This window comes from Scardinius erythrophthalmus (assembly GCF_964197995.2).
Source record: "Scardinius erythrophthalmus genome assembly, chromosome: 1".
NCBI classification, from domain to species: domain Eukaryota; kingdom Metazoa; phylum Chordata; class Actinopteri; order Cypriniformes; family Leuciscidae; genus Scardinius; species Scardinius erythrophthalmus.
Genome location: NC_138221.1, coordinates 11,710,792 through 11,780,199, shown reverse-complemented (window position 1 = coordinate 11,780,199; position 69,408 = coordinate 11,710,792). Strand labels below are relative to the sequence as shown.

The 69,408-nt window shown below is 38.7% G+C and overlaps 2 protein-coding genes across 2 annotated transcripts; both read left to right on the top strand.

Moving 5' to 3' along the window:
- The first annotated feature begins 9,870 nt into the window (after positions 1-9,870).
- On the top strand, positions 9,871-45,186 carry LOC308700304 (uncharacterized protein). The gene is made up of 7 exons (XM_081381883.1): positions 9,871-10,066; positions 17,884-18,156; positions 18,244-18,585; positions 20,144-20,230; positions 30,268-30,327; positions 30,416-30,490; positions 44,775-45,186. Exons 1-7 carry the CDS (start codon positions 10,006-10,008, stop codon positions 44,858-44,860), a joined length of 984 nt encoding a protein of 327 aa, XP_081238009.1. The 5' UTR covers positions 9,871-10,005; the 3' UTR covers positions 44,861-45,186.
- A 2,216-nt stretch (positions 45,187-47,402) lies between these two features.
- LOC308698093 (uncharacterized protein) lies at positions 47,403-57,654 on the top strand. The gene is made up of 4 exons (XM_081377943.1): positions 47,403-47,449; positions 50,362-50,631; positions 54,756-56,335; positions 56,757-57,654. Exons 2-4 carry the CDS (start codon positions 50,598-50,600, stop codon positions 56,760-56,762), a joined length of 1,620 nt encoding a protein of 539 aa, XP_081234069.1. The 5' UTR covers positions 47,403-47,449; positions 50,362-50,597; the 3' UTR covers positions 56,763-57,654.
- The last annotated feature ends 11,754 nt before the right edge of the window (positions 57,655-69,408 follow it).

Here is a 69,408-nt window from a genome sequence, read left to right as displayed (position 1 = left end):
CCCCACATCTGACGAAAAACTTTATTGAAGAATTCTCTGAGTTTGTAGGGGATCTAATTTTTGCACATGATCGGATCCTATACTCTTGGGAGATTTTATTGTTCATGTATGCTGTGCTTCGAAACATTTAGCGGCGGAATATAATATTGAATATAATTGACTCTTTTAATCTGATACAATGGGTTAAAAAACCTACACACAATCAAGGCCACACACTGGACTTAATACTATCTTTTGGTCTGTCTATAATTGATACTGAAGTGATTGAATCTCCGATTTCTGATTATTTTCCAATCATGTTTAAAATGTCTCTCCCCGCAACCCCTTGCAGAACTGTCTCTGACATTAAACAGGTCTGTGTGTACTCACCTCGATTCTGCGAGGCTTTTACTGAACGCTACAATGGAAATATTTTATCTTTGTCCCATGAGTTTTTATTATCTGATTTAGATGTTGAGCAGCATCTTAAATCTATAAACACTGTATGGTTGGAAACACTGAACGATGTTGCACCTTATAGGTCTCTAAAGCCGAAGCGTAAATCAGAGCCTTGGATAGATCATGACATTCGCGCCTTGAGACAATCATGTAGGAAAGCAGAAAGGAAATGGAAGAAAGACAAACTGCAAATATCTTTTAATTTACTTAAAAACTGTTTGTTGATATACCAGAACGCTGTTAAGAAAGCCAAGTCTCTCTACTTTTCTAACTTGATTGAAAAACACAATCAAACTCCTAGAGTTCTCTTTTTGGTTATAGATTCAGTACTTAATCCCTCTGTACAGATTTTTAACAATGCGACTAATGCATTATGCGAAGATTTTTTTTATTATTTTGGAACCAAAATTACCAATCTTAGAGCTCAAATACAAGTGACCAAGGGTGAAATGACATTGCTAAAGAGTCCTTCAGCCTCTTGAACTACTTTTAATTCCATCTCCCTGCAATCTCTTAAAGAAGTAATTACAAAGTGAAAAATCTCCCCTAGTCCCCATGACATTATACACCCCCGCTACTTAAAGCAATTAATTGATATTGTAGGACCAGGGCTTATATCTCTACTTAATAACTGTCTGAAAGCAGGGGTTATCCCTGAGAGCTTAAAAATGGCCACAGTCACCCCTGTATTAAAGAAACCTACACTGGATCCTTTTATTTTAGCACATTTTCGGCCTGTTTCTGTTCTACCTTTAATCTCTAAGGTGATGGAAAAAATTGTCTCTCTGCAACTCCAATCGTTTTTTACTAACAATTACATCTATGAGACCTTCCAATCAGGTTTTAAAACAATGCATAGTACGGAAACGGCCTTTGTAAAAGTCCTAAATGACATTTTAATGGCTACGGACTCAGGAGATTCTGTCGTGCTAGACCTGTCTTCAGCCTTTGACACTGTCAATTATGAAATCCTCATCTCTCGCTTGGAGTCCTATGTGGGGCTTGGAGGAACGGTCTTAAATTGGTTCAAATCTTTTTTAACCAATAGAACTTTTTCGGTTAAAATAGGAAATTCTAATTCATCATCACACAAGCTAACCTGTGGTGTACCGCAGGGGTCTGTTCTTGCACCTACTCTCTTCTCTCTCTATCTGCTTCCCTTGGGATCTATCTTTAGGAAACACAACGTTTCTTTCCCCTTCGCGTGCACATGCAAGCGAGTTTAAATGCACTTCCTTTGCCATATATCCATTTATCGATCGATTTTTCACACAGCAAGCACCTAGATTATGCATGGAAGCTTTGTCTACACTTAAATAAATTAACAGAAAGTGAACTAGTGTGGATAAAAGATGCAAAAAAAAACAAAAAAAACATGGCAGATCGATTCAAACTATATAAACTTCGACGAAGGAATAACGCTACCAGCTATCAAAACAAAACACTTCATTTCGCTTAATTTAACCGAACTTATCGTTTGTGTTAAACACGCTGTGGTTCATAGGAAAATATTCTCCCCATTGCACATGAATGTCATTAAAAATAATAATATTTAATCTTTTTTTCCACGAAGATAGGCTTTAAGATAGGCTTATTAGATACATACTGTATATAATATGATCTTTTTTGTTTTGTTTTGTTTTTTGCTTAACTGCGTCTTAAAAATAGAAATAAAACTAATTATTAGTGATAATTGACACTTAAAGCTAAGAATGTAAAAAAAAAAAAAAAAACCTTAGACATTTTTTAAAATAAATTAATAGTTATTTTCCAGCACATTAGGGCCCCAAAAAGCATTACTTATTTATTTCATTCTTTCACTTTTACATCTTATGGATATAGCCTACAATTAAAATAGCTGGAGTAGCACACTACTGCCCCTGTCACATCTTGGTTTAGAGATTGTGTGGTGACAAAAGCATTTGATTGTAACTTCATTAAGATGGGTTTTCCAGGGGGAGTCGGATTTTCACAGCACTAAAATACGGACTGGTGAAATCACACTCCCCTCTCCAGCACAGGTGTATAAGGTCATTTACTCACCACACTACTGCCCCTGTCACATCTTGGTTTAGAGATTGCGTGGTGACAAAGGCATTTGATTGTAACTAAAAATTACTATTGTAAATAAAATTGACAGAATCTGAGAGTTGAGATTCTTTTATATCATAAGTAACCTGCTCTGTCTAGTCTGTCAGGCTCCGTCTCCTCTTTGCTTCGCGATTTTTCTGTGCGTGAGAAAATGGATGTGTGGCGTGAGAGCGTGTGAAAAGTGTCAATTGCGTGTGTCTCACGGTGAATGCGTGAGAGTTGGTAGCTCTGTTACGTCTCTGTGTAGCCTACTTCTGTCCAACTTCCAACTTTTCGGCTATTTTTTGTAGCTGGATATATATAATTTGTTGCGTCTAAATATGAATGAGGATATGGTTATTGATAAATCGAATTGTTATTTTTGTTCTTATTATCATTTAGGGGGGCTTAGGAACACTTCAGCCCCCCTAAAATAGGCCTAACGACGTCCCTGGTAGAAACTCTTCCTGAAGACATTTAATATCTGCTTTATAGACGCTCATGAAGTGTGTGCAAATACTTTGTTTCACCAAACTGGAGCTGACGTTAATCATCTCAAAATACCTTAAAACTGTTTTAGAATTCATTTTCTACAAGTTAGTCATGGATAGTGGAAACCTTTTCAGTAGCAAACTAATTTTATTACTAATAATGCAATTGTTTTATTTCTAGATTTTAACGTCATGTGGGAAACTGCTAAAATAAGTGAAACTAACAGTAATTCTCTTGTGTGCAAAAGTAGCCAATAAACTGTTCAGAGCAGATGTGTGTTGAGACAGTGTGGTTCACAGTATATGCACTTCTCACGTTTCAGCAACACTTCACTGTGGCGTTGTGTCACTATATGATGTTTTTATTAAAGTTCGGGAGGAGCACGTTCACATAATCAACACGAGTGGCGAGCACTCAGCAATCAACGATAAGAGGTGTATATATATATTCTGCAGTCTGACCTCATTTCGTTGTCAGTTTAGCAGAATCCCCCACCACCCCTTCTTCACACTTCTAGCCCTAACCATTTACATATGGAGGGTGTATTCTGGGTTCGGGCCGAACTATGAGCTTGGATCCCTTCCCTCTAAACAGCAACTCTGGCAGGATTTCAACATTCAGTTCAACAGAACAGAGTAAGTTACACAACCAGAGGAGGAGAAAGACTGTCAGGAACAGAAAATGGCTGATAAGTGTGATCTGTGTCTACTGGGACTGATCATTCTCTCTTCACTTCTCACATAGGGACGTTTGAAGGAATTTGGGGTGGAATTTCATGTGTATGATTAACTTGACATCCTCTGGGGGTATCCTCTGCTAAGTTTCGTAGAATTTCATCCCCCCCCCCATGGATGAAATTCTACAAAACTTAGCAGAGGATACCCCCAGAGGATGTCAAGTTAATCATACACATGAAATTAACGGAAGTGGCCCCCGGGGACCAAACGAAATTTTTCCGTAAAAGTCTAGTAGACCAACATACCATAAAAATTTCTTCATCCTCGGTGCCACGGTTCAGGTAGTTATTTAGGAAAAACTGCATTTTTTTGGGTTTGGGGGGGCCCAGCGCGGGGGGGGAGTGGCCCCCGGGGACCAAACGAAATTTTTCCTTAGAAGTCTAGTGGGGCTACATGCCCACCAAATTTCATGTTCCCCGGTGCTTCAGTGTCCCTGGTATCGTTGACGAAAAATTCAGTAAGGTGACGAAAAAAAACAAAAAAAAAACTTTGACAATCCCTATATGACCGCTTTCGCTACCTACGCTAGCGGCGGTCATAATAATATATAAATTCACCAACACAATAATTGAGTCGGAAACAAATACAAATTTAGAGAACCACTCACTCCTTAACATAAATCAAAGTCATAAACAAAAGGAAAACAAAATAAACTCAAAACATACCACGGTTACAAAGTCACCGTCAGTGGAAATAGTTCGCTTGAAACGATGCACTTGATGCGATTCACCGAAACGATTCACTTGATGCGGTTCACCGAAACGGTTCACTTGAGATAGTTCACCTAGAATGGGTTACTTGAAGTAATTCTCAAAAACAGTTCGCTCAGATGATTCGCTGGAAACGATTCACTTGATGCAGTTCACCGAAACGGTTCACTTAGAACCATTCACCTGGCGTGAAACAGAACAAAATAAACAGCACAAAACAGAACAGCAGCTAGTAAGGCACAGCGCAAACAGGCTCCACAATGAAGCACCAAGCAGATAACTCTCGTTCAGAATGGCGATATTGTCCTTATCGCATGCCTAAAAACAAAACAGAGGATGTTACACAGAGTTCTTCCCCCTCGGCTTCATGCTCTAACAGTAACTCTATACTCACAACTGAGCACGCTGTCCCGGGATCAATATGCGATGAATAGGGCCGAATGCCTCCGACAACGCTCACCGGCGCAGACAGAGCTTTCACTACAGTAACAGTGGGCATACGAATTAATCAGACTAATCGCTCAGTCAAACAACTCATAGAAACGTGGTTTACAAAACGCTGTTGCACGCAAATGCTTCTCCTACCTGTCTCAGATGTCCACATTCAACTCTCCCGCCCACAGTGACCAGCAAACAGCGCTGCCAGTGGCTAGCAGCTTCGGCGAAACTTTTACGAGCGGCAACACAGCTGGCCGTGACTCGATCATGAAGCAGCAGGGCACATGGATGACATCACGTCCCTGGACGATGACGCATGCCGAAGAGCAGGTAGGCCGTGCTCTTATTTGCAACGGGCGCTGGGCCATTGGCCACACATTAAACAATTACGAGTGGGAGGGGCGATAGGCCGTCCTGCTACATGTGTATTACTGCGAACGTAGAGTTTTGTTTTGCTCTGCTCTCTGGCTGCGCTGTCACGTTCGTTCAACGTCACGATGCTTCCTACGCTACGTCATACGCCAGCATCCACCTTCGTGAACGCGCGTCGACCGCTACCGGAAGCCAGTTATTTTCATTTATAAAGTTTTAAATATGTATATTTTTACGACAAAACCGCACGGATTACCCTCAGAAGGCCTTCGTTTATCCCCCTGGAGCCGGATGGATTACTTTTGTGAAGGATGCAAGCACATTTTTGGGACTTGAAGGAGTGGACCCCATAACTTCACATTATAACCACTGAAAGATCTAAGACATTTTCTAAAATAACTGAAAATGTGTTCGTCTGAAAAATGATTGACATATGCATCTCGAACGGCTTGAGGGTGAGTAAAATCATGGGTTTAATATAATTTTTGGCCGAACTATCCCTTTAATACCAATATATTCTTTTGTCATCTCTGCTTCCAACATCCTCTGATCTTTATCTTGTCTTGATTCCAATAAGAATAGATCTACATTTTGGTTGAGGTAAAATCCATAATGGTGTTGTTGGTAATATTACTGCTGGAATAACTCTATACTCATTTAATTTCATATCCTGAACTAAATCCTTAATAATCCAACCAAAACTGTTAACTTTCCCTTTCCCATATTCCCAACATGCTTCAAGTATAGCTTTTGTTGGATGACTATCCTTCTGCCCTTTTAGGTTTACCCAGTATGCCAGTATCAATTGCTTCCTTCATAAGTGAATTGGCATCTCCCCCATCTCCACCTGTAAAGCTGAAACAGGAGAGGAAGGATAAGCTCCACAACATATTCTCAAAGTTTGTGATTGAATTCATTCTAATTTTCCTAACTGTGACTTAGCTGCTGTTCCATATGCGATACAACCATAATCTAATACTGCTCTTATCATTGTCGAATAAATTGTTTTTAATTCAACTCTATCAGCTCCCCATTCTCGTCCTGAAATACATCTCATTACATTTAAAATCTTCTTACATTTATCCTCCATCTTATTTATGTGTACATTCCATGTTTGTATCAAACCACATACCTAAAAATCTTATCACTTTAACTTACAACTCTTTGTTGTATAAATTAATCTTTAAATCAATACTTGACCTTTTATTTGTAAAAATATATATATTTGGTTTTCTCCACTGAGAATTTAAAATCCCATTTGTAAGACCATTCCTCAACATTTTTTAAAACTGCTTGCATTTTATTAACAATATATTCTACATTCCTACCACTAAGCCACAGAGCTCCATCATCCGCGAACAATGATTTATTTACATTATCTATTGTTGCAAATACATCATTAATCATAATAATAAACAACAAATGACTTATAACACTACCCTGAGGAGTTTCATTCTCAATTATTCCTTTCCTTGATATACAGTATATTCTCCAATCTGTACTTTAATATTTCTTTCAATTAAAAACTCTTTAATCCAATTATATAATTTTCTTTCTATTCCAATTTGATCTAACTTTATCAACAAACCCTCCTTCCATAACATATCATTAGCTTTATCTACATCAAAGAAAACTGCTATTAGAGTTTCTTTATTTATCAATGCTTTCCTCATATCTGATTCCAATTTAATAGAGTCCATTGTACTCGTTCCATGTCTAAAACCATTTTGATATGGGGAAAAAACATTATTCTTCTCCATATGATACATTAAACGATCTGTAATATTTTTTTTCCATAACTTTACCTAGATGTGATGTTAATGCTATCGGTCTGTAGTTTAAAGGGATACTTGGATCTTTACCTGTTTTTTTAATGGGAATTATTGCTGCTTCTTTCCATCTCTTAGGTAAAATCCCTTCTTCCCATACCCTGTTATAAAACTCTAGAATAATTTTAAGAGATTCATCACTTAACTTTTTTAACATTACTAATTACTAACTAATTCCATCCTGTCCAGGAGTTGAAGCTTTAGTGTTTTTTAATGCCCTCTTTAATTCTGAATATGAAAAAGGCACATCTAGAAAACTATTTGTTACTCTCTTTTTTTCTAAAATAAATGGATGCTCTTTTAACAACTTCTCCCTCATTTCCTTACACTCCTTCATCAAATTATCCGAACTATTTATTTTTGAGAATTCTTTTCTAAACATTTCTGCTTTTTCCTCATCATTTATTGCTATTTCTTCCCCAATACATAACACAGGATACTCATATTCTCTTTGAATGCCATTCATCTTTTTAATCATTCTCCACACTTCCTCAATTGGAGTATTTTTCCCAATTTCTTCACAATATGATCTCCAATACTCTTTCTTCACTTCCCTTATTGTTCTTCTAGTTTCTGCTTGAGCCTTTTTTATATTATCATGTTTTCCCAATTGTGAGTTTTCCTTAGAATTTTAAATGCTTTCCTTTTCCTTTTAACTGCTATTGTCCTCATTCCACCATGGGACTATTTTCCCCACCCTCTTTCCATTGCATTTCGGAATGCATTCTCTAGCAGCATTCTGTATCACTGATATTAATTCTGTATATATTCTTTCAATTATTATTCTTTCAGTCATCTTGATCATTTTCAATCCTTCCTCACATATTCTTTCGAATTTTTCCCAATCTGCTTTCTCATACTTCCACTTTCCTGTATTTCCTTTCTTTATATCTCATATCTCATTATTTACAATTGAACTTAATATTAGGAAATGATCACTACCCGCTGTACAATTTAATACCTCCCAATTTATTATTCCCCCTAATTCATTAGAAACAATTGTTAGATCTATTGCGGATTCCCTCCCTGAATTTACATCCATACGTGTTTTTGTTCCATCATTTATACAAACCAAATTTTCCTTTTCTATCAACTCTTCAATGACCATACAATACATCTGTCGATAAACCTCCCCATAAAGTATTATGGGCATTAAAATCCCCACACCATATTACTCTACTTCCTCTTAATCCTTTTATGGCTTCCATACTTTCTTGTGTTAATCTTTTACACGGATTATAAAAGTTTATTATAACCTAACTTTATTTTCAAACCATATTTCTACAACTATATATTCCATTGTTTCTTCTTTTTCCTAAACTCTATAAGGCATTCCCTCTTTTACAAAATTGACACATCCTCCTCCTTTTCCTTCTTCCCGATCTCTTCTCACACTAATGTATCCTTTTAAAACAAATTCTAGTCTTGGATTCAACCATGATTCTTGAATACATACATCTGGCTTATCTTTCATTTGGTTTATATATCCTTTAAATTCTTGACCATTAGCACAAAGGCTCCTGGCATTCCATTGTAAAATAGTTAAAGGGACACTCCACCCATTTGCATTAAGCTTTGCATTGTTAGAAACCCAGTCATACTATTGAATGGTTGGAGACACGCACTCCAATAGCTGCTTGATTAGCCGCTGCAGCTGCCGCCAGTCAACCATAGACAGTAAAAGAAATGGACACAGCGACCCCATTGGATTCAACGGAGACAAAGTGAAGCCAATTAGAAACTCTTACTTCCTGGGGGTCGAGCGTACTGCGCAGACTCAAACTGAGCTTGACTACGTAGATGTGACGTGAGCAAACCGTCTGTCTTCTAGTAGCTGTGCCAAGTGAAATCTAAATCATTCCCTTCCGAGACTTGCAGAGACGGAGAGTGTGAGTAGGAGCTGTCTATGAGCTAAGAGCAGGAGAAACTTTTAGTAGGTGTTCTGATTAATTACTTTGTCGTTTTGCCTCCACGTCCTCCCGATTGCCCGCGAGCTTCTCCTCCCGTCCATACGGTAATTTCCTACTGTGCGACAGAGAGTCGCGTGGCTATGACGCAATCGTTTGCCTATTTTTACAAAAACTGCTTCTGCGGGGCCATAACGTAAGCTACAAGGTAAAAAAGAGTTTTTACTGTCCTGCAGCTGCTATAGAGGTCTGATTTTTTTAATTCCTTTTTCTGAACACATAATGTATTGACTACTCTCGGGATGGAAGGACCATTTCACCCAGTATAAAAAAAAGTGTTTCTGAACAGGATTACCTACCCTAGCTTTAAGTGAACTTCACTTTAGTGCTGAAAAGACAAACACGCATTATTCCGATAGATAGATAGATAGATAGATAGATAGATAGATAGATAGATAGATAGATAGATAGATAGATAGATAGATAGATATGTATGTGCAAAATACAGTGGGGGATCTGATCTATTTTCTCAGGGCTGGAGAGAGTAAAGCAGAACATTATAATCCATGTGTAGAAACTCTTCCTGAAGACATTTAATATCTGCTTTACAGACGCTCATGAAGTGTGTGCAAATACTTTCTGTTTCACCAAACTGGAGCAGATGTTAAATCATTCCAAAATACCTTATCTACAAGTGAGTCATGGATAATAGAAACCTTTTCAGTAACAAAAGAATTGTTTCACTAATTTGAGACAGTATGATTCACAGTATATGCACTTCTCACGTTTCACACACACACAGAAAGCAACACTTTAGTAGCTCCTCCTTTAAACACTTTAGTGTCACTATAACTACTCTAGCAGGATTTCAACACTCATCCGATCAGATGAGACAAAGTTACCATCCAGAGGAGGAGCTGATAGTGTTTAAAGGAGGAGCTGTAACTATATATAATGAAGAGAAAGAGCTGTAACTATATATAATGAAGAGAAAGACTGACAGAAACACAAAATGTCTGATAAGTGTGATCTGTGTCTGCTGGGACTGATCATTCTCTCTTCACTTCTCACAGGTAAAGAAATCTGTATTTTCTCTAAAGACATTGTAGGATTGAAAGACGTTTGCTTTACTGTTTTCCACCCCCTCTTTCTGCCAAAATGACCATTTGGAGTTCATAGAGGGTCTCTCTCTCTCTCTCTCTCTCTCTCTCTCTCTCTCTCTCTCTCTCTCTCTCTCTCTCTCTCTCTCTCTCTCTCTCTCTCTCTCTCTCTCTCTCTCTCTCTCTCTCTCTCTCTCTCTCTATCTATCTATCTATCTATCTATCTATCTTATCAGGTAGGTTTGGTTTTTTAAGGTTTGGAGTTGTTTTAATGTGAAGTCTGAAAATACAAACTCCTTATTTTGGTTGCTGGAAGAACCCCTGATAAATGGTGCGAGACTGGATGTAATGAGCACAAGCAGCACATTTACTGAACTTTTGATTCAAGCTGAAATCACAACTTTAAAAAAAACTTGTAACTTTGGTGGGGGCTGAACTTGCAAATGCTGAAGAAGTGACTGCTTGTCTGAAGATGAAATCTGTTCGAACAATGACTCAAATATTACAGAGGATGCGATCTGCTCTTATATCAGAGGAATCTAATATGCTCAAAGACTATTGTGAAGGACTTATTTGTCCTAATGATTTGGATCCCTTTCCTAAAATGTTTTTATCTCCCAATTTAAATGATTATTCTGGAATTTTCCTACAACTAAAAAAGTTTGTGTTTAGATTGTAATGATGTTAATGGAAAACGGTATAATGGTATAAGGCATGTGTAAAGTTTTTTAAACAAAAAAGTTTTACATCAAAAAGTCTATACACCTTGGCGTGATGTTTCAAGATTGAATGAAAACGTAAGACCAGAGTGGAGAGCGTTATATAAGCCACCATTAACTAAAAAAAACAGCTGACATTCATTGGAGGGTTTTACATGGAATAATCGCAGTTAATGCTTTCATCTCTATTTTAAATTACGAGCAAAGTCCGAAGTTCTGAAAGAGAGAGTTTTCCATTGTTTTACTTATTGTTTCAGGCTAAAGCCTTTGTTTGAAATGTTAAAAGCAATTTTCAATTGTTTTAATTAAGTATTTTCTGTACAGATTTTAATTTGTGGTTTTAAATATATGAGAAGTATAAGTGGTGAATGTCAGCTGTTGAATTTTGTATTTGTAAAGGTGAAAATGGCTATATACATTAGTAGGAGAAATCATGTAGACCAAAGATAGTGATGTGGTACAGGTGCTTAAAGTAATGGTGAAATCCAGAATTGTTGTTGATTTTCGATTTTATAAAGTAATGAATAACTTAATGAAGTTTGAATCTATATGGTGTTACAGAGAGTCTATCTATCTATCTATGCATAAGTTTAGACACCCATGCTAAAGTTGACTAAAAAGAGGAATAAAAAAATCATCTTTTGGAAATTGAACTTAATGCCTTAATTAAAAAAATTAGGAAAAATCCAACCTTTAAGGACACCAGTTTTCTTTGTGAATGAATAATGTATCGTAAATAAATAAATGTTCTTCCTTAAAATACAGGGTGCATAAGTTTGGACACCCCTATGTTAAATTCCCATAGAGGCAGGCAGATTTTTATTTTTAAGTATTTTTATATATATATATATATATATATATATATTTTTTTTTTTTTTTTTTTTTTTTAGGATACTATGCATCCTGATAAAGTTCCCTTGGCCTTTGGAATCAAAAAAGCCCCACTTCATCACACAGCCTTCACCATACCTAGAGATTGGCATGGTTTTATTTCAGTTAGCCTAATAGCTAGTTTGATTTGCATTGAGAGCAATGCATTTCTTCAAATCATTTCTATCTATCTGTATCTATCAGGTAACATTTATATCTATCTGTATCTATCTATCTGTATCTATCAGGTAACATTTTACATATATGCTGGGTACAATTAATGGTATAAGTTATTATCTCATACATCTATTTTGTAGCTATGTTAAGCATAACTATAACCATGTTGTCAATAAACCCTTTCAATAACAAATAATGTGCTAACTAGTTTTGATTTGGTATTGATTTGCTATATAATATAATAGTGCTATCTATTGCAATACAATATTGTCACTCTCTATAGCAACGCTCTCTCACATATTAATCTATTGTAAATGCGCTTATTTCTGTCGTTGGTATAAGTGGCAGTGGGTGAAATAGACAAGAAATGTCTTGTTGTGTTGTAATCTCAGAGTTGTGATCTCAGAGTTGTGAATTGATACACACAGATCATACTGTATTATTCCTGATACTGGACATAGTGTCACTCAAACATCTGATGATGAAGAATTATCTTCATATTAAGAGTGTGTCAGTGATTTGAACAGCTCTCTGATAAAGACTAATAGTTTATTCTGGAGAGTGTGTTGTTTGCTTTAAGTGAGGGTAATGCTGTTTATGGAGTTGTTTAATCCTCCTCTGCTGAGATCCTCAGAGACTTAATGTCTTTTATCTTCAGTTAATTTAATCTAATGCTGAGTTCACACTGCACGATTTTAGCCCTGATTTTGTTACTGGCAGTTTTTTTACAGCAGTTTTTTTACAGTGTGCACTGTAACAAATGGCCACTGTGAAATAGTTAAATAGGATTGTGTTCTGGGGTGGTTCTAATGTCTCTAGCCTTCCTCTTGGTGTGTCGATCAGAACACAGGAATGGATCAGGACAGTCTGATTCGATCAAAGGGGTTTATTGAACACTGAGGATTCGTTTGTCTGTGTGAGGCATGTATGTGTGGTTCTACAATAAAACATAAAGAAATAATTAGCATAACATGACTTGACTGTTATATCAAAATAAATCACACTATACATCACATTGCATTACACTATACAAGGTATACATAACTCAACTTTGACCGTTGACCAATACAACGCAATTTGCCGCTGTTATTGTTTAAGTAAATATAATCGGCATGTTGAAACCGAAAGTGTACATAAACTGACAATGAATATCACACAGCGCACTATACAGAACTCCCCAAATGAACTAACAAATAATTAAGTATAGTATTATAGTAACATAAATAAACAGGTACGGAACAGGCTGACGATATCCTCAACTGTGATATTATATTGTAAACACAGCTTAGTTCTCACACTGTTCACTCAAACTACCTCCATAACAGCCGACAAATACCAAATTGCCTCGAAATTAAATAATGATTGTCTGCTGATCAAAACGGATACTCACAATCAGTAATAGACGCACACTCTAGCACACAAAATAAGGGTTATTTCTCCCGGTCCCGTGCGAGTCTCTCTCTAGTTTCATTTTACCTCAGGATGATGATTGAGAGGTGCGCTAAGCCCCGTCTTTCCAACAGCCACATTTTGACAGTAACATGCTGTTCCCTTTCGAGAATGGTTCTCTCGTATTGTGTTGCAAACGCTATGGGAAACTCCTTTTCTCGAAAATATTGAAGCCTTTATTTTAAAACGCAGTGCAGCTGCACAGCGAGCACATCATAGCTGACTGAAGCATGCTGATTGGCTGTGCTGTGGCAACTGCACGAACATATGCGATTCAGCAAGGACGCGCGGTCCAATCAGAGCGCTTGCAGCCTTGCTAGCCTTGCTAGCCTTGAGAGCACCAAAATGGGCATGGCTGAAGGGTACAAATTCAGAGAAAAATCGCAAAAGGACAGATTTTACCTCCTTCAGCGAAGAGAACTCACCTCATCTCGTCGCTGACCTTCTCCAGATCAAGAAGCCTCTCGCCGTTGAGCAGCCCTTCAGCGGAACCGCTTCAGCACCTGGCAGATTCCACGCCTTCAGCTGGCAGCCATTTCCCTGTGGCATCCGATGAGAATATCCTTTACATGCTTTCTAAAAGAGCAGAGCGAATTGTTTCAAATGGTGCTCCCCATACGCGAGTCCTGCGGGATTCCCTTGCATGTGTCTGACAGACACACTCGGTGTGCCGTCTGCCTCGGTCCTGAGCACGCCAAGGCAGCGCTCACTAAAGGCGGCTGTCCCTCCTGTGACAGCATGCCCATCTCATAGAGTTTGGTAAAAGCTGTTCATTCATTCACACATAGAAAAGCAATTCATATTTAAACAGTCTTTTTGCCAGCTGTAGCTACATAACAGCGCGCATATGTGCATTCATTCATTCATACATAGAAACGCGATTCATATTTAAACAGTCTTTTTTTTCCAGCTGTAGCTACATAACAGCATGCATCTGTGCGTTCATTCATTCAGCGTGTGCAGACACTTGCGATTATTGATTTGCGATTGGATTGCTGGATCGCCTCACATTTGCATCTGAATAGCGCGCGCTCTCCGTGGGCGGAGTCAAATTAAAACATAATGAGCTGAGATGAGAACGACTGACATCTCTCTAAGTGAACCACAATATGGTTCTAAGATCTTGGAGAAGCCAAGATCTAATATAACATCTTGGAGAAGCTTACAGCTTTGCAAAGGCAAATGGATCGTTTCGGAGACCCAAATGGACCAGGAGTATAGCTGTGTAAATTGGAATGCGGCTACTCGCCCAAAGACCAAACAATCCCAATCTTATCTGCTTTCGCCCCCCCTCACCAGCACTGGCCTTGGCCGAGGCCGCTGGTGGAACAACAACTCCCTCCGAAGAGCACTGCAGCGAGACGCTTTTGCTTTCCTTCCCCCACTCCCCACTGACATCTGCTGATTGTTGACTCCATGGCACTTGTTGTATATCGCTATGACAATCCTGCGGACTTTTCAGATTATGATGCCAGGCGTAGTGACTCTCCAGACCTACACATACACAAACTCTTACATATATACAGATATGCAATCACCCCCCCTCGCCTTCGACGCTTTGTACCACCAGTCTGACAGGCGGGTCTGTGACCAGCACTGAGAATGTCTGCAGGACTGGATGACTGCTTGCCTGTGCTGGGTTACCTCCACCACCCACTCCCCTCCCCTGTTGCAAGTCATGTTGTAGAGTGTACTGATTATGTGCTAATGTTGCTGAGGTGTTTTTTTACTGTTCCCAAACTGTACTCCTTACAGGAGCATAGTCTGGGGGGTTGCCTTTTTTTCTCCTCACCTCTCCTCATGTCATGCTGTATTTTTCTCCTCAATCCTCAGTCTTCCTGTCCTGTCTACCCCCTTGTCATATTGTATGTATGTTTGTATGGACAGGTTGATGGCTAATTTCGATGGTACTTGTGACTAAGTGACAATAAAGGCTACTACTACTACTACTACTACTACTACTAATGACTCCAAAGTCGTCCTTAAACCAAGACATGGATATGTACCTAAGGTGCTCTCAACTCCGTTCAGAGCCCAGGTTATCTCTCTATCGGCTCTTCCCCCACCAGAAGACGATAGTGACTCATACATGCTCTGCCCCGTTAGGGCTCTGAAAGTTTACCTGGAGCATTCTGCCCTGTTCAGGCAGTCAGAACAGCTCTTTGTCTGTTTCGGGGGCCGCACCAAAGGGTTTCCGGTCACGAAACACAGACTGTCCAGATGGATAGTGGATGCTCTCTGGCCTACACTTCTATGGGCCTCCCGTGCCCCATAGGTGTGAGAGCCCACTCCACAAGAGGCATGCTTCCTCCTGGGCGTGGTCCAGTGGAGATCTTATAGAAGACATTTGTGCGGCGGCCGGCTGGTCTGCTCCGTCCACATTTGCAAAATTCTATAATTTAGAGGTTCCTGCCTTACAGGCACAAGTCCTCTGCATTTAGGACCCTAGCCCTTCGGGCCCAGACCTATATATCTGAGGCTCGCCCGCAGTGGCCCTCTGCACTTATCACTACTTGCAGTATATAACATGCTAGGACCTGACACTTCTGGTCTGCAATGGCTCAGACTACTCTGTTATAAGTCCCGGGGCTCCCTGGACATCTCCAGAGTAGTCACCTGCGAATACACAGCGTTTTAAAATAAAGGCTTCAATATTCTCGAGAAAATGAGTTTTCCCATAGCTTTTACAATGCTTATCCCTTATCTCTCAGGGAACCGAGGTTACGTAAGTAACCATTTTTTCAACACAACTCTATTTATAGAGCACTTTCAACACCACAACTGGAACCAAAGTGCTGTACAGAAAATTTAAAAAGAGAAAAATAAAAATAAAAACATAAAAACAATGTAAACATATGACATACACAGGTTACAAAGCATATTTAAATGCTAAAGAAAACAAATACGTTTTAAGCGCACTCTGAAAAACACCCAAAGAAGAAGAAGATTTTACAGACAGAGGACGGTCATTCCAGAGCCTAGGAGCTGCAACAGAGAATGCCCAATCACCTTTGCATTTTAAACGGGATCGTGGAACCATGAAGAGCAATTGATCATTTGATCGCAGAGATCTACTGGATTGACAGCGACTGATTAAATCAGTAACATACTCAGGTGCTAGGCCATGCAGAGACTTAAAAACATACAACAATGCTTTGTATTGAATTCTGTATCGTATGGGTAACCAATGTAGTTTAATTAACACTGGAGTAATATGCTCTCTCTTCAAACTATATTACCCAGCACACCTCAAGGAAAGTTAGAACTAAAAATAATCAGAATCAGAATCATTTTATTTGTCATTGTAAAAACATTGTAAAACATTGTCACAACAAAATTTAAAGTGCTACTCCTGGTGCATAGAATAATACATTCATACTTTCACTCACATCATACTCTCAGAAACATACCGACATAATAGGACAGGTTACAGAGGTAGTCTAAAAAAAATCACTGTACTGAAAAGTGCAAAATGCAGTGCAAAAGAGGCAAGATATTCATCATGATAAAGTCTTATTTCTGTAAGTGAGTGTTTAGATTTGTGATGGCTGTGGGGAGCAGCCAATGTTTTTTTTTTCCTGCAGAAAGGATGACCCTCTGCAGCGTTTTTTTTTTCTGTGCCACAGTGCAGCTTGCATACCACACTGTGATGCAGTATCTAAGGGAGATGCTGCTGGTGGCCTTTTATTGCTCTGTCATAGAGAGCATACTGACATACTGCATCACTAAAAATTAAAGTCTTATAATCAGAAAAAAACAGTATCAGCATTCTTCACACTACCAACAGAGAATCCCAGAGATAATACAAGGTCAAGCGTATGACCTCGTTCATGAGTTGGACCAGAAACACATTGTATAAAATCAAATGACTGTAATAAATTTGAAAAAAATCTTTGACCAGGGGCTTTGAAGGGCAGCACACATGTATATTGAAATCCCTTAATTTAAATTGTCAAAAGAGGGGAAAATTCCAGATAAAAATTCAGAAAATTAGGTCAGCCGGAACTGGGAACACTTCCCATAAATCCTGATGTACTCGTTACATCATAAGAAGAATGGCATCTATGGTGTCGTCTTGGCGGCCCCTAATTTAATAACAAATTATTGTTGTGACGGAAGCGAATCAATCAAAACTAACTTTAGCTGGAAAATAACTTTATTAAAGAACCGCTATAAAGCCAAAACAATCTCTGTTACCTTAAATTATACGTTTATCTCTGTAAAGATTTAGATCTACATTGTTAAAAGCGCTGTATAAATGAAGATGACTTGACTTGACTTAGTTGGGCTCTGGACCCTTGACTTTTGAACATTAGTTTTTCTTTGGCTGCGGTAGCTTTGTCTTTAAATACATTTGCTATTGCAAAAAAAGCTGAAAGAAAACAGGATCAGATGACAATGGTTGTTTGTTAATGGTCACAATCATCATCTAGTGGCACGGATCTCATTTATTGTCTAATGTATTTTATCAGCACAGTTTTTTACAGTGTGTATATTAGTCTTCTGGTTTTAATGCTGGTATGTTTTATGTTTTCATTTATTAACATAATGATCATGAGATATACTGTGTTTCAGGTATCAGTGGACAGGTGACTCATGTGTTCATCAGTTCTGGTGAAAATGTCCGTCTGTCCTGTAATAATACTCTTTCTGACTGCAATTCAACTACATGGAGTTTCAGAAATTCAGACATAGACACAGATAAACATCAGAGACTGAGTCTGGAGTCTGACTGCTCTCTGAACATCAAGAACGTCATAGAAGAAGATTATGGGTTTTACAGCTGCCAACAATGTGTAAATGGACAGAAACAAGGAACTGCTTATTTTTATATGCATGTTCTTCATGGTAAGTTTATGATTATGTGCTCAATTTAAAATTCTCCCTTTAAACTCAGATGATGATTGAAGAGTCTGTGATTTGTCTTGTGTTCAGTTTCAGTGTCTCCATCATCATCATCATCTTCATCCTCACAGACTGAGATCAGTCCAGGCCGCTCTGTGACTCTCTCCTGTCAGTTGTATTCAGAGACTGGAATCTCCTGTGATTATTGGGTCAGTTCTGAGGGAGTTGAGCTGTTGTGGGTGAATCAGGCTGGTGTTGATCTGAGGACAGACTCCAGATATCAGATATTATCATCATCAGATCGATATCACTGTTTCATCATCACTCTGACTACAACACTCCTGAATGAAGATGACAACAGAGAGTGGAGATGTCAGCTTACTCGCAGAAATCAACTCAAGACCTCAGTCAGATACACTGTCAAGTATTCAGGTGAGAAAACAGTGTTAGAAGAGCCTCATAATGTCAGTAACGCTAAGGTCTATCAGTATCACTGAACCAGAACAAACTGAGGGAACAAAAGCTTCTTTGACTCTCACAGAAGAGTAACTCAAAACATTGCTTCAAACTAATGAACTGCAGTGAAGTAACAGTCCAAAACGTGATGCTGGAAATAATAAAGGAATTGAAACTTGACAGCAAAAATATTAACTTTTTGTTAATCACTCTATACTTTTATCCCGACTCGAACAAAGTGTTGGTGTTACGGGTACGGCCCTGAAATGGTTTAAGTCAGATAGGAGTTTTGCTGTAAACCTTGAGAATTACTCCTCTTCTGCTGCACCTCTTTCTTGTGGGGTTCCCCAAGGTTCCATTCTGGGACCTATGCTCTTTTCCCTGTACATGTTGCCCTTAGGGTCCATTTTCAAAAAACATAACATTTCTTTCCACTGTTTTGCAAATGATGTACAAATCTATTTGCCTGTAAAAAACAATGATAAGAACAACATCCAACCTTTATTAGACTGCTTGAGTGATCTCAAAATTTGGTTGGATCAGAACTTTCTCTGTCTAAATGATAAAAAGATAGAAATTGTTGTGTTTGGTCGTGCGGGACATTTGAGTGATTGTGCAGATGCTCTCGGTACTCTATGTTCCCATATTCAACCTTTTACCAGGAATCTGGGTGTAATTTTTGACAGTGCTTTTAAATTTGACAAACAAATTAGTTCAGTTGTTAAAACTAGCTTCTTTCACTTGAGACTTCTAGCAAAAGTTAAACAATACATGCTACACAAAGACTTTGAAAGAGTCATACATGCTTTTATTACATCGCGATTAGACTACTGTAACTCTTTGTATGCCGGATTGGAGCAGTCATCACTTTGACGGCTACAGTTAGTGCAGAACGCAGCAGCTCGACTTTTAACTGGGACCAAAAAACGTGACCACATCACACCGGTATTGGCCTCACTTCACTGGCTTCCTGTTTGTTTTAGAATTAATTTTAAAATTGCATTAATTGTCTTTAAAATCTTAAGTGGGTCGTCGCCTTCATATTTGACGGAGCTTCTACATGTCCACACACCTGTCAAAGTACTGAGGTCTTCCGACCAGATGCTCCTCGATGTGCCCAGATCTAGGCTAAAAAACAAAGGTGACCGAGCGTTCGCAGAGGCTGCTCCTAATATCTGGAATAGTCTACCAATTCATGTAAGGAAAGCTCAGACTATTGAAACATTCAAGTCCCTGCTTAAGATGCATTACTATGCTTTGGCCTTCAATTCTAGTTGAGCTTTGATATCTTGACCTCTTTGTTAATTTGTTTGTACTTTATGTGAATTTGTATGTGTATATATATATATATATATAATTTTTTTTTTTCTTGTGAAGCACTTTGGTCAATTATGATTGTTTTTAAATGTGCTATATAAATAAATTGAACTGAACTGAAAAATATTAACTTTGTATGTAATATGATGATCAAAGTTAAAATATGATGGTCATATTGTACAGTATTAATGATCTGAACTAACATTTATCTTCACAGCTCAAGCTGATTCAACGACAGCAGTGAATCCAGTCCACATCACACACTCTCAGGATCTCTCAACTAGAAACACACACGTTTCTAAAGGTACATCATCACTGTCTTTCTCACTTCAGTGCTTTCCAGAGCATAATGCTAGAGTTATCTTCAGTGTTAACTCATCAAAATATGACTGTCATATTCTACAGTATGATTGTCACATTGAGTTGTTGTTTTAGTTTCATTTCATGGACTTTTATGGTGTGTCCCAATTAGTGTACTTATGCATATTCTAGGACATGTTTAGTATAAACAGTGAGAGTAGTGTGTTCATATAACACTCCGGTTCTTTCACTCGATTCTCCCAGAAAGCGTCACATGAAGACGATATGTTGAGCTCATCCATGCAGCGCATTCACTGTAGATCCATGAAAAACACCAAACAGACATAAAATACTGCTCATCCACTCACACAATTATCAAAAAACATACATGTAAAAGTAAACAAAACAAATATACAAAAAAAGAGAGAAACACAAAATAAGCCTTACACTCGTAATGCTCAGCAACAAGTTTAACATATAAAACTTCAGTTATTCATCAAGTCTGGGTGTCTTATGACCCCAATATGAAATTGTAAGGACCACCCATTGGCCCAATGACGGAATCCAACGGCCTGGCGAAGGTTTAAAGCGTGTATGTCTTTTCAGTGCTCCAGTGAAGTTCACTTAATTTATTGGAATTTAGTTTTCGTATTACTTTAGCTCTATGCGTAATCTGACTCCAATTTCAAATGATAATCAAATTTAGATCGTATTTCTGATTAGAAAATAATCATAAATATTGATTATGAATTAATTTAGATATTTGATTATTCTGATTATCCCATACTTTCAATTATTCGTTCATTACGGACCTAGTGTCGCTTTGAGACGTCACGTTGCGACTGCGCGCTCACGATCACAAACTAGCCAGTCCTGAAATAGTCAGAGGGTGCAGTACAAATATTTTACCCTATGCAGCCGCGCACTACAGACCCATAGGTGTAATTTTTATAATATTTACAGCATACAACAATCTAAGTCAGGAGATAGTCAGAAATAAGAAGCTCTTCCTAAGATGTGCCCCATGGTCCATTCAAAGTGCCTTCAGTTTGATCTATCCTGGACAAAGATTTGCGGAAACACCAGACTACACATTAGTCTACTAAAATGAATGATTTCTAAAACTTCAGAATATTTCAAGATGTAACATTTATTTGTCAGGTAAAAATGTATCATGCCAATTACAGAAGTAAATTATTAAAAGCCAATTCAGAAAATACATGACATCATTTACTCAAAGATGACTCTAAAAGTAAGTAATGTTTTCCTGACAAAGACACAGTAATGTGTCAGGGCTTTACAACTGAAAAGCACTGAAACATTACTATGGGGGATGATCCTGGTAAAGAGTCCCAAAGATTGCTCTGTCCCCTCACCTTAAATACCAGACCAGAACAACAGGGGTTAAACAAATGTTGTTTAGAGTTGTTTGGGCCAATCCATGTACCCTAGGGGGGTAGCACCTGGTTTTTTTAGATATCGTAAAGAGATATCAGCCAGAGAGGAGAAACAGGATTCTCCTAAGTTCTCAACCTTTCTCATTAAACCAATGACTGCAATGAAATTAAGACCATTTTACCAATCGCACTGAGACCCTTGAAATGGCATCAAACATGAAAAGGAAAAACAACATATTCACAAGAAACACCATATTTGTTAAATAGACATTCTTAATGAACTTTCAGTGCCTTGAGGAGGGAGAGGGGGGATGAGTTGAAGTCAAACAGGGGGACAATGAGATAAGTTTGGGCAGGACAAGGTTCTGTGCTCTGTCTTTGTTATCTGCTGTCCAGGGTGCATTTTATGGCGTTATTGCAGGGTGAGCTTTGTTTTAGCAGGAAAATCAGTTCTTACAAAATAAACTGGTTTAAATAGCTTTTTTTAAATAATATTTTTGATCTTATATAAAAATAGTTATCTCTGCCTACATTTAGTTTCTGTCTGACCGGAGAAAGTTTGTCCTGCCATTGACCTCAACAGCTCAGATGAAACTGAAGAGAAAATGGCCGACTTCACTCATTTTTTACTTCCAATGCTCAATTCACCTACTTAGACTACGCCCTATAAGTATGTACTCTTTTTGGGAAGAAAAGGTGCATACTTTTGAGTGTGTAGCAGAAGAGTAGACATGATTTGGGACAAACTATCATGACATACAATTGTGTCTTTAACAGTTGCTCTCTGTTATTTTTTTAAACACATCCTGACACTCAAACTGACCTGTCAATCATCTTGTCAAAGATAAAATCCTTCACATTTAATTTAATTTCCTACTGTATCGGAGAGAAATGCAGAAGCAGGTTGATCTGCAGTCACAGGTCTTTCATGCGGAGACTCTCCTCATATTAATGAAATATGATGGATTTAAAAGTTAATAGCCTAATGGATCGTTATAAAAGTCCACATGGTTATTGCAGATGAAATAGAACACAGATAACATTAAATAAATATTTTTCTATCAGGTTAAACTTTGATTAGTCACTCAAACCTTTAACGCATATCCACCATGTTTTGTAATTTTGTAATTTTTTGAACACTTTTTACTCCTGTTTGTAGTTCCCTTTCAAGGGAACTCGAGCTGCATTGAAAAGCTGCGGGAACGCCCCTGCGTGAGTGCGTCATGAAACATCAGTCCAATGGCGAGACGGAACGTCATAGACGGGTGACGTCACCGACCAGGAAACTATAAAGCACCCCTGAATCACAACAGCTCTAGCTTTCTGTGCCTTCAGCAAACACTCCGTGTGTGAATCATTTTTGAATATTGTCTCAAAGTGTTTTTGTCTGTCCTTAGTTTCACTAGGCAGGAGTTTATATATATATATTAAAAAAACTATATAGAATGGCGAGTAAACAACAGTATAGGAAGTGTGTTCATCCCTGCACTCACTATATTACGGGTGGGGATACACACCAACTATGTGTTGTTTTTCCGGGAGTGCAGCATGCCCAGTCAGCTCTTGAAAAGTCATTTCTCCTGGACGCCCCGCTTACCACTTTGGGCCTATTTGGTGACTCAGTTAACACCATCATCGATAGGTTCCAAGAGGAGAAAAAGCAAGTGGCAGCGTGAGAACCAGAAATTACTCCCACTCAGAGTCCATGTCCCTGGGACTGCTGGGCAAAAAGAGCAGTCCCAGCCGTCGTCTAGCTCCTCACACCGGGCGCAACAAAAGCAGAGTGTCGCGTCCTGTGCTCCCCCACAAAAAGATTGGAACACGGCGCTCTCAGGCAAAGCCTTCGAGGGGTAAAACTGTTTTACGAGGGATAAGTCCTGTAAAATGTTTGAACTTCCCACGAGCGATCCACGCTCGGAAGAACCGAAAGAACGCTTGGGATGGGGGTTGCGTCCAATTTCAGATCTCGCCAAGAAGGCTTTGTCTAAGAAGAAGTCCTGATGCCACTGACTCACCGAGCTCACCGCATCACACGGTGCCCGTTTCCTCTCGGCGCCTTCAGGGGCCCGTTCTACCAACCCAGTCTTTAAGCCGGGGTGTAGACGGTCCCAGCGAGTTTTTCCCTGAGGGGTCAGGACAGTTAGACCAGTTGTTCCCTGCCCGTGCGCAGTTACAGGGCACTGTGCCTGTAGCATGGACAAAATCACGATGACTTACTCATTCTAAAATTCAGAAAGCTTTTAACCTATTGACTCATATCATGTAAATCACAGCCAAGTGCCAATGAGTCTGGATTGAACTGCTCCTTTTGACACGTTTGTGACAGGGTCGAAATTGAACAGAAACACCTCCAAGCTCCATCGTGAGCTTCAAACAGATCGCAATCAGTTTAACTCCTCTTTCTCGGGAAGCAAAAAATCCAGGAGCCAGGAAAAGCCCTCTCCGAGATGCCCAATACTCATACACAAACATTCTTTGCATCTAACTCAGAATATAAGTAAATCCAAAATGATACATTTGTATATGATATATTCCTGTGTGCATGTATGTTTCCCCCTTCATATTAGCCTAATTATGACATTCTAGTTGTGGTAGTTGAACTCTAAGTGCTTATTTTAAAGAATAAGAATGTATCTCTACGTTTGAATCTTCTGGACATATCAATCTTGGTACCGAATTAAACCTCTCGGTTTTCCTAAGCTAAATATATTTACCATATGGGTTATCATAAAATGTATCATACTATGTTTAACCTTTTTTGGAGTAGAAATGACAAATTCTAACACCATCATAAACTATGCAAGAGGAGACAAAGTGTCACGGTGTGTGTTTGTCTTGTTCTTGTCTGTCATGTGTGCCCCTGTCTTTTCATGTTTAGCTGTCTCCCGTTATGTTGATTAGTCTTCCCAGGTGTCTCTGATTAGCCACGCCCCCTTGTTATAGGGTGGCGTGGCTAATCAGAGACAGCTTGTTTGGCTTGTTTAGCTTGTTTAGCTTGTTTGCCTTTGTATTTAAGCCCTGTGTCTAGTTCAGTCTTTGCGAGTTCTTGATGTTGTTATGTTGCCTGTTCTGTCCCGGAGTCTTAGTCTTTGTTCAAGTTTATTCTTAGTCTTTGTCATAATTCAAGTTTTTTTTAATAAAAACACTGCTGCATCTGGATCCTGCTTCCTGCTCTGCATCATAACACAAAGGAACTCTCTCCTGCTCAAAGTTTCTAAATTCTATTGGTCAGTTCACCCAGTAAAGGTGTGGACTAGAATTCCCTTAAAAGAAGATGACAGTGCTCATCTCTTCTTATGTTTTTCTTCTTCAAGTTTGTCCTCTCCAAGTTTGTTTTACTTTTTTCTTAGCTTTTTGTATTAGTCGTATCTCTGGCTTCTCGCCTTGTTTTAATCTCGTGCTCATTCATTTCTACCTACGCGTGACATGGAATAGATCTAAAGGATAGATCTAAAGTACGTTTACTTCCATGTTTCCATCCTTCTACAACACAGGAAGTTCCTGAGGTTTGCTTTCAGGGGCGAAGCATACCACTATCGGGTTCTTCCGTCCGGCCTAGCCCTGTCTCCCCGCTCTAGCTCCGCTGCGACTCCAGGGCATCCGCATTTTGAATTATATCGACGACTGGTTCATCTTAGCCCTATCGGAGCAACAAGTGGTTCAACATCGAGATCAACGACCCGTTGCAGTGGTGGCTCAGGACCAAGGGGTTCTCCCCGAGGGGAAACCAGCTCCGCACGATCAGGGTCCGGGTCACGTGACGATATCTTTGTGCCCTAGTTATGTGGAAAGAACCTTGGTTTCTGTTCCAAGGGCCCGTGTTGGGAGCTCTTTGTCGTCGCGTCATGCTAACGAGAGATGCCTCCCTCATGGGCTGGGGGGAGCGATCATGAGTGGTCACCCAGCCTGAGGTCTGTGGCAGGACCATCACCTCTCTTGGCACATAAATTGTCTAGAAATCTTGGTGGTGTTTCAGGCTCTGAAATAAACCATCGGGGGGTCTGCATTCGTGGCCCTTGTACAAGCTGTCTCGCCAGATCCTCCTGTGGATCCAAGGGAAACTTCATTCACTGAGAGCTATTTATATCCAAGGGTATTTAAATCAGGGGACAGACATCCTGTCGAGGCAGGGGCCGAGGCCCAGGGAAAGGAGACTCCACCCCGAGGTGGTCGAGCTCCTGTGGGAGAATTTCGGTCGTGCTGAGGTAGACCTGTTCGCTTCCAGGGAGACAACACACTGTCCAATGTGGTTCTCTCTGAGCCATCCAACCCCTATGGGCATGGCCGAGGTCACGTCTGTGCGCATTTCCCCATATTGCTCTGCTCCCAGGAGTTCTGGAAAGGGTTCGCCGAGACGGGGTCAGTCTACTGTTGGTAGCCCCGATTCTGGCCGGCCCGAGTATGGTTTGTGGACCTAATGTCTCTCCTCGACGGCTCTCCTCTTGAGATTCCGATCAGGAGGGACCTACTCTCTCAGGCGAGTGGAGCGATCCTTCACCCTCGCCCAAAACTGTGGAAACTGTGGAAACAAACGAAATCGTACTGAAATCGCATTGAAGAGAGTCAGTAAAATGATCTGAGCTTCCCATTACTAATTTTCAGAGATTGAGGCCTAGTCCACACATGCGCAGTATTTTTTATAAATCGTTTTTCCACCTCCATTTAAAAAAAAAAAAATCATGGCCACATGAAAACGCAAAAACACCCTATGAAGCACTGTCAAGAGCATGCCAAACCAACAGGTGGCGATATAACCCTATAACCCTAAAGCCCTGTTGGCCAATCAGAAGCCTGGAAAAAAAGGTTATTACCATTTCCGATTTCACAAGCCAGAATCTACAGTTTCACACCGTCTACACGACAAGCACTGCAACCGGAGTTTCTAAAAAATCTCACCCTGGTCAGGAGTCTGAAGTTTTCATAAAGGTTACAGAGACCGGATACTGCGTTTGCGTGTGGACGAACGGCATTGAAAAAGCTGTAGTTTTGAAAATACCTGTGTTCGTGTGGACAGGGCCTTAATGTCTTTTTGTATCTCCAGTTGATTTAATCTAAAGCTGTGGCTGAAGTCAGTTGTTGTTCTTGTATTTCTATTTTCTTCAATGATTCTGCTTGTTAACAGCAGGTGTTCATCACTAATGATCAATCATCACTTAATTAAAGGATTAGTTCACCTTAAAATGAAAATTTCCTGATAATTTACTCACCATAATGCCATCCAAGATGTTCATGTCTTTCTTCAGTGGAAAAGAAATTAAAGTTTTTTGTGTAAAACATTTCAGGATTTTTCTCCACACAATTGGCTTCAACGGCAACCAGAATGTTGAAGTTCAAATCAATGCCGTTTCAGAGGGCTCTGAAGTGCTTCAAAGGGTTCTGCATGATCCCAGTCGAGAAATAAGGGTCTTGTCTAGTGAAACGATCAGTCATTTTTAAAATAAAAATAAAATGTATATACTTTTTAACCCTCTGAGGTCGGCAAACGCGCCGGCCCATTTGCTGGATTTTCTCCACATTGTAGCACTATAAACTTAAATTACTCTTTCATTTATGGTCATACAGAAAAAAGAAATATAAAAAAAGAATCTGTGATATTTCTACTTTTGTATGTGTCCACTTACAATCAAATCAAATCATTGTGCTTTTGTAAAATAAAGAAAATAAACAGGGTGTGCGTTCTGCCTCTCCGTCGCGGTGAACTTTTTTTTCTTGAGCACGTCTATAAACTGTAACAAAACTCAGCGAATACTTGTCACACATTTATAAGCCATATACCTTTATAAACATTTAAGTGTGTACTTAAATGATAGGATTCAAACTGAAAACAAATATTCTCTGTTTAAGTAATTTGTATAAAACCAACAAGATGTCCAGCTTCTCAAAAATTTCCTGATTATTTTTAATTTGACGAGCGCAAAAGAGATTCACATGCAAATCTCCACATGGAACGCGAACGCGCTCATTACCTCAACAACAAAGCACAAAAACTTCACAAGTCTCTGCTTTTCGTCGAGTTTGGAAGACGCGCCTGAGCTTACATTGAATTTACCTCAGAAGAAGAAGAATGCGATTTGAAGGCAAGAAAGATGTAAGGTAAGAAATTCTTATTAGTTTGTTATTGTTGCATAAATGTCACATTGCAGTTGAACTGTTGCTAGATATATGGTGAATGTTATAATATTTAGACCCGTGTTTACTGTTACTGTGTTTGTGGATATCTGCTCAAACGTAGATATGTATATGGTAACCAAAATGTTTTATATTTGAGCGTGATCGCGTTTGAATGTATCATATTTTGGGTTTGAAAAGCAAAACGCACCAAACGGCTTCATGCTTTTACTATTATCTCATTTCATATCATCATTACGAATGGAAACATTTGAAGTAACATATGATAATCAATATATTTTTCTCTAGCTTAGTTGTTACTGAAATCTTTTGGAAGATTTATAGGCTGCTATAGGTTATTGTTATTATTATTTTATGCAGCACTGCGCATAGCCAATGCCTACAAGGCACAACAAACCTGGTGTTCATTATATTATATATTGTTGGAAACATGTGTGTGTGTGTGTGTGTATTCTGTGAATTTTAAAAAGCAATTTTAACCAGAAAAATCTAAAATTTATTCCCAAAATCGTGCAGGCCTTTCTCTTGATATCAGTATGTTCACTTTTTTTTTTTTTCAGGGCCCAGATGCCACTGAGTCCTGCTAACTTCAACATTAACACGAGTCTCTGTACATGAACATGGTAAAGTGAAAATCAAACACCTTGGAAATTAAAGGTATGTACAATGTTTTTAGGAATGGCACAAAGGTCTCTGTCTTTGGATCAGTGTGTTCAATAAGTGCTTTTTTGTCATTTGTTGTGTATCTTTGGATAATGTTGTGTTGTAAATAAATCAAAAAGCCATTCTTTCTCCTCATTCTTTGTGCAAGGTTGCTCAGAATGACAGGGCCTGATAGCTCCTAATAGGGCCGTTAGGGGAGGGTCTTTGTCTTTCTCAGGTGTGAAAAGCTTACATATTAATGAGCTCCCGCATAAAGCTTTCTCACACAAAACACGTCATAAAATTTTTAAATCAATATATTGTCTTATCTGAATGAGCAGTCAGGGTGATTTTCACATAGTTTTAGAGCAAATATTCTAGGCTACATGATACAATTTTCAAAAGTCTTGTGAAGAAATAATCAGTATGGGTTTCATGGCCTTATTTCAGTGAGAATTTTTTTTGTATTTTTACAAACCACGCATAAATGTCATTATCTCAAAACTACAAACTTTTACATACATGCTGCTGATATATTATTGTAGCAGAGTTTGTGCTGAATACAGTGTAATCAGACTTTAGCCATGAAAATGTCACAAGTAACAGAAATAAGCACAAATGTCAGAGCATGTCAGAACACATCCAGGGCCCAGAAAACAGCTCAGACCCCAGAGGGTTAACCACAGTTGTTCGTCTTGTGCTGGTCTGTGACGCGCCACGCATTGCGTCATCACGGTGGAACTGAGATCACGGCATTGATCTTAACTTCAACATTCTGGTTGCCGTTGAAGCCAATTGTGTGGAGAAAAAAAACTGAAATATTTTCCTCAAAAAACTTAATTTCTTTTCCACTGAAGAAAGAAAGACATGAACATCTTAGATGGCATTGGGGTGAGTAAATTATCAGGACATTTTCATTTTGAGGCGAACTAATCCTTTAATCATTATTATCTCATTAACTTTAACTCTGATTCAGAGTAAAGATGGGGTTCATACTCTGTGATTTATAATAATCCTTTACGATTGTTGCTTGCCAGACTGTACAAACCTGATCCTTGCTGTAAGTCATGTAATAATGTAAGATTTCAGTTGTCATTATCGTCAAATCAAGTCAAGACACATTAAAAATTGATTATGCATTAAAAATGGATGCACGCAAGAAAACTCGTCTGGCGTTTTACATCATCAATCAATGGCACATACGTTCACAGTGATCTGCATTACACGCAGGATTGAAATGGTGCTACAAAGAAATCTCTTACGTTAATTTTGGTAATGGCTTTTCTTGAAAAGACGAAGACAATTTGATGATTGTTGTAGCAAAAGTCACTGCAGGACTGAGAGTCAAATCTTCTGACACTGACAGAATTTCATCTGAGGTAAAATTTGATCACAACAGTCATTAATCGGCTGTCGGTGAACATGTCAAACTAACGATCAAAGACTTCAGATTTTATCGTAGGATCAGAGGAATCTTTTAAGATTTGCAAAATTTGTCTCAGGTGGCCAAATCGTGGCCAAAATCGCACTGTGTGAACCCGGCTTAACTTTAACACTCTTTAGAGTGGGACCATGTGTACTCTGAGCAGAGTTAAATGAAATCGGAGGATTTTGCTGTGTGTGTTCTCATGTTGGATTTCTCTCTTTAGTTTGGTAAAATAAAGTATAAGCTGCTATGTTTGCTACGCCTCACCTTGTGTCCTCCTCATTCTGGATATTATTATGATGCATCTCAACTAACATTCATCCTTTTCAGCTCAAGCTGATATGACAACACCAGTCACAGACTCTCATCATTCAATTTCAAACACACACGGTACATAATCACAGTGTTTTGTCTTAGTCTATAATTGTCCCCAATCATCCTTTTCAGCTCAAGCTGATACGACAACACCAGGCACAGACTGTCATCATTCAATTACCAACACACAAGGTACATAATCACAGTCTTTTGTCTTTGTCTATAATTGTCCCCAATCTGCCCTGTCCGTCTCTGACTCTGTGCTCGATCTCTTCTTCAGTCATAGTGATTTCTGTCGCTGCAGTCGCTGTTCTCCTTCTTGCTCTTCTCTGGCTGATCTGCAGAAAAAGAGCTGGTGAGTTTTCAGATTTACTCCTTTACAACAATTAAAAACAGTTCAGATGAGCAAACAAACGCATCATGTTCAGATTGTAAGTATCAAAGAAACGTGGATTATATGAAATTCCAGTTTATTCCTGCTGAGCAATCCTGTAATGTCAATCTCACAGAGTTATCAAGTCAACAATCATTTTTATTTTTCATTTTAATGCTTCAACAATATATATATATATATATATTTTTGAAAATCTGCTTAAACAGCTTTTGGCCCACTAGTAAAGCTTGGGCTGTCTTCACAGCTGTCATTACTGGTTAAAGAAATAATATAGACTGATGCTTTTAATTAGCTTTTTGGAGGTCTTTGCAAGGTGATGCTCAATTGTGTCCAGAGTGAGTCTCTATTCTGAACTATTTCTTTTAATTATAGCACTAGTGCTTGAAAGTAAGGGAGCCTAAATATAGTAACATTTTAATAGCATTTTCAGTAGGGGTGGGAATCTTTTACCATCTCACGATTCGATTCGATTCCGATTCTTGAGGCCACGATTCGATTCAAAATCGATTTTCGATTCAAAAAGATTTTCGATTCAAAACAATTCGATTTTATTCATAATGATTTCTAATCAGGTTTCTGATCATGATCTACTCTCATCTGCTTTGCTATACAGAATGACAAACATAATGACAGACATTAAAGTGTCTTTTTCACATTTATTAAGTTCAATTCTCAGGGAAGTGCCTTTTATCAAAAACATTGAAAAAATGTTTTTACTTGGTACTTTTAAAGCAAAGTATTTATGATGACCCATAACGAACTTACTTCTAATACTTCCTATATTAATTTTATTAAAACAAATGGAAGTGATTTGGCAAGTCAACTGTAAGGTTACATTTGCCAGCATATGTCCCAACATTGCTGAGAACCATAGTTGCCAAGTCCGCTTATAATACGCGACTTTGGGCTTTTTTTTTTAGTAAGTCGCGTTAAAACAGCACGGGTTGCGGGTTGCGTTTTTTTGGGCTTATTAAAAAAATATGGTTGCTTGTTAGGAAAATCTGATAATTCATTTTCTTTACATCACGGTTGCCGTTTTCTCAATCTCCAATACATTGATTGACACTGTCTGCTCACAGCTATAACCAATCAGTGCAATCATAAGTGCTGTGGTGTAGCCTAATTCGTCAAAACATTCCGCCGAATCCGCCCCCTTATCCCCCTAATTGTAGAAAAATCCCTTTCAACGTGCAGGCGTGCGCGACGCTGTAATCCAAGCTATGATGTAAATACACATATTTCAATTTCTACAAACAATGCCTCCAACGAAGTGGTCCAAGTATGGCAAAAAAACACAACAAAGACTGGGAAAAGGATAAACAAGTGAATAGGTCAAGTGGTTGGTGATCAGAGTAAAGTGACTGTAAAACGGATATATTGGAAATAAATAAATGATAATGCTGAAACTAAATTATCTAATAATATTCTATTAAGAATGTATATATATATATATATATATATATATATATATATATATGTGTGTGATATTGTAAGCCTATGAATTACTTATACAAGAATGTATAAGAATGTATACTATAGCCTACTTACTTGTATAAGAATGTATACTATAATATACTATATTAGATATATATTAGTATATCTAATAATATTGGGCTTATTTTGGGCTTGTTTTTGAAGCTCCAGTTGCTTATTTGTCTCGCGAGAGTTGGCAACTGTGCTGAGAACCAACAGGAAAATAAATGTGTGCTTGTACTAGCAGCGTACTTGTAGTAAATTAATACAAACTTCAGCAAATTCTGAATCTCTAGCATAGTAGCATTTAATAATAGACTTCTAACCAACATCCTCTTGTTATTTTCAATTAGCAATATAATCCTTCATACAAAAAAAAACATTTTGCTGTAGCAAATTCACAAACAGTTTTCGTTCAAAAATATAGAATTATGTACCAGAAGCTATCATAACGTATAATGCTCGTGGACTTATGCATATTCTGAATAATTAGTAATATATAAAGTCGCTCTTGACTTATAGTACACAACTAAATAATAAAGAGTTATGACTTGAAATGTTTGCTGTATACCACAATCAAAAACAGCTTATACAAAGAAAGTGAATGAACATCTGCAGAGAGTAACTTACAGTCAAAATGTAACTTTTTGTGACTGGCATTGCACATTTGGCGCTTAGCCATCATGCGTCCGTTATGTGCGCGTCTCTCTTATGTGCACGCCACAGACTGTCCGCGCACGTGCACGGCCGCTTCAGAGTTCCGCCTTTTGCTTTCCGTCAATGTTACGTTATTAGAATTTTTTTTTTTTAGAAAATCGATTTTTGACATTTGTGAATCGATTCAGAATCGTCCACGTCCCGAATCGCGATTAATCTAAGAATCGATTTTTTCCCCCACCCCTAATTTTCAGTAGCACTGAATGCTCTGTGAAAATAACATTAGTAATTAATGCAAAGTGAATTATAGCATTTCCATTTAGCATTTTTATTTGTATGTTTTATAAATTATCAAGGTTGAATTTGCAATGTCATGCTGCTGGGTCGTTTGAGTCATGCAAACATTGGTATGCTGCAGAGTTGGTCTTTAAAGAAATAGTTCCTGCTGTGGAACAAAAGAAGAATTGTTTACAAGAATTATGTACAAATTGTGCACAAATCACATGGATCAACTAAAGAACTTAGGAGTTATTTTTACCTCTTATTTGATCGACAGATAAAGACGGTAGTCCATAATTAATAATAATAATAAACTTTATTTTATATAGCGCCTTTAAAAGAAACATCTCAAAGCGCTTTACATAAAAATATGAAATTAAAAAGGTACACATAGTGCAGGCAGTAAAAAACTAACCAAACAATTAAAGTAAAAAGTCAATAAAATAGCAAGCATAGTAATGACATGAATCACACAAACGCTACCCTAAAAAAGTACGTTTTAAAGGAGAACTCCGGTCAATTTTAACATTGAGCTCATTTTTTTGTACATTTGGAGTGCTGTCAATACAGAGAACAATGACAAAAATCGGTGTTGCCTACACCGAGTTATTCTATTTTTAAAATTTGTTAGTAATTAAAATAGTAATCGATTGTCGAGTTCACGTGCGTGATCATAAGTAACTAAACCTATGCGCGTGAACTCGGCAATCGACTACTTTGGACTTCAACCGAAAACAGGATGTAAACACAGATATTTGCGCTGGCTTAAATAACATCATTTTTATACATATCTTTCACATCTACTGCAGTCAGATTCACCCGTGATCACTCTGAAGGAATCACTCACATTAGCTGTGCACTTGTAATGACACCTCAAGGATGTGAAGAGGCTAAAAGCAGGTTTAGTACTTGCCCCATTGAAGTCAACAGGGTGCAAATTTTAAAAATAGAATAACTCGGTGTAGGCAACACCGATTTTTGTCGTTGTTCTCTGTATTGGCAGCACTCCAAATGTACAAAAAAATGAGCTCAATGTTAAAATTGACCGGAGTTCTCCTTTAAGGGACGATTTAAAAACACTACGGGATTCTGCATTCCTAATCTCAGAGGGCAGGGAATTCCACATTTTAGGAGCCAAAGAAGAAAAAGCCCGATCACCCATAGTTTTTAGCCGTGTTGTTTGGACAGTTAGAAGACCAGCTTCAGAGGAGCGTAGAGCACGTGTAGGAGTGTAGGGGGTTAGAAGCTCACACAAATATTGAGGGGCCAGATTATTCAAGGCCTTATAAGTGAGCATGAGAATTTTAAAATCGATACGAAAACTAACAGGAAGCCAGTGCAATTTTTCCAGGACAGGTGTAATGTGTTCCCTTGAACTGGTCCTTGTCAGAATTCTAGCAGCTGAATTTTGTACCAACTGTAATTTGCTTAGGGTAGCTTTAGATACTCCAGCCAGCAAAGCATTACAGTAATCAATACGTGAAAAAACAAAGGTGTTGATTAATTTTTCAGCTACAGAAAAAGTCAACGTGGGACGCAATTTGGCAATGTTTCTGAGATGAAAAAAATTAGTTTTGACTGTGTTACGAACATGATGGTCAAATGTTAAACTGGCATCAAATATCACCCCCAGATTTTTTAGTTTATTCTTGAATTGCAAAGCAGCGCCATCCACTCTTATGGTTATGGACTCTGCTTTACGCAACTGATGAGGTGAACCAATAAGCATCAATTCAGTCTTGTCACTGTTTAAACAGAGAACATTTTCAGACATCCATTTTTTAATCTCAGTAAAACATTGAGAAAGGAAAGACACAGGCATATTAACATCAGGGCCGGTTGCATAAACCTCTAAGACTAGTCTTACAAGTTAGACATCAATTTATTTTCTTTAAGATGGTTCATAGCTTTTTTAAATCAGTTACATAAAAACGTAGAAAAGCCCATTTTGATAACGAAAACTAAGACTGACTGCCCCTGACTAACTGCTAGTAGGTCATACTAGAACTTAAGACACTGTCTTACCATTATGGCTATGTTTATGCAACCGGCCACAGGTTTTGAATGTATATATATCTGAGTGTCATCGGCATAAAAGTGAAAGTTAAGACCAAGTGTTCTAAAAAGTTGGCCAAATGAAAAAATGTAAATACTAAAAAGTAAATGGGCCCAAAACGGATCCCTGGGGAACACCAGAGTGCACCACACCGACCTCAGACTTGCAATCACCCATCACAACAAACTGCTTACGATCAGAGAGGTAGGACTTAAACCACTTTAATGCAGAATCAGAAACTCCAAAGATAGTCTCTAAGCGGGTGATTAAAATGGAGTGGTCAATAGTGTCAAAAGCGGCACTAAGATCAAGAAGAATCAGTATAGATAGACGGCCAGCATCAGACGCCATTAACAAGTCATTAGCGACTTTAACCAGCGCTGTTTCCGTGCTGTGGAGTTTACGGAATCCAGACTGAAGTGGCTAAAAAAGATCATTAGAGGAAAGATGAGAAAGCAGTTGAGAAGCCACTGTTTGTTCTAAGATTTTGGCGAGGAATGGAAGATTAGAGATGGGACGAAAATTATACAAATTATCAAAGTTCATGTTGTTAGTTTTTTGTACAGGGGTGACAGCAGCAATTTTAAGTGCTGCTGGTACAATACCGGTGCACAGAGAGTTATTGATAATTCTCAAAACAACAGGAGAGAGGGAATCAAAACATGATTTAAAAAGACAAGATGGTATGGGATCAACTCTGGATGTTGAGGCTTTTAGTTTTGAAACCATATTACATAGAGACTGGGGGTCATGAATTGCAAAATTAGAGAGAGAGATACCAGAAAATGCAGAAATATTTAAGGAGGAGTCGGCAATAGTATGAGTGGTAACAATGTGGTTATGTATATTATCAATTTTGGTGCTAAAAACTCCAAAAACATATTACAAAGGTGAGTTGAAGCAGGAACATTAGAGAGGCTGTGATTTTTTTTTGGGACAGACAGACCCAAATCAGAGGTTGACAACTGAGACACAAATGAACCATTGGTAATCACAAGGTCTAAAGTGTGGCCTTTGTCATGCGTAGGACAGTCCACAAGTTGGTCTAATTCAAAGCACTCCAATATGGACAAAAAGTCTTTTGTTATTGCGTTGTCTTTTATATCCATATGGATGTTAAAATCCCCCAGGAGAAGAATTCTTTCAAATCTGAGGCAGAGAAAAGACAACATATCTGATAATTCAGACAGAAAGTCTTTATTTGTCTTAGGAGGCCTGTGGACTGTAGCCACTGCAGTGGAGAGGGACATTCAAATGAGTCAGATTTGGGAACAGCCACAGGACACATGTTGAACTGACTAATTGACTGACGAATTGACTATGCAGCACAATGATACCCCCACCTCTACCAGAAGAACACGGGAGATCAAATAATCCATAGCCAGCAGGGGTCAGTTCATTAAAAAGAAGACCGTCAGATTCTTTCTGCCATGTTTTAGTTAAACAGATAAGGTCCAACTTTTGCACTAAAATAATGTCAGATAAAATAACGACTTTATTGTTGACAGAGCACGCGTTAAACAGTGCTGATTTCAGCAGACGCGGGGGAGAAGATGAATCCGATGCAACCTCCACACGCCTGAGTCAAGTCAAGTCAAGTCAATTCAAGTCAATTCAAGTCAAGTCAAGTCAAGTCAAGTCAAGTCAAGTCAACTTTATTTATATAGCGCTTTTCACAATACAGATTGTATCAAAGCAGCTTCACAGTATTAAATAAAATAGTACATCAGTGTTTGTTTCTAGTGTAAAACGTCCACGTTTGGTAATGCTGATCAATAGTATTGTTGATTGATTAATTAAATTAAGTATCCCCAACTGAGCAAGCCAAAGGCAACAGTGGCAAGGAACCGAAAAACTCCATCAGGTGACCAAATGGAGAAAAAAACCCAGGCTCAGTCGGGGGCCAGTTCTCCTCTGGCGTTTATGAACTAGGGACCGGATTTAACTGTAAAATTAAAAATATTATATAAATGCCTGGCTGAAGAGATGCGTCTTTAATCTAGTTTTAAACTGGGAGAGCGAGTCTGAGCAACGAACAGTATCAGGAAGGCTATTCCAGGGTTTTGGAGCTGAATGTGAAAATGATCTCCCTCCTTTGGTTGATCTGGATATCCTAGGTATGACCAAAAGCCTTGAATTTAGTGATCTTAACCCTCTGGGGTCTAAGGTGTTTTTGGGGTCCTTGAGATGTTCTGACTAGGGTTGCAAAGGGGCGGAAAATTTCCGGTAAATTTCCGGAAAGTTTCTGGTAAATTTCCATGGGAAGTTAAGCTGGGGAATTTTGGAAATATTCATTACCACGGCAACCGCTTGCGCGACCACTCTGAAAGTAACTGTACACATAAGAGACGGATAGATACATTATTTAAGGTTATTTCTATTCGTTAGAATATTGATATATGAACTTGTTGTCAAGTAAGCCCCGTTGTGAGCATGTGCGTCTCTAAACTTTCAGTGTGCTGCACTGCTCTAGTTGACTTCTGCACCTTCCCCCCCGAAAATATCACGTTAATTTTGAAAACGTAATTCCTTTTGTGGATCCTCTTGGTCTTTCTTCATGTTTCTTTGACAAATATCAGTGTCTCAGTCTCACGCACTCTGCACATGAGTTAACCACGCCTACTTATTTACATGTCGCGGTATACACGGAATAAAAAAATCTGTTACGGTTGACATTTTCTTCCGTGGTAACGGTATATACCGTCACACTGCCCAGCCCTACTTATGTGGTAAATAAAGTTATGCTAGCTTATTTAGCATCTAACTTATCAGCTTGCTATCTACTAGATGAATACATTTGTATGTGATATTTGCAATTTAAACATTTAATAAATATATTTCCCCATAATATCATCAAAACTTACTTCACTTTGTTTAGTCCACAGGCTCAAATGTGTGCCTTCAATAGTCTTGTGCTTTGGGCTTATGTACATGTGATGGAGGCATGCACAGTGCCAGTAGGGGGTGTGGTTTCAAAAGCCATGCAGTAAGCAGTGTGCTATGTGCATGGGATTGAGGAATGGCATGGATATTCAAGTGTATTTGAATGGCATCTGTTTGTTTTAGTCAAGATTATTCTAAAATATACTTTCCTCAACTATATTTAAGTTCCCTATGAAGAGCCAACCTTCAACTTTGAAAATTCCCAGTTTATTCCCGTTTATTCCCATAAATTCCTGTTAATTCCCTTAAATTCCCATTAATTCCCATTAATTCCCATGGAAAGTTTCCATCTTTGAAAATTTCCAGAATTTTGCAACCCTAGTTCTGACATGCCCTGACATCTGTGCTTTTTTCAGTTGCTTATAAACATATTAATGGCAAAAAAATACACACTATTTAGCACTAACAGGGCTACCATAATATGTGAGCAACAAGAATGTACATGTCTGCATTTTTGAGAGAATAATGTTTATGCGTGGTTATTGAAAAAACTAAAAACTAAAGTTTCTGAAATAAGACCACAAAACACATTCTAAATATGTGCCAATAAGACTTTTGTCAAATGGATGTCATCGCCTAGTGTTTTTTCTTCAAAATTAAGAGAAAATCACCCTGCCTAATCATTCACATGACACAATACATTGATTTGAATTTTGCAAAGCACTTTCTGTCTGGAAAGGCAATATTCGAGTGGGCGTCAACGATCATGCATATTTAGTGGTTCACACCTGAGGAGACAATGGGGCCCACATACTTAATGACCCTTTCATTCAGGTGAGTCACTGAGCCACAAGAATGAAAGAGCAACAGTTGGAAGCATCTCAATTCTTTTTTATTTTTCCACAAATTGTGCTTGCAAATTGGCCTATAATATCCAAGGAAAACATGTCTAGTAATTGTGCAGTTAATTCTCATACTGTATTTTCAGTTTTGGAATATTTATCCTCTCCCCAAATTTGTCACTAATAAAACACAATAAAAATTATTTAAAGAAAAGGCTTATATTTACCTTTTAATAGTTTGTTTACATCTACAACAACAATTCAAGTGTAATCTTTCTTTGTAAAAACTAAAGTATACATTTTATCATACATATTTTAAAGTTAAGGATTTGATTGATTATTTGATTACTTTATTTTTGACAAAACATACTATATTTAACATATGAGCAAAAATTGGCAAACAAAAGCTTATTTGAGGTGGCAGATATTTTACAGTAAAAATGTATAATCTGTCCAAAACTAATCAACGAAATGTTGTCTTTCATATGTCTGTAACATAGGTCTTTCATTTTTGTTATAAGAAATATAAATGTTAATTTGCAGTTTAATACGTTGCTTATACAAATACATTTTATTTCAACATATTTCAGTCGATTTTTACTCAGTATAGCAATACAGTTTGCTAAAACCGAAACATTCATTCACACACAGAAACGCCTGACTGTAACGTTGTTTTTATGAAATATTAGGGCATATAAATGTTAATTTGCAGTTTAATACGTTGCTTATACAAATAGCCTACATTTTTTTTCAACATATTTCAGTCGATTTTTACTCATCTCAGTATAGCAATACATTTTGCTAAAACATCATCATTCATTCACACACACACAGAAAGGCGATTTAAATTTAAACTGTCTTTTTGCGAGCTGTGGTAAACAGCGCGCATCTCTGCGGCTGCCGTTCATTCATTCACACGGAAACGCAATTAACTTGAGAAGAAAAAAAAACTTACTACAGTTTTCCTCACTCAGTCGGATCCTCGCTCCTCGCAATACCCGAACTCTGAGGTAGATTCTCCATTATTATTATTCCTCACAGCGCTGCCAAATGGTGTAAATACGTAGGCTACAATGATATGATTAAACTTGTGTTTTCTCGAGCTGATATGGGGGGCATTCACAGGTTTGCCTCAGTAATTTGCGTTTGAATAGCATGCGCTCTCCGTGGGCGGGTTCACATTACATTTGAATTAGCTCTAATTAGCTCGACTGGAATCGCTCTCTTTTAATACAGATTTCACAAGATGAGAATATTTGTTTTTTATATAAATTACCTAATTTAAAAGAAGAGAATTCAAGCTTCATGCCTGTGTGTCTGTATGCCTGTTTGACTGAGTATTCGCTGAGTTACAGTTCATTTTCAGACGCGTTTCAGAATGGATTTAACTGACAGAGAGAAGGCAGAATTCGCATCATGTTTATTTTTCTTTATTTGGCAAAAAGCACAACACTTTGTTTTTATTGTGAGTATACACAAAAATAATACACATTTAACAGAATCGATTGATGTATGAAACTTGCTTGTAATATCAAAGTCAACAGAGCAAAATTAATTTCTTTTGAACTGAACTGAAAAAAAGCGAGCCTATCCTGTCGACCTCAGGGGGTTAAAGAGCGCGATGGATTATAGGGCGATAGAAGATCCGTTAAATAAACTGGAGCTAAGCCGTTTAGGGCTTTATAAGTCAGTAGCAATACCTTGTAGTTAATACGGGACTTTATAGGTAACCAATGTAGTGATGATAAAATTGGTGTTATATGGTCAAATTTTCTTGATCCAGTAAGAACTCTAGCGGCGGCATTTTGGACTAACTGTAGCTTATTTATTGAGGATGCAGGACAACATGCTAATAAAGCATTACAGTAATCTAGTCTCGAGGTCATGAATGCATGAACTAACTTTTCTGCATCAGAAACAGATAGCATATTACGTATCTTAGCAATGTTTCTAAGGTGGAAGAAGGCTGTTTTTGTAACATATGAAATATGATTTTCAAAAGACAGGTTGCAGTCAAGTATAACACTGAGTGCTGATTGTCATGATCCTGCCATCTAGTTTTTGTCTTTCTTTAGTCTTGAGGCAGGATTATGATAGACCAATGTTTTGTGTAAGCACATGGGCATTTGTTTGGGCCATGTGCTTGTGGTGTCTCATTACTTAACCCTGCCCCCTTGTTATCCTTATTTAATCATTATTGTTTCACCGTTATCACCTGTTACCCTCTTCATTGGCTTTCTATTTAATCCCCTCATGTTTTCTGTCCTGTGTCGGTTCATTGTCATTCTATGTGTGACTTGCCTGCGTTCGTACCATTGTTAAGAGTTCCTTCTCAAGTAAGAGTTATATGTAGTATATCTCAGTTCTTAGTTTAGTTATTGTCTTGCTTGTTAGTCAGTCTTCCTTACCTCTGTTTTACCCCCTCGTGGGCTTTGTTTTCCCTGTTTTCTGTTGTAAATAAACTTTGTGTGATTGCATACCGTCTGCTATTGGGTTCATCCTCCAGTCCCGTGACAGAATGAACCGACCATTCCAGAACCAGCAGACTGTATGTCAATTCCTGCTATTCGACAGTCAACGGACCAGGAATTATGGTGGCAGTCTGCTATTGCCGACAGCAGGTTGGGCAAGCTTCCTTTCCCTTCCCAGGGAGAGCGGTCCCTGAGAAGATATGCCCAGGCCGTGGAAGCAAGGAGGATTTTCTTACCTGAGATCCTCGTCAACCGTTACCTCATCGCAGGTCTTAATGTTGTCCCTCCTCTGTCTGAACGGGAGAGGCTGGTCCGCCGCCCGTTCTGGGACATGGTGGACTGTTTGTGTCAAATGGAGCCACAGGGTCCCACCGTGTCGTCACCTCCTGCCAAGCTGTCTGTGATCCCGGAGGGTCACATATTAGCCAGGGTTACGCTGGGGGACCTGGCTCCTTCCCCCTCTACTCCCGAGGCATCGGCCGCACCAACAAGTCTCCGCGGCAAACGGGGAGGACGTTTTTCATGAGAGTTGGCATCAGAGTCCTCCTCGACTGAGTCGTCCTTGTCTGCGGTGGTTTCTCCAACACCGCTTACGGCCTCTGCCCCGCGACCCAAGGGAAAGAAGAGGAGGAAGAGAATCATCTGTTCTTCGTGTCAGTCTTCCCCTGAATCCACTGCAGTTAAAGGCGTCTCTGAGTTTGTGGCGGAGAAAGCTGCTCCGGAGGCAGCTGCAGAAGAGGCTGTTCCAGAGGATTCCGCAGTGATCTCTGCTGGTGAATCAGCTGATGTGAGAGCTGCGGTCGATTTGGCGGCTGAAGCTGTCCTGCAATCTGTATCAGCCCGCCAAGAAATGCCTGTTGTCATTGCGGCCAAGACTCTGTCCGATTACCTTTCTAGTCTTGTCAAGTTACTAGAAGTTCCTGTCAAACCCGTTGTACCCTCAAGTCCTGTACCCATCGCGTCCGAGAGTGTTGTCCTCGAGTCAGAGGCTGAGAGCGCTGTCCCCGAGTCATCTGCTGAGAGTGCTGTTCCTGTCTCAGCTGCAGAGAAGGCTGGGTCCAGGTCAGCCTCAGACAACGCTGTTCCAGAGTCGGTTGCAGGCTACACAGTTTCTGAGTCTGAGATGGGGAGCATTGACTCTGATGTGAAGGGCGCTGGTACTGGTTCTGCTGCAGAGTTTGCTGATCCTGTTCGAGCCCCGCAACCAGCCGCAGCATCATCTCTCCCTGTGCCACAGTCGCCTGCAACTCCCCCTGTCATGCGCCATGTCCCATTACCTGCTGATCCCCTGGTCAGGTTTCCCATTTCGTCGCCCTCTGTACCCCTGTGTGTTTCCCCGGATGCCCCTGTCACCACTTCACCCCGGATTGTTTTCCCCAAGAAGGTTCCTCATTTATCTCCATCCAAGTTCCGTCAGATTCCCCGTCCTCAGCCTTCGTCCCGAAGAACCAAGACCCCAAGTCCTCCTATTCACCATGCACTACCCCCGATGGATTTTGTGGTTTCCCCACCCCCACCCCCTCTTCCTTGTTTGTTGTTTCTATTGTTTCACCCCAACCCTATGATTGTCTATTCGTGTTTACCGTTGCTGTTATTTGTCATGTTTTGTTGGTGTCTGTCTTTGTCACAGTCAGTTATGTCCCGTGCTTAGTGTCCCCTTTGGGAGCGTCTGGAAGCCGCTCCTTAAGGAGGGGGTTCTGTCATGATCCTGCCATCTAGTTTTTGTCTTTCTTTAGTCTTGAGGCAGGATTATGATAGACCAATGTTTTGTGTAAGCACATGGGCATTTGTTTAGGCCATGTGCTTGTGGTGTCTCATTACTTAACCCTGCCCCCTTGTTATCCTTATTTAATCATTATTGTTTCACCGTTATCACCTGTTACCCTCTTCATTGGCTTTCTATTTAATCCCCTCATGTTTTCTGTCCTGTGTCGGTTCATTGTCATTCTATGTGTGACTTGCCTGCGTTTGTACCATTGTTAAGAGTTCCTTCTCAAGTAAGAGTTATATGTAGTATATCCCAGTTCTTAGTTTAGTTATTGTCTTGCTTGTTAGTCAGTCTTCCTTACCTCTGTTTTACCCCCTCGTGGGCTTTGTTTTCCCTGTTTTCTGTTGTAAATAAACTTTGTGTGATCGCATACCGTCTGCTATTGGGTTCATCCTCCAGTCCTGTGACAGCTGATAAGTTATTAAAATTAACCCCTGTAGGTCTAAACAGCAGTCTATGGTGTTTGCACATAAATCTCGGATAAGCGACAGGTTTAGATGTTGAACATAAAAAACTACGCCTTGAAGAGCGATGTAAGTAACGCTTAGGTCGCAGTATTCCAACATGACTGCAGAGAGCACGTATGTCATTTGCCGTATCTAAATGTCCGTTCAGGTTCAACAACTGGCGAGCAGTGTACCTGAGAGCCATTCGGGGAGGGTCCACACCAACAGCAGCCTCACAACGGTGTAAGCAGTGTACGTTCTGGGCCAGGCGACAGAAGAGTAAATTCCAGTAAACAGCACTCAGAGATAGAAGCAGTAGTCCAGCATGCGAAGCGTGATTCCACATCACGGTAGAATAACAAAGACAATAGTTTTCACTGGCTTCACTGGCTCATGGCCAAATAAACTACTAAGAATAAATTAAATAAAAATAAAAATAAACGGGTGATAGGAGCAGGAGCCAAACGCGCCAGCGTGCCCTTTCAAACCGGAAGTCAATGATCTCATTGCCTCTACTATTTAAAAGCAATAGCCAAATTGAAATCAATTCTCTCAGTCAGAGACCTGGAAAAGTTGTCCACGCTTATATTTTTCCCTGTCTAGATTATTGTAGTGCACTTTGTGTTGGGACCTGTCAAACACACGTTGCCCGCCTGCAGCTGGTACAAAATATGCTGCAAGGTTGTTAACGAATGCTGGGAAAACGGAGCATGTTACTCCCTTGTTATCTTTTATAAGTTGGCTACCAATACAGTTTAAGATACAGTATAATATTCTGATATATCTTTTTAAAGCACCTCATGGAATGGCGTTAGCTGAGTTTATTAAGCCCTACAGTTCAGGCGTAAGACTAAGATCATCAAACAAGTGTCTTCTAACTATTCCTCTTGCGCGTCTCAAATTGAAGGATGATCGTGCTTTCTCTGTCGCTGGTCCTAGATTGTGGAATAATCTGCCATTGGATGCTAGAACGTACTTGACTTAATGTTTTTAAGGATCGCTTAAAATCTAATCTGTACTCTTTGGCATTTTAGTACATTAGTACATGGATGTTTTTATGTTTTGTCTTATTGTTTTTGTTGCTTTTTATTGTAATGTACAACACTTTGGAATACGGTAGTAGCCTGTAAGGTGCGATATATAACCAACCAAACAAACAAACACACACACACACACACACACACACACACACACACATGCACCGCTGCACAAACTCAAATCAAACTCAAATCATGACTCCTGAATGCTTGTCTGATCTAAATGACTTCTCATTATCAGTATGATATCTATTCTCTCTCTCTCTCTCTCTCTCTCTCTCTCTCTCTCTCTCTCTCTCTCTCTCTCTCTCTCTCTCTCTCTCTCTGCTGTAGTGAGTAATGGTGAAGTGGAAGTCTCAGTTCAACCGAAGACTTTCTTAAACGCTGGACTGGAAGAATCAATGACAACTAATCAATAACGACTATGCCTCTGCCTGCTTCAGAAAACTTTAGCTTTATACTGTACTGTACACTGTAGGATAAATATGTTTACATCTCCTTTCTAATAATTTCTTTTACACACTGTTTAGTCACACGCTCATAAGAGATGTGCTGTTTATTATCCATAAAAAGCAACATTGCATATGGTATAATCATGAATGGAGTTGTTTGTCTCTCTATGGATTATTTGTCTCCTTTCTTTTCTATATTGACTTTTTATTCTATTTGTTGGTTTCAGCCTATGCCCTGCACTTGCTTTGTAATCTATGGCACGAGCACAATAAAGCTGACTATTGAATGAACTATACTGCTGTTTGTGTGCCATTCTTGGTCCCCAGATCTGGTGTTTTTCTCTGCTCTGCATTGATCATTTCATAGAAGATAGATCCTAAAGGCAACATGTAAAGATAGAATAATATTGGTGCAAGAATCGAACCTTGAGGTCCCCCTGTCCCCCAAAGAAGAAGCGATCTGGATGAACCTCCTTTCTCCTGTGCTGACAGAGCAATATCTACCAGAGAGATATGATCTGAACCACTAAAGCACATTTCCCTTAAGACCAACCCAGTGTTTCAGACAGTCAGTCAATATATCATGATCCACTATATCGAAGGCTGCGCTGAGGTCGAGAAGAGGAGAGAGGAGTACCAGAAGAGCATTTTCACCATTGTCCAGTGCCAAAAATATGTCATTCAATACTTTCACCAGCACAGTCTCTGTGATTGTTGACTTTGTTCTAATAATGCAGTTTTATCTAACACTATATCTTCACAACTCTTTCTGATTCCTCCTCAAGGCCTTTTGTGGTTGAGAAATGCTATTTTTGTATTTTTTAACTGAAAAATTGGTCCATCTTATCAAGGTACTTGGGTAAAAATATGAGGGGAGTATGTTAACATAGTTGATGTAGTCAAAAGTGTCTCAGAAAAAGAGGAGTTCTTTATATTTTTACCTCTGCCTCATATGTGCACCCAAAATGGCTGTCTCTCCAAAGAGAATGTACAAGAGAGCTGCAACGTTTAAGCGACACACGTTGGGCATGCTGATTTCTAGCCATACATAATATTAGGGACACTCTACCTGCCCTTAAACGACTACTGCAAGAGATTGATCAAGAACATCATGGTAAAAGAACTGTTGAGGCCCGAGGTCTTCTGGCTCAAACTGACCTAGAATTTGTTGTGCATCTTTTTATTCTGCATAAGTTGTTTGGGGAGACAAAGCTACTGTCTGACATGTTACAGTCACAAACTGTTGATCTGTCGAGAGCTGTTGACTTAGTAATTGCTTTAGTCCAGACATTGAAAGACCACAGGCAGGAGTCTTTCTTTGATAAGTTGTGGGATGAAGCATTGCATATTTGTGAGCAGTGTGATTCTGCAACACCGTCAGAGGCGAAACGTCAGAAAATGCTGAGCTCTAGACTCAGTGGCTACTGCACATTAAGCACTGTTGGTCAGAGGGAGGTAGAACCCGACAAAGATATGTTTCGTACGTCATTTTTCTATCCTGTAATTGACAGCATGCTCAATGAGTTGAACAGACGTTTCTCCAATACCAACTGTGAGCTCATGAGAAGCATACAGTCTCTCAGCCCCCAGACTGATGCCTTTTTAAAGGAGAGCGATGTTTTTTTTCATTTGGCCGTTTGTTTAATGCAGACATTGATGATTTAGGGCATGAGCTCCATCAATTTAAGAGAGTTTTCATCTCATTAAAGACCACTCTATCTGCAGCTGGATCAGTCACACAGGTGTGACAGTGATGCTGAAAGGCCCTTTAGCTGGTGGCCAACAATAGATGTTGTACAAGACAAATCTACATCACCGGGCAGTTCTAGCAATGTGGTCTGTGAAGTTCAATTGATCATCAATTACCACTCCAAGGTTCCTGGCTGACCTTGATGGAGTTATGGAGTTGGAGTTGTGATGAATTGTTGTTCAATCTTTAATATTGCTAAGAGGACATTTTCAGTAAGATTAAAGTTCATCTTTTATTTTGTCTTTTATTTCAGACATACCAGAGGTTTAATATTTACATTTCATATTTGACTTGTTTCGGATAATCTTGTGACCTCAGCTCAGAAATATTTGACTTAATTTGTTAAATTTAATTTATCTTCTTGGCAAAATTTATACGACATGAAATATACATAGCCTAAATGTAAGTTTAGCATTTACAAAAAAATAAAGTACAATGTAATTTGATGTATAGTTTAAAATCTTACCCTCGTGTTCTTTCTCTTTATCTTCTTTTTTTGCCTTTCATTTTTCAGTTTTCAGCTAATCACTGTTAACTCTTATTTTCTCATTTGTATTCTGATGACATTGAACACGTTGTTACATTTTGTATACAAAGCTGTATATCATAAACATGTCATCTCTGTAATTTTTTAAATAAAAAAGTGCTTGCTTCCTCATTATCATGCATCACATAAAAAAAAAAAAAAAACAGTAAAATGAGTCTCTGATCCAAAACCCACAACAGATGGCGCTAATGCGAGCCGCCAATAAAGAAGAAGAAGAAGAAGAAGAAGAAGAAGAAGAAGAAGAGTCTTCTGATGTGAGGTGAGAGCAGTTCACGGTATTTCTCATATTTACACAACCATCACACACACTTTATACAGTTTGATTAAGCGACAGACTCATTTCTGTATTGTTTTCATCGATCACAGCGATACTTGTGCGTCTTTTCTGGCGTCTTCCTTCTGAAATAAACATTTAGTGCAGCAGCAGCGAGCATGAGGAGAATATGTTGAGTTCATTCAGACCTGAGCGATTTTGTGTTCGTTTGTGTGATTGTCTCGATGTTTGTGTGAGAACTGTTACTGAATGTCAAGTCAAAGTTTGAGATCTGTGAGGGGAATTGATGCTGCTGCTTTTTATTTTACCTTTAACAAATCAAATTCGTTACTTACTTAACATTTTTAAAATACACTGGTACAGATACGGTTAAATACTTCACATTGAGCTTATAATGAGTTTTTTAGGATCATTGTCAGTTTTGAATAACATTAATGCAATGATTGTAATTACTAGAAAATCAAAATATATTTTAGATATTAACATTATGCTGTTGTAGCTATTTAGATGAGGTGGTTAAGTTTGGTTTGTTTTTTAAATTTTGTAAATTTTTTATTTGTGTCAGATGGTGAGGAATAACAGTATTGTCTCCAATAGGGCAGTTTCACAGACTTTTATCATCTATCCTGACTCAAATAATGTGTTTCTAACAGCAAACACTCAGAATAAAGTGAGATGATCTGCTGATATCCTGAATGGCTTGTTGAATGAGTGTTGATAGTCTGAGGCTCATCAAAATTAACAGATCTGCTGAAAACACTCTTTATTTCATGACAATAGTTCCTGTTTTTACCTCATTTATTATGCTGATATCTTCAGATCTACTGTAAATTGACACTTAAAGCTCATTTCATTGGTGTCAAGTAGGGCTGTCAAAATTGCTCAAAAATGATGTTCGAATATTCCCTCTAAAAAACACTAGAATATTCGAACATCTGGTTGCGCATTTTGTCAATGACGCGCATTACGTCAATAACAGGACAAATTAATACAAAGAGACATAACTACTTGTATAGGTTGTTTATTTAAGTTTAAACATATTTGACAACGTATTACCTACACAAAATCAAGTAAATCACCTAATGGCCAAGACCGCAGACCTCGCTCACTCGCACTCGCAGGCACTCTCTCTCGCCCTCACGCTCTGGCGCAAGTGATTTCAGTCAATGTAAAGATGCGTTTACACGCGTCTGGGGGTCTTGCGGCGCGAATGAGGCGTCAAGCCTCTGTTATACTCCAGTTTGGACGCGTACACGACAGCTGCGCACAGCTCGGACGCGGACTACTTGTATTTATACTTTCTGCTGAGGTCCGCTCGGTAAACGCGTTAAACGCATGCGCAGTAGATCGGTCTGGCCAGTATAATCGATAATATTTTAAATATTTATAGTTTATATTTGCATTTATGTCAAAACCTAGACACTTTCAAACATCAAAATTACATTTATTAATATGTATTCGTGTCAAAATGACATATAAACATCTTTTCCTATTCTATTTTGCCTGGAAACGCTTCCAACAGGCTTGCGTGAAAAATAGGCATTGGTTCTATTTCTAGAATGCACGCGTTTTCCGTTTTTTTTCAAATTCGGCGTCCATGTTATTTCCATCTCTTTCGTGGTTTTAACCTAATGAACGCGCGCCCTTGGTCCGCGCGGTCACAAAAAATGGGAGGCACGCGCCAGTCCGCAACGAGCCTCCGCGCGCACCCCCGATGACGATTTTTACGTCACGCGGACCCTTGCGGGCCATCGCGGTCGCGGAAAGTATAACAGAGGCTTCACGCTCTCCGCGCATCAATTTCGCTTCAAACTTTTGCTTTTGACGCGCGAATGGATTCAAAATGTTCAAGAGTCCAACTAGATGCGAATCCGACATTGAACGCTCCGAGCGAGCTGTGCTGTGGTAAACATATAACTTTTCCTTGACATGAAACGGTAAATAATCAAACCAGTGGAAGCCTGCAGTGCATGAAAACTGCTGTATCTAACCTACCTTATTCATGCAATATCTATTCAGTCAGTAGCCTACACTTTAGTAATGTTTCTGTTTAACGTTAACGCCTTCTTCCTGTGACCTGTCCCCACTCACAAAGCAGACAGCCGCGCCTCTGCTACCGCGGGCGTTTTTCCACATTCGAATATTAATTTTCACATTCGAAATTCAGTTTTTTTTTTTTTACTATTTGAATATATTCCAATTTAGAATATTCGTTGACAGCCCTAGTGTCAACAGACTGTATTTGTTGCTCAAAAATTTTGTCCATACTTTCACAGAAATGTTAGGTTTTTATTTCTTTTTCTGACCATTGTTAAAGTCTAACTGAAATCAAAATTTACCCTATTTACTTTGTTAGCGCATATTACTAGTCTTATGGTGAACAATTAATCCGTGCAAGTTAATACACAGAAAAACATAGTTTGCCGTCGTAATCTTTAATCAAAGTCTGAAAAGTTACTTTCGGTCTGGAATGGCGTCCCTTCTCTGATGACGTAGGTTTGAAGAATTGGTTTGGGAAACGCTTAACCACTACCCTCAAATCGTTAGTCTGTAATGAGCGAGAGATGGAGAGGAGGAGCGCTAGAGTAAAACCCTGCCCTCTGTTCATTATTCCTTTTCACTGGGAAATATGTCACAACACTGGAGAAAAGTCGTTTGCAACTTCCGGTTCACGCGGACTTTAATATTTGGAAGACATTATGATGTTTATATTCTTTATCATTTCTATTTTTTTCTGTCTATATTGTGATGCAAAAAGCAGGACAGTGTTCTGGTTAGCCATAACATAAGATATATATTTGCATCAGTTACTTTACTTCAGACAGACATAAATGCTTAGATGTGATATTTAGTATAAAAACAAATTCATTTACTGATGTTATTTTTTATTTTGTCAGATCAGCTCCTCCCACTGCAGTCACATCATCAGTGAAGCTCCTCCCATATCAGTCACATCATCAGTGAAGCTCCGCCCACATCATCAGTGAAGCTCCTCCCACAGCAATTCTCCAATAAATGCTGTAAATTCCCATCAGCTACAAGAGAAGACGAGCATCAGGAAGAGCTGAAATCTGCAAAGACTGAGTTTATTAAAGAGGACAGTGAGAACATTAGTGATCCAGAACCCTGCAGAATGAAACACACTGAAGATCCTGAAGAACAAAGAGGTTGGTGTTTATTCTTCATTCATTCATGATGCTGAAGAACATTCATGTCAGAAACATTCAAGCACATTTAAATAAACAGTTAGCCTAAACTATGAAATGGTACAGAATGTTTTTTGTTTGTTTTCAACTAGGGTTGCAAAATTCTGGGAATTTTCAAAGATGGAAACTTTCCATGGGAATTAATGGGAATTTATGGGAATTAACAGGAATTTATGGGAATAAACGGGAATAAACTCGGAATTTTCAAAGTTGAGGGTTGGCTCTTCATAGGGAACTTAAATATAGTTGAGGAAAGTATATTTTAGCATAATCTTGACTAAAACAAACAGATGCCATTCAAATACACTTGAATATCCATGCCATTCCTCAATCACATGCACATAGCACACTGCTTACTGCATGGCTATTGAGACCACACCCCCTACTGGCACTGTGCATGCCTCCATCACATGTACAGAAGCCCAAAGCACAAGACTATTGAAGGCACACATTTAAACCTGTGGGCTAAACAAAGTGAAGTAAGTTTTGAATTATGGGGAAATATATTTATTAAATGTTTAAATTGCAAATATCACATACAAATGTATTTGCTTAGGTCAGCTGATACCTTTTGGCTTTGACCTTTGGCTTTTTATGGTTTTGCAGTTTATTGTTTGTTTTATACGTTTTGTTTTAATTTATTTCACTCTGTATTTTATGTTGCATGAGTTGTGTTGTTTTTGTTTGTTTATTCTTGTGTACAGCACTTTGGTCTACTTCGGTCGTTGTAAAGTGCTTTATAAATAAAGTTTGATTGATTGATTGATATTTATCTAGTAGATAGCAAGCTGATAAATTAGATGCTAAATAAGCTAGCATAACTTTATTTACCACAGTAGTTATAAACAAAGGCCTATTTTTAGTTCAGATTAATATTTGAGGGCAGCAATTTTATTCATAATGTCAAAATAAAACCAACGCAATGTTACTTGAAAGCATTATAGCCTACTATTCCTGCCAAACTTCCATGGTTGCAGTTAGTGTTACTACAGTGTTAGTGTTACTACAGTAAGTCCATGGTAAATGTTGCAGATCTGTGGACACTGGATAGTTCATTCATGGCACAACGTTTCCTCTGGCTTCCACGCGCTGTTTGATCCGTTAATAACGGAGAAATGTGAATGTTTCTCACTAGATCTCGCAGCAATGTTATAACTAGTAGCGAATTCAAATGCTTTCTTTACTGGATCTCTTATTAGCGCTGTGTAGTAACAGTGTCCCTTGATCAAGATCGGCTCGCGCTGCACTGGTCCAAACTGATAAACGGTCCTTCAATCACGCAATAACGAGCAGTTTCGTTCCGCTTGCATTACGTTTGCCATTTGATGTTGGGCAATGTTGTGGTCTCGTCGGCGTCTCTTACTTTATGAGCGCACTTGCCACGCTATATTTGAAATAAGGAAATTTTGGTCGGCAGGAAAAATGGTCCAACGAACCATTCGGTTTGAAAATTTAGGTAGTCACCTGAAATGGTTTTCCAACAGTGTTGAAGGAGTTCCAAGAGATGCTTAGCACTTATTGGCCCTTTTGCCTTCACTCTGCGGTCCAGCTCACCCCAAACCATCTCGACTGGGTTCAGGTCCGGTGACTGTGGAGGCCAGGTCATCTGGCGCAGCACTCCATCACTCTCCTTCTTGGTCAAATAACCTTTACACAGCCTAGAGGTGTGTTTGGGGTCATTGGCCCTCATTTATCAATCTTGCGTAGAAATGGGCGTATATATTGGCGTAAGATTATGCTTACACTCCTCTCATCGCCTGATTTATGAAGCTGTGCGTATCTTTGAAATTCTGGTATTCTTCTTGATAAATGCCGCGGCTGAAATCGATCGTCATTAGAATAACACGCCCCTATATATTCAAGTCTCCGCTCCCCCCACGCCCTCATTTTACGCCATGGACACATGGAAGACGGCAAAGAAGAGAAACTTCTTTGAGAAAGAGAAAGCGAAACCAGGGAAGTGGAAAAGAAACAAAATTGATTTCTAGATTTTTATTATTAATGACGCTTGTTATTTAGAAGAAGAATGTCGTTATTATTATTATTATTTGTATTATTATTATTATTTAAAATAAGAAGAATGGCATTTTTATTATTTTGTCAGTCTGAATTATTTTTTTTGGTCATTGAAAGCCTTTCATTACTAAACCCAGTCCGTGCACACCTGCCGGGCCTAACCCTGGCCTAACCATCGTTTCAAAGAATACAACAGCGAGCACGTCGAGTATAAATGCCTCGTCCGTTTGGGGAGGTGCGCGCGCAGTCTGCGGAGACTCGCGCTGCGGAGCCAGGCGAAAGTATAAACAAGGCTTGAAACATCAGGTAAAGCGCACAGGCTCGCAACTGAAGGAATATGCCTACAATTGAAATGCTTTGGCAAATTCACACAAATTAAACATTGAAGTCCATGTTGCACAAAAATAAACACTGAAGTTTATAATTACTATGTTGTTGTTGTTGTTTACAGTGGGTCATAATATATTATATCTTTTAGTTTGTCAGTGCGTTTTGTGGTGTTAGGAATTGTTTTTCTGCGCATTCCCGCTCTCAAAACGTGCGTACACCACCTCCTGAGCTGGCGTAGGATTTGAGCGTGCCGTACGCCAACGTCCATATTGATAAATCTCAAAGTCACCGTGGTTTTGGGTGTACGCCAGGTGTATGCTGGAAATTTGGTGTACGCACTTTTGATAAATGAGGGCCATTGTCCTGTTGAAAAATAAAATGGTCCAACTAAACACAAACTGGATGGGATGGCATGTCGCTGCAGGATGCTGTGGTAGCCATGCTGGTCCAGTATGCCTTCAGTTTTGAATAAATCCCCAACAGTGTCACCAGCAAAGCACCATCACACCACCTCCTCCATGCTTCACGGTGGGAACCAGGCATGTAGAATCCATCCGTTCACATTTTCTGCGTCGCACGAAGACATGGCGGTTGGAACCAAAGATCTCAAATTTGGACTCATCAGACCAAAGCACAGATTTCCACTGGTCTAATGCCTATTCCTTGTGTTTCTTGGCCCAAACTAATCTTTTCTGCTTGTTGCCTCTCCTTAGCAGTGGTTTCCTAGCAGCTATTTGACCATGAAGGCCTGATTCGCGCAGTCTCCTCTTAACAGTTGTTCTAGAGATGTGTCTGCTGCTAGAACTCTGTGTGGCATTCATCTGGTCTCTAATCTGAGCTGCTGTTAACTTGCAATTTCTGAGGCTGGTGACTCGGATAAACGTATCCTCAGCAGCAGAGGTGACTAGTGCCATAATTATGGCAGTATTCTCTATTCTTTAATTTTAATATTACATTAGGTAATTGTGTCGTTGTTCAATTAAAATTGTAGTTCTCACTACATAAATATTGGATATGTGCCTATAATTGTCACGGACTGGGTTGAAAGGAGCGAGGACTCAAGTGCAGAAAACAAATGGGTATTTATTAACAAAAGAAATAAAACAACACTACAAACAAAAACTCCCCTTGGGGGGAAAACAGGACAGACGTCGGCTGGAACAGGAAACACAAGGGAACTTAGACAATGATCCAGCACAGGACTGCAAACACAGGGAGACTAAATGGGAAGCAAACAAAAGAGGGTAACGAGAAAGGCAGGTGGGGCAAATTAATCAATAATCAGGTAACAAGATGGGAGGGTTTAGACAATTGACAGAAGAGCATTTACATTTACATTTATTCATTTAGCTGACGCTTTTATCCAAAGCGACTTACAATTGCTATATACGTCAGAGGTCGCACGCCTCTGGAGCAACTAGGGGTTAAGTGTCTTGCTCAAGGACACATTGGTGTCTCACAGTGGATTCGAACCCGGGTCTCTCACACCAAAGGCATGTGTCTTATCCATTGTGCCACCACCACCCTTTGATGTGAGCACATAGCACAAGGAAAAACATGACAAGCCATGTGCTCACATCAAACCAGACTATACACAACGCATTACAGACCGGGAATGCCAGAGCTCTGTCACCAACCCAAGATGTAACCCAAACAGAAGTGACAGAACTCTGACAATAATGTTCAATAACTGGAAGATTTGCCAAAAATGACTTTTTTTTAAATCCCTTTCATTTCAGACCTGATGGAAGTGAAGGAGGAAAATGAAGAACTGAGTGAAGTGGAGGAGGAACATGTTAAACCTGGGAAAAAACCTTTGAGTCGCTCAAAGACTAAAAAGACATCTTTAAAGAAAAGAGACAATAAATCTTTCACCTGCGTTCATTGTGGAAAGAGTTTCATAAATAAACAAAGTCTTGTGATTCACATGAGAATCCACACCGGAGAGAAGCCGTTCTCATGTGATCAATGCGGGAAGAGCTTTGCATACAAACAAAGTCTTGAGCTTCACATGAGTGTTCACACTGGAGAGAAGCCACATGCATGCGATCAATGTGGGAAGAGTTTCTTGCGATCATCTCTACTTAAGAAACACATGAGAGTTCACACTGGAGAGAAGCCGTTCACATGTGATCAGTGTGGGAAGAGGTTTCCATACAGAGAAGGTCTTATTGTTCACATGAGGAGACACACTGGAGAGAAGCTGTTCACTTGTAATTGCTGTGAAAAGAGATTCTCAAGCAAACAACAACTAGAGGTTCACATGAGAGTTCATACTGGAGAGAAACCATTCACATGCACTCAGTGTGGGAAGAGTTTCACACACAGAGAAAATCTTAAAGTTCACATGAGGATCCACACTGGAGAAAGACCGTTCACATGTGATCACTGCGGGAAGAGTTTCACACAATTGGTACAACTTAAAGGGCACAGGAATATCCACACCGGAGAGAAGCCTTACACATGTAATCAGTGTGGGAAAACATTTATGTGGGCATTAGCCCTGAAGACACACCTGACAGTTCATACGAAGGAGAAACCACATTCATGTTCTGTGTGTGGAAAGAGTTTTTCACTGCTGTCATATTTACATAGACATGAGAAAATTCACACTGGTGTGAGAGATCATGTGTGCTTTGAGTGTGGGAAGTCTTTTATTTCAGTGGCCTTTTTAAAACTGCACCAGAGAATTCACACTGGAGAAAAACCTTACAAGTGTTCACACTGTGACAAGAGATTCAGTCAGCCATCAACTCTGAAAAAACATGGGATGATCCACTCTGGAGAGAAGCCGCACACGTGTGATCAGTGTGGAAAAAGTTTCTCTGTTAAAGCTCAACTAAAGCTACACATGAGGATCCACACTGGAGAAAAACCTTACGAGTGTTCACACTGTGACAAGAGATTCAGTGTGTCAACAAATCTGAAAGCACATGAGAGGATCCACACTGGAGAGAAACCTTACAAGTGTTCACACTGCGACAAGAGATTCAGTCAGCCAACACATCTGAAAACACACGAGAGGATCCACACTGGAGAGAAGCCGCACACGTGTGATCAGTGCGGGATGAGTTTCGCTATTAAACGCAACCTGGAGCAACACATTAAGATCCACACTGGAGAAAAACCTTACAAGTGTTCACTCTGTGACAAGAGATTTAATCAGTCATCAACTCTGAAAAAACACGAAAGGACCCACAGCAGAGAGAAGCCGCACATGTGTGATCAGTGCGGGACGAGTTTCTCTTTTAAAAGTCACCTGAAGCTACACATGAAGATCCATACAGTGGAGAAACCACTTAAACAGTCTAAGATCACAGTAAGTAGTTCATCTTTATGTGCTGAGCAACAAAGTAGTTTCCTTACAGCCACGGTGAGCGTTAAGACATTTTGTTGTTTTGATTGGTATCTGCTTGGAAAGATTTTCATTATTATAAGCATCTCATTATGAGAAAAACTAAACTAATCAATTTAACTAATTTAACAAAACTAACTTTTGTTACACCTGCCAATGGCCGGTGACTTAAGAAATTTACAGACCAAATAAACTTTTACCAGCCATGACACAATAACAGGCAATTTTTATTTATTTTTATTCATAATCCTCTATTCCAATGTGACCAGATTTAATGGAATGCAAATGACTGTTGAACTCATCAGTGATCTTGACGTTATGCTTCACTTTTCATTTCAAGTTTGTCTCTCATTTGAAATCTCACTTGATTTAATGTTTCTTTTAGATCTGATGGACGTGAATGAGAAACGAAAAACAGAAGCTAAAAATGCTGTCTGTAAATCCAAATCTGTAAATCAAGTCTGAAGATTCTCACGAGAGTTCACACTGGGAAGAAGCGGCTCAGGCTTTTGCTCTGAAATCACTTCTGCTTTTCATTCTGAAGAAAGACCATTGCTGGAAGTCCTTTATTACAGAAGAAGATGAACTGAAAAAGTGCCAGAAAATTCACACTGAAAAGAAAAAGAAAAACATTTCAAGGCTAAGTTCAGGGAGCCGAATAGAAGAGGCCATAACACTTTTAAGAGAGACATGAATCGGACAATAATTTAACTATTTCATCAGAACATCTAGTTTCTCTTCCACTTCTACTCTTCCATGCAAATGCAAGATATACTTTCATGTATCTTTGAAACTGGACACTTTTCTTCTCTTCTTCTCTTGAGATGCTTTGGCTCAGTCAGTAAAGAGAGAGATCTGTCTCATTCACTTTCACTTTTACTTAATGTTTGTATTTATTTCATGTAATTATTGATAAAACTCTTTACTCATTTTATCAACATCTCATTGTTATTGTCCGTTTTTATTTTATGCTCATTCTGCTTGATCAGGAATAATTTTAGTTCTGAAAGCCATGAAATATTATTTGCTTTTAGATCTCGCCATGTTAATTTCTCATTAATTATATTTCACTGCACACATGACTGACATTGAATGAGATTGCTGTCTCTCTATATTATTAACAGTTTCACCCTTGATATCCAGTATCATACATTTCAAGGAGTTTGTTCTAGTCAGTTTGATGTTTTATTCACATCATGAGGCTTCATGAAGTCAGAATAGTTACTCTGAACTTTAAACAACACACAGTATTCACAAAATAAACTGAAATGATTTCTGTCTCTATCTCACCACTGCTTTACTCAACCAGCAAAAAGAGAGCAGCTATATACAGAGAAGCGGTGTGTAATCCTTCTTATTTTTTGTCTGTGATTATGTTGTTTATAGACATTTTCATTGTCATTGTGAACAGTATTTGGCGAATTTTTTATCATCTATCATTGCAAACATCTATGAGCCACAAATCACAAGATGGCAGTGATGTCATACAACTCTTTACCGGATACCGTGCCAGAAAAGAAAATTAGATGAACTTGGCCAAAAACTGAAAACAAACATGAGTTTATTGAGTTAATTGTATTAATATAACACTATCATTGTGTTGAGCTAATATGCTGATACTTTTTAAAGTTCCCATTGCATGAAAATTTCACTTTATGAGTTTTTTTAAACTTAATATGAGCTTAGCCTGCCTATGGTCCCCCAGTGGCTAGACATTTTGATGGGTGTAAACCAAGCCCTGGGTATTTTTGAGAAAATGAAAGCTCAGACGGGCAAATCTAGAAATATTCCACTTATGTCGTCATAAGGGGAAAGGTTACCTCCCCTTACTCTTCTTTGCCTGCAAAAAGAATTTGGCCTGCCCTTGAGAAAATGAGTTGCGCAAGCGCGATATGGTTTTAACTTGAGAGACATCATGGCTTTCAAACGAGCGAAAACATGGCAGTTTCTCAGTGTTTGGACGTACAAATGAACACAAAGGTAGAAGAACCAGTGGGTTATGTGAATTTCTGATGTGTAATTGTTCAAGTTCAGGCAGATAATCTTTCTCTCAAAGTGGTTCAATACTGTTTATGCATCAGTAAATCAAGCCAGTGACTAAACGATCAACTTCACATCTTACTTAAACTGTGATTTTAATATACTGAAAGCGATCAAAGAACAATCTCTTTCTAATCTCCCAAGCTGTCAATCACACAGCGCGAGTTTACCTGGACACTTGCCAGAACTCGTAATGAAATCAAAGCGCTGTTACGCGCTGCACAACAAAGCTCTTACTGTACTTACCTAATGTCATGTTTGCATTGGTGAAATATTTTGTGAGAGTGCAGAAACTGCGTTGCAATGATAAGATCTGCTCAATGCTCATCACTGCAACCTTTTATGTGAAGGGAATAGATCTAAATACTTAAAAAACTTCTCACGATTCGTTAATCCCGACAGCTCTAATAGTAAAAAACATATAATAGCTGTAATAGTAAAAGTATTCGAGACAGTTCCACATATAATACTAGATATTTCATATGCAAGCATGTCAGCCAATCACAGCAGTGGGCGTTTACACTGAAGTCTCACACAGTCACGCCCCTTCAAACAGAGCGTTCAAATCAGAGGCTAAAATCAGGCTAGGAAATATGCCTTTTACTTCTAAATTATAACAAGCTTTGATCTAAAAAAACATACTAACAATATAAGGGCACCCCCTAGGAAACATAATAAAATAATCCATGCAATGGGACCTTTAATTATTTCATGAAAATAAAATTGATAATCAACTAATTAACATATATTTAAGCCACAAAGGTGAGGTGACCAAGATTGCATGTATTTCCTTTAGCATATATACTGTACTTCATGGTATCAACCAAACAAAATAGAACCTAACCATCAGCAGAATGTGGCAAAAGGAGAAAAACACAAGTTGCTATTTCTATCAAAGTAGAAACTTCTTTTAAGATTACGTTATGTACGCTTGCCACTTTCACTGCTTGCTTTTGCAGGACCATGAGATCTGACATCTTCCTCCTCTGCTCAGTGACGTACTGCTCAATCCACTCGGGTGCTTCAGACAGACTTCAGACTCTTTTTGTCATGTTCTGCTGATGGCTTAGGTTGTGAAGATGATGGTCCTGGGCCAACTGGATCTGATGAAGATCCTGAGTGGAAAAATATTTTAAACTTGGTGGCCTAAAAACGGTAATGATAAAGGCAGCAAACATCACTTTCCTCCGACAAATACATTTTGCGGTTCTGCATCTACTGTAAATTAGAGTCATGTGTCTGTGTTTGTGTGAGAACTGTTACTGAATGTCAAGCCAAGAGTTAAAGTTTGAGATCTGTGAGGGGAATTGATGGGAATCAATCCCAAGTGTTGCTGTTGCCATTTTCATGTTTACCTTTATTTCTTTGTCGACATTTATCTTTGGAAGATTACATTTACTTATTAAAATTGACTTTATATTGCCTCTGTATGAGTAACGAACGAGGGAAATTTCAAATATATACATCCATGGGAATATAGATACATATTAATAAAGTTTGACACCGGAAACGTTACATTTTCTTTTATTTTTAAGAGTATTATGATCATTGTCAGTTTCTGTACATACAAATCTGTAACACGTTAATGATTGAATTACTTTATTGCAATTAATAGTTATTATAAAGTCAAACTAGTTTTAAATTTACATATTATAGTGTTATTTGCCTGTAGAGGTTCACAAAGATAGGTTATTTATTTAATTACTTTGTTCCATTATTGATGATTTATCCATGTTAGGCTATATTGTGAGGAATAACAGTAATGTATTTCAATAGAGCAGTTTAACAGGCTTTTATCATATATCCTGACTCAAATAATGTGTTTCTAACAGCAAACACTCAGAATAAAGTGAGATGATCTGCTGATGATCCTGAATGGCTTGTTGAATGAGTGTTGATAGTCCGAGGCTCATCAATATTAACAGATCTGCTGAAAACACTCATTTCATGACAATAGTTCCTGTTTTCACCTCATTTATTATGCTAATGTCTTCAGATCTCCTGTAAATTGACACTTAAAGCTCATTTCATTGGTGTCAGCAGACTGAGGGAATTTGCAGTGTTGGGGTAGTTACTCAAGAAAAGTAATTGGTTATTATTTACTAGTTACTTCTGTAAAATGTAATGAGATTACTTTACTAGTTACTGCATTTGAAAAGTAACTTCACTACTTATTACTTTACTTTCCTGTTTCTTGATTTACCGTGTAGGTAAATACATGGGCAAACATCATAGCCCTATCATCACTTAGCCTGTCCGCATAGTGTTTATAAATGTAGCCTATACAAAATGGCATGTCATAATGTCGTAATGGCATAAAGAACAATATCCATGTCTGCACAAAGAAATATGCCTCAATGTAAAATCCACAAAGAACAGGATAAAGGTGGTAGACAGCCCAGTGTCAATCAAGAAAATATCCAATGGGCCATGTTTCATGGGCCGGTCAGCTATCAGGAAAAAAAAAATTATGCAGACTTTTTTTTTAACTAATGCATTACACCGGCACGCACTTAACCCATCGACAATAATGAAGGAAGGATGCCCTCCTCTTGCGGTCATTTGATACACGATTGTCTCTTATTCAATAATAGAAAATTGTTTGCCACCAGACAGTTTATGCTTTCAACTGTTTTTCTTACCATTATTTATATTTGGGGAAATTGACATTATTATATTCTGTAGTCCATAAGCATAAAACAAACTCTTTAACTTATATATTTTTGATGTTGGCAGATCAACTCCTCACACTACAATTCATCATCAGTGAAGCTCCTCCTACAGCAGTCACATCATCAGTGAAGCTCCTCCCACATCAGTCACATCATCAGTGAAGCTCCTCCCACAGCAGACACATCATCAATGAAGCTCCTCCCACAGCAATTCTCCAATAAATGCTGTAAATTCCCATCAGCTGCAAGTGAAGACGAGCATCAGAGCATCAGGAAGAGCTGAAATCTGCAAAGACTGAGTTTATTAAAGAGGACAGTGAGAACATGAGTGATCCAGAACCCTGCAGAATGAAACACACTGAAGATCCTGAAGAACAAAGAGGTTGGTGTTTATTCTCCATTCATTCATGATGCTGAAGAACATTCATGTTAGAAACATTCAAGCACTTCATCACATTTAGATAAACATTTAAACTATGAAAAGTTTCTGTTTTTTTTTAACAAATGGAAAAGGTTTCATTTTGATTGTCAACATCAGGTCAAACTAAGTTTAAATATTTTAAGAGTTTTATTTTACATTTATTTTATATATGGATTACAATTTCTAACAGTGTTACTAGAATTTTGAACTGAAATTTGTGCATATTTTTTAGTGGTGGGCCGTTATCAGCGTTAACGCGTGACTCTTATCGCGCGATAAAAAAGAATATCGCCGTTAATCTATTCCCCAAGTTGGGTTGGGAGATGCCTCTACTACACAAGCTATGATGACGCAATCTACCCGCGGCCGCGAGGTAAACCCGGCTGCAACGCATATTCGTCGTCATCTTAAGTAAACACGGCTGTAAGTGAAAGCTGCAACATCCATAATTTGGACTTGGTTCGGATTTAAGCCGTCCGACAAACAGCAGCAAACTATCCGAGTGTGTGGGGTAACGGTTCGGTAAGTTAACACACGACTAATCCGTTCTACCACCTCAAATTCAAAACGAAACTGAAACTGATATCACTGAATACCAGCGCGCGCGTATTATTCTCAATCCAATATATCTTAGTGGTGTAACGTTAACACATAATCTCTGTCTACGCCCGATTTTAAGAATCGTTGTTGTGTTTCTTTTTAACTGAAAAGACATCAGTTAGACAATATTATAACTTTAAATTTGGGGTTTCATAAGCTCAAAGCTATAATAAACATTAGACCTACTTAAGATCTCTGCAGCTAGTGTACTTAAATCTTATTTATCTGCAAAATTATGTTGTATACTTACAGTTTTGCACAATATATGTTCTCAAAACTACATATACCCTTTAAAAAAAAAGAGCAGTTGTTTAGCAGGGTCTGTGTAACCTGTTCTGTAATGGTTTTATTATAATATACTGTATATCGTTATCGCAAGAGGCTGCAATGTATATCACAATATAGATTTTAGGCCATATCGCCCATCCCTTATTGATAGCCTATAGTAGTTGATAATAACATAGGCCTATGTTGCCTACGGACGGTAACAGTACAGAAGTGACCTTTTACAGTAGAACAGCTTTCTCAATCAGTTTGTGATGCATTTTGGAAACAGGAGATGAGCCCCTAGTCTAATGCGCCACCTGGCTTGAGAAACCCGTTCTCAAAGACTTAAGGTGATGATACACAGGGCAACTTTTTGAGCAATATTGCTGGGCAATGTTGCCGTCAACGGGCAACCAGATCTCAACGGCCCACGACCAATCTAAATTATCCAGATAGAAATTTATTGCCCATTTTGAATGGGAAAGTGCCCAAGCAACAATCGCTCGACAAGATTGCCCAGCAACATTGCTCAAAAAGTTGCCCTGTGTATCATCACCTTTAGCCTACTTTTATAGTCATTATTTGGGTAGCACACATATTCTGAATGCCTTCGGCAAAATTCAAATGAACCATTTTAATCTAGATTAATCTAGATTAATTTCAAAATTAATCTAGATTAATCTAGATTAAAAAAAATAATCTTTGCCCACCTCTAGTATTTTTACAAAACTTGTATACTGTGGTAGATTTATTCCCTATTTCGCACCTGACCTAAGTCTACCTGGGTCTCGTCTATAATCAGCGTCCCTGAACGTCTACAGTCAACGTTAGTTTCTATGGGTCTCGACTACAGTCGACGTCCCCTATCTCTATCTTGTTCCCCTAAATAAATTTCTGTGCAGCAATAATAACCGACACACTTCAGACAATGTCTTTTAAATGCTTTAATCTCGACCTGGAGAGTACTCCACCAGTTCTCAGAGAATCTCCCCCAAGAAGAAGCTTTAATCACGGCTGGAGGATCTCAGACAAATTTCAGAGAGAATCCCACCAGTAAACAGGAATACAACAGTTTTTATAAAATTAGTAGTAATAATATTGACAGTAAGACAATTTGGAAGGTTCTTAATCAGCTTATGGGTAAAAGTGGTAGATCGACACCATCTTTTTTAGAGGCTGAGGGCAATTTTATCACTAAATCAAGTGAAATTGCTAATTATCTGAGTGGTTATTTTAGTGATAAAATTCAGAAATTAAATAATGGTATGAAGACAAATGATAACTATGTAGAGCACTCATCTAAACGTATTACCAAAAAGCTGATGATGAATAAATCTTGTAGTTTTCATTTTGAAAAAGTCACGGTGTCTACAGTAGAAAATTTAATAAGATCAAGCAAGGATAAACCAGCAGGTATTGATAATTTGGATGTAAGATTGCTTAAACCTGTAGCAGATGTCTATATTATTAATTTAAGAGAAAACAGTCTGCCCAGCTCAGTGGAAGATTGCAAAAATTATCCCACTGCCTAAAAATCACAAAGAGAATTTTTCAGGGAAGAATAGTAGGCCGATAAGTATATTACCCACCCTAAGTAAAATCATGGAAAGAATAGTATATGAGCAAATTCAAAACTATTTTTGCATAAATGACTTGAACACAGCTCATCAACATGCCTACAGGAAGGGACATTCTACAGTTACAGCGTTAACACAAATGACTGATTAATGGCTGAAAGAAATTGATGCAGGAAAGATAGTGGGCTCTGTTTTACTAGGTTTCAGTGCCGCTTTTGATATTCTTGACCATAAATTGTTAATTAAGAATAACCACTGCTATGGTTTTGACAGGGATTCTGTTGCATGGATCAATAGTTATCTTACCAATAGAAAATATTGTGTATATTTCAATGGAGGTTTCTCAGAAATGAGGGTTACAGGTGCCACAGGGGAGTTGTTTGGGGCCACTTTTATTTTCAATATTTACTAATGATTTACCTTTAGTTTTAAACAGTGCTTCCATTGCTATGTACGCAGATGATTCTACCATATATTCATCAGCGTTTATGTCAAGAGAGCTTGAAGAGACTAAATGAAGAGCTAGTGCGTATTAGGAGATGGGTTAATATAAATAAATTGGTACTTCATATAGAAAAAACAAAATGTAGTGTATTATGTTCTAAGAGGGTAGGGAGAGTAGAGCCAAGACTGCAATTAAAACTAGATGACATAGAAATAGAATAGGTTGAAGTTAAGTTACTTGGTGTATTGATTGATAGCCGTATGTCCTGGACAAATCAGATTGATGAAATGTTGAAGAAAATGGGGAGAGCGATGGCTGCAATTAGATATTGTAAAATATATTTACAAAGACATTTGATTAAACAATTAATGCAAGCTTTAGTTCTCTCTCAGCTAGATTACTGTACAGTCATATGGTCCAACTCATCAGAATATAATCTCAATTGATTACAGGTGGCTCAAAACAAAGCTGCCCGTATAGTGCTTAATTGTTCATATAGAACTAGAGTTTGTGATATGTTGAATATGTTAAACTGGTTACCAGTTAAAAGTAGGTTATATTATTCTCTTCTTGGTTTTGCAAGAAATGTTATAACAACGAGGACCCCTGTTATTTTATTTAATAATTTTAAGTTTTTTAAGGATGGACACGAATATTTCACACGTCAGTCATCAGAAGGAAGATTTCTCCTGCCTGTTTATAGAACAGGAGCCGGACAGAGAACATTACACTATAGGGCCATGGTAGCATGGAATTCCTCACCTAGTTTTTTGGTCAATGAAGCTAGTAAGATGGTCTTTAAAATTCAATTGTATTTATTTACACAAGTTCTTATATGACTTTTTACTTCTGTTTTTTGTTAAAAAGGTGCTATATAAGTAAAAGTTTTTGACCCTATAAGTATATATGGGTTCTTAGTTCATGAGTTTGATTTAAATTTTAACCAACTTAAATCAAGGAATATTTTCAGTTCATCTTCTACTAAATGTCTTTGTTTATGGTTGTATGTTGTATGAATGCATGCTTATTTTGTAAAAGTTGATATGTAATAGTGATTTTGACCACAGGAAGAACAGCACTCATATATATATATATATATATGAGATAGCTGATTGTTGGATCAATAAACAATTCAATTCAATATTTAATAGTTCTCACTACAGAAACATGGGATTCGTGCCTACAATTTTTTTTTTAAATAATTGGAAGATAACATACCTCATCCATGGAAAATTTAAGGGACGTATATTTAAAGGTGCTGTATGTAGTTTTCAGCGGCCTCTAGTGGTGATGTTTCAGATTGCAACCAATAATTTTACAAGCGCGTGCTCTTGCGCATGCTCGAATTTATGAGCGAGCACTGTGGGTACCTTCAGACTGAGACGCAACACATTGGAGAAAGCATCACACAACATGCTGGAAACTAAGGTAAACTCCCACTGCAACGTTACAATAATAGGCTACTTTTATCAGCTTGACGTTTAACTAATGCTCCATGCTCGTACCATGATAAGTATGGCACCCTATCAACTGTGCCGAATTATGCCACTGCAAGCACCACTTCACATTTTCTCCAGGAAATGTGCATTCTAGGTTTGTAGATAAGGTTTCTCCATGATTCAAATGTCCTGCCGATGTTGAGCCATGTTTTTTTCACCCGAAGTTCATCCGATTCACATCTGGCCTTTAATACGAGCTTCAGCAGAAAAAACTTTTTTGTTGTTTTTTATCAATATGTGGAGTTTGTGTTGGAGTCTGTGTTTTGCTGGGCGCAGGTCGTTTCTTAGTGTTATCAGACATGTCATAAGTTGCATAAGTCATAAGCCCATGTCATAAGTTGCAGTGTCGTCGCTGTTGAGTGCAAAATCAGTAGACTAGACGAGGCGAGAGGCTCGGGAGCGCGCGTTCAGGTCACGTCACTGGATTTCGCGGTAAATCCGACCCGGGACCTTCACATAAAAATAAGAATACTTGCTTTCCGAGGTAATAGCAAAACCCGCAAAGTGGATCATTTTAATGTGAGAGTACAACCCCTTCACACACAGGCAATAAAAAAAAGGATTAATTTTAGTAGAAAAGTTGTCTGTTACATCTGGGATCATTTTATCTCTATTCACTCCCTATTTCTCTCTTTGAATTATTTTGATTGTTTAGAAAATTTGAAAATGAGAGTTTTTCTTTCATTTCAGACTTGATGGAAGTGAAGGAGGAGAGTGAAGAACTGAGTGAAGTGAAGGAGGAGAGTGAAGAACTGAGTGAAGTGAAGGAGGAGAGTGAAGAACTGAGTGAAGTGAAGGAGGAGAGAGAAGTACTGAGTGAAGTGGAGGAGGAGAGTGAAGAACTGAGTGAAGTGATGGAGGAGAGTGAAGAACTGAGTGAAGTGAAGGAGGAGAGTGAAGAACTGAGTGAAGTGAAGGAGGAGAGTGAAGAACTGAGTGAAGTGAAGGAGGAGAGTGAAGAACTGAGTGAAGTGAAGGAGGAGAGTGAAGAACTGAGTGAAGTGAAGGAGGAGAGAGAAGAACTGAGTGAAGTGAAGGAGGAGAGAGAAGAACTGAGTGAAGTGAAGGAAGAGAGTGAAGAACTGAGTGAAGTGAAGGAGGAACATCATGTCAAACCTGGATGAAAACCTTTGAGTCGCTCAAAGACTAAAAATAAATTTTTAAAGAAAAGAAGAGCTAAGAAATCTTTCACCTGCACTCAGTGTGGAAAGAGTTTCACAACCAAACAATCTCTTAAGATTCACATGAGAATTCATACAGGAGAGAAGCCACATGTATGCCATCAATGTGGGAATAGTTTCATGCGATCATCATCCCTAAAGATTCACATGAGGATCCACACCGGAGAGAAGCCGTTCACATGTGATCAGTGTGGAAAACCATTTCTTAGGGCATCAAACCTGAAGACACACCTGACAATTCATACGAAGGAGAAGCCACATTCATGTTCTGTGTGTGGAAAGAATTTTTCACTGCTGCTATATTTACGAAGACATCAGAAAAGACATACTGGTGTCAGAGAGTACGTGTGCTTTGAGTGTGAGAAGACTTTTACTTCAGCGAACAATTTGAAACGGCACCAGAGAATTCACACTGGAGAAAAACCTTATAAGTGTTCACACTGTGACAGGAGATTCAGTCAGTCAGAACATCTGAAAAAACATGAGAGGATCCACACTGGAGAAAAACCTTACTAGTGTTCACACTGGGACAAGAGATTCAGTCAGTCAAGAAGTCTGAAAATACATGAGAGGATCCACACTGGAGAGAATCTGCACAAGTGTGATCAGTATGGAAAGAGTTTCTCTGTTAAAACACAACTGAAGTGACACATGAAGATCCATGCAGTGGAGAAACCACATCAACACAGTCTGAGATCACGGTAAGTAGTTCATCTTTATGTGCTGAGAAACAAAAGCTGCTTTTCCACCTTCAGAAAAGGTTCCAGTTGTGTTTCCACTTGAGCCTGGTACGGCACGGCACAATTACAAACCCGCTCTCGGCCCTGAACTCTCAGCACACTTTGCTGACCGTGCCAAACCGTGATGGTTGAATGTGTGTAGTGACATCGCCACTCAGGATTGGTCACTTGTCAGTTGCCTGGTTACCAGTTCCTCTGTAGCTGGCTAAGCGACGTAAAAGCAATTTGAGCGATGTAAACACAAACTTAAAATGAATAGAAATTACATGGTTTCTGTGCTCACAAACCATGTTATTTTTTCAGATGCGTTTTGTCCATAGAAATGTTTTTCACTGCTGTAAATTGATATGACTGAGCATACACAATTAATCTATAATTAGCTTGGTTGTTGATTATTTTCATGATAGATTTCATCAATAAGGTCTAGCAGCCCTAGTTAAAGATTGTTTTGATCATCAAACACAATTTAAGAAAATCAAACATCATGACACTGAAGAACTAAGATTTACATTGTTTCAGGTCAAGAAAATAAAAGACATTAAATTCATTATTTTGACATTTAACTTTTCTTATTTTGAGAGAAGGTGTGCCTTTGCTCTGGAACTGCAAACTCCAGAAAGAAAGTTAAGATAGTACAGGCACTCAGTAACACTGATCGCTGGCTGATGGAGATAATACAACTCCTGTGCAACCAGCCTTGGCCTCTACTGTTGTGCTGCGATGACCTCTCTCAAGTGCACAGGGATGTTTTTCATCCAGCCCTGGACAAAGTGGCTTTCCGGGGATTGCCCATGAAAGGTTAAACTTAAGCGTTACAGGTTTACGCGTTGAAGCTGCTCTAACATTCTGAATTTTTTCAAACACCTTCAGAGCTTATGAATGGAAATGAATGTTTGAGCAACTGTGTGCACAGACGCGTTGTTCCTTTTCTCTGTTCCTTTGTCGATGTGTCATGCTTCCTGCAGGAGCTTTTAGATAAGGGCAGATCTTTTCTTTTCTAAAGGCATATTTTGCTGCGATTTCTGCATGCTATGTGGAGACAGAAACGCTATAGCTCAACAACTGCTCGTCTGCAGGTTTATGAGAGGTGTGTGGCATCTGAGTAAGGTTTTTAAGCCACCGACTTGATTGTGGGATCTGTCTGTGGTCCTCAGCCCCTTTTGATCCTATAGGTAGTATTGATTTAAAGCTCCTTTCGCTAAAGACTGCTTTATTATTCTCTCTTTCAACTGTGAAGCTGGGTAAGTGAACGTTATGCTTCGTTGGTTCACACGCTAAGCGCTGCCAATCGTAACACACTGGGCCAGCTAACCAATCACAGCACATCTTTTTGAAGGAAATACTGGTTGAAGCATTCAACCAGACTAGGGACAGAGAAAAATAATGTTTTTTTAACAATCAAGCATGAAAGCATATTCTAGTACACTCCAAAAACAAAATTAAGACTTAATAAAAGGGCATAATAGGACCCCTTTAATATTTTGACATTTGATATTGTTACGGCCAGCTCGTTTTGACCGTACATAAAGGATACAAGTACACTAAAATAATGACTTGCAAGATTTTATTAGTTTTCAAAATACAGATAAATTAAT

Bases quoted from the DNA above. Each gene is read 5' to 3' on its own strand.
- LOC308700304 (XM_081381883.1), top strand. From the start codon at position 10,006: ATGTCTGATAAGTGTGATCTGTGTCTGCTGGGACTGATCATTCTCTCT. The intron at 20,231-30,267 runs GTACATCATCAC...CATCCTTTTCAG, and splicing joins AAACACACACGTTTCTAAAG to CTCAAGCTGATACGACAACA. The intron at 30,328-30,415 runs GTACATAATCAC...TCTCTTCTTCAG, and splicing joins TTCAATTACCAACACACAAG to TCATAGTGATTTCTGTCGCT.
- LOC308698093 (XM_081377943.1), top strand. From the start codon at position 50,598: ATGAAACACACTGAAGATCCTGAAGAACAAAGAG. The intron at 50,632-54,755 runs GTTGGTGTTTAT...CTTTCATTTCAG, and splicing joins AGATCCTGAAGAACAAAGAG to ACCTGATGGAAGTGAAGGAG.